The 59,947-nt window shown below is 38.5% G+C and overlaps 2 protein-coding genes across 4 annotated transcripts; both read left to right on the top strand.

Moving 5' to 3' along the window:
* The first annotated feature begins 21,776 nt into the window (after positions 1–21,776).
* adrb3a (adrenoceptor beta 3a) lies at positions 21,777–47,459 on the top strand. Of its 3 annotated transcripts, none has more exons than XM_055049133.1 (3): positions 21,778–23,538; positions 29,620–29,820; positions 47,383–47,459. In XM_055049133.1, exons 1-2 carry the CDS (start codon positions 22,268–22,270, stop codon positions 29,801–29,803), a joined length of 1,455 nt encoding a protein of 484 aa, XP_054905108.1. In that variant the 5' UTR covers positions 21,778–22,267; the 3' UTR covers positions 29,804–29,820; positions 47,383–47,459. The 3 variants fall into 3 exon arrangements, with proteins under 3 accessions (XP_054905109.1, XP_054905108.1, XP_054905107.1); XM_055049132.1 differs by lacking the exon at positions 47,383–47,459 and adding an exon at positions 33,047–36,905 and having other exon boundaries at positions 21,779–23,538; XM_055049134.1 differs by lacking the exon at positions 47,383–47,459 and having other exon boundaries at positions 21,777–23,538; positions 29,588–29,702.
* A 5,227-nt stretch (positions 47,460–52,686) lies between these two features.
* Positions 52,687–58,022, top strand: prlhr2a (prolactin releasing hormone receptor 2a). The gene is made up of 3 exons (XM_055049013.1): positions 52,687–52,770; positions 54,940–55,420; positions 56,723–58,022. Exons 2-3 carry the CDS (start codon positions 54,960–54,962, stop codon positions 57,357–57,359), a joined length of 1,098 nt encoding a protein of 365 aa, XP_054904988.1. The 5' UTR covers positions 52,687–52,770; positions 54,940–54,959; the 3' UTR covers positions 57,360–58,022.
* The last annotated feature ends 1,925 nt before the right edge of the window (positions 58,023–59,947 follow it).

Here is a 59,947-nt window from a genome sequence, read left to right as displayed (position 1 = left end):
TTCCACCCTTAGCTTTCATTTCCCATTGTCTCCTCCAGTAAAAACACCCTCTGTTATCTGCTGGATTGCTGATAACTCTTGTCTTACAAGTGTAGCGCTGTTTTTTCAGTTATTATGTTCTTAATTCACCAGAAAAACCTGTACTGCTGCCGCTATCAAGATGAAGCCTGCAATTCACATGTAAAAACACAACTATTCTCCCAGAAACTATCTTGGCCATCTGTGGTTAGTGGAACAGTTTACTTTAATTTTTGTCTTGTATTCAGGGTCACACAACTTATTTACTAATTAGCATCTCCCATGTGATGCTCTACAGTGTCTCAGATTGTCTAATTGGCTAAGAGCATCACTAATGCTGTGGCATTTCTATCCTTCAGGCTGCAGGTGACTGTGAGCTCAAGGCCAGAGGGTGAAAGGTGAAAGGCAGATTTATTTAAGCTGAAATGAAAACTGGAAGGAATGTCTGGATTTAAATGAAACTGCATGCCATCTCACTGGTGAGGTCACTCTTCAAAGAAAGGAAGGTAAAGGAAATCACAATCCAGCTGTTGGTGATGAAAGGCTGCTTCTTACACCAGACACTGACTACGACAATTATTTTGGTGTATTCTTGATTCTCAAAAATGAGAATCAAGAATAGCTTGGACTATTCTGAACTGGTCTTCTATGAGCACTGATTTAAATCCCATTGAACATCTGTGGAAGAAGCTGAGGAATGAGGAATAGAATAGCTGTTTTTTTAAACATTGGTTAAGATGGGTTGATGGAGAGTTTGACGCCATCTAAGATTTTTTTCTGGATTGCTTTCAAGGTTTCCAGTCTCTTACGAATTGCTGTTCATGTCTTAATATCATGTCGCAGCAATTGAGCAACTTGCCCCCTTCATCAGTCATCTCCTCTCTTATCAATGTTCCAAAACAAAAATATGCCAATCTACTTCTATTAACATGGATTTTACCCATATACAATGAAACTGTTGCTCATTATTTCGAAAAGCGCCAGAGACAAAACATGGTCCTTTGCAATCGTGCCATCTGGGCTTAACCTGCTTTGCAGAAAAACACAGATGGAGGTTGAGTTTACACAGCACACATGGCAACGGCGTTCATTCAACACACTGACACGAGGAGCTGGAAATTTCCTTTGTGCCGTGATTGAAGTTTTATAAAAGGCACAGTGGGAAAACTTGATTCACTTATCTGGAAATTTTCAAATTCAGGAGAATATGCACCTGCTGCGAATCAACAGGGAGCTTTTAGATACTGAGTGTGATGGGAATGCCCAGTTATTAGCAAGCTGATTTTATTTCTTCATTTTGAAAACAACTAACTTCAATAAAATAAATTAGTGATGCAATGTCACATATGTGGACAAAATTTTTAACCGTTAGTTATGTCAGTGCACAGTGGTCACTGAAATAACTTGAGACGTACAATAATGATAATAAATAAAAATGTGACATTGTTTTTGAAATATGGTTTAAAAGAATCATTAAATTCCAGACAAAAGTGACAGCATTACTAAAATATACTGAAAATAATTTGACCATAAGGACATGTTTAATTAGCGTCACAGATGTCTTCAAGCTCACAGTCAGTCAGTTTGTATATTGAGAGGGTGCCAAGTAGTCACTGTGCTGCATGGCAGCACAGCATGAACATGAACATGGAGTGCATGAACTGTTAAGACACTAGGGGGGAAAAAAGTGCTATCAAGTGTCAGATAGCTTGTTGATGGCTCTTCCATTAGGATAAATAGCCAAAGCCCACAGCTAAAAACACCCAAGAATGACTAAGAGGAAAACATTGGGCCATTCTGAAGTGGCCTTCTATGAGCACTGATCTAAATCCTATTGAACATCTGTGGAAGAAGCTGAAACATGCTGTCTGGAGAAGTTACAGGACAGTCACTGAAATTGTTAGGCTGCAGTAATTACCTCAAAAGGTAATCAACAAAATTTTAAGTTACAGATACCATGATCTTTTTCAAGGTCAGTTTTATTGGTTCGTTTTATAAAATGATTCTGTTGAACCACTATATTTTTCCCCTGCTGATTTTTATTAAGTTATTTATTATAACTTTTGTCAGTTTCAGGGTATTTTCAGTGACTGTCATGCACTTTGGTCTATTAAAGATGTACCAACAATTTTGTCAAAGTGCAGATTTAGAGATTGAGACAGCAAATAGCAAGAAAACAAAAGGTAATTGAAAAGACGTTTGGGGTTTTTAGATGAAGAAATGTCAAAAACTTCAAGATGTATGAGTACTTTTGTGAGGCACTGCACAATTGGCTTTGTATTGCAATGTAGCCTGATAAAAACATATTCCGCTAACAATCCACATGATATATATAGAGCGAAATCTGTTATTTTGTTGCTAAAGACTGTAATTTGTGAGCCACTAATTTTTTTCTCAGACATAAAGTCACCTTCTGCTTAAGTCTGGACCTACATCAGGGATTCATTAGAATGTGGGGAAATGAGAGAATGCAGAATACAACCAAACATGCAACAACACAAGAAACTGTAGCTCACCAGTTAGGAAAGCAAGACTTTATTTTCAGATGAGTGAAGAATTACATTAGAAGACATTATAAGAGACGGCAGAAAAGGGTAGGGAAACAGTCGTGACTGAGAAAGAAAATATTAACAGTTTAAAAGTGGCATTTCTGACTGCATGGTTATAAACTTCAAAGTTTATGACGCAATAATGTGATAGACTGAGATAATACTGTTTAAATAAATCCGATTTAAAGTTTGAGGCATTGTGACAAGAGCAGTTGGTTTTCCAAAACTCACTGAAGCACTTTTAAACTTTTAATTCAAAGCTTTATTTTGTTATGAACTCTTCTTTCCTTAAATGCTTTTTTTTTTGATAGAAACATCACCGTGAACAAGGTTTATCATCCCATATTAAGGTAAAAAAAAAAAAAAAAAAAAAAAGCAATAGCAACAGAGAGGAAAATAAAAAAATCTTTAGACTAAAAAGTAACTTTGTGCAAAATCACAAAGTTACCTTGGGGCCTTGAAGCCTCAAGGTACATGTATATCTTCTGATTCCTCGCTTAGAAAACTCGCTAATATTTTCACACAGAGGGGAAACCAGATCAAATATTTGTTTTCACTTTAGCAGCTTGAGTCCCTTGTTTTACCTGGAAGTGAACTGTCGTCATGAAATGCGGCAGGCTTTCCACACACACGCACACGAACACACGAACAAACAGGCACACGTGCAGAATGCATGAAGTGATGGATGAAACTTCTGTGCATGGATGCTCATGGAACATGTTCAGCCACTCAGCTAAATATTTGACCAGGGGACACAGGGCACATGCAGGGAAAGATGCATTCACCTACATGCTTCGGTCTCATGGGTAGGAATTTTAGGACAGAAGCAAGAAACCACTTAAATTAGACAAGCTAATCAGTTTTGATGTTATTACATATATACATATTTTGCAATTTCAAAACACATTTCAAGGAAAAAGCTTGCAAAGCTATGGAGGTGCTAGTGTAACCCAGGTTAACATAGCTCTCACTAAATATGAGCCTTTTCATAAAAATAGTTATAAAATGCATAAGTAGGAAATAAATAAGTAGGTCTTATTTATGACCTACTTATTGATAAAAAAAAATCATGATAGAAACAAGAAATGGTTAAAACAGGAAATTAAAAAACCTTAACCTCTTAAAAAAAAATCCAAATAACTAAAATAGATTTAAAGAGCTAAAAAAACAAACAAACTGCAAATTACATAGATTAGTAGTATCAACTTGAACTTAAATAAAACTATAAATGAATAGTCTCCTTTAACACCTAATATTAGATTTAAATTTTAAACATTGGTTAAATAAAATCTTCCTTCCATCAGTCTCCCTACTACATCCAGGAGTCCCTGGTTCAAACCCTGCCTCTTAATTCACATCAGCCAATCACCTCAGCCTTCAAAGTGAGGGTAAAAAAAACAAAGTTAACTTTCACGTACAAAGTAAATACTAGCAATTATTTATCAACACATCAGGCAAACATTCTATGTATGCAAATGCAGAATTTACAAATTGTTTTAATCTTTTTAAGTGGGCGTTTCAGCCAATGAGACACCAGTTTTTATCACTGGATCTGAAGTGGGCCTCCTCTTTAGCAGGATATCAAGATGGCTGCCACAAACGACACGCCCACAAGGTAACAAACATTTCAAGCATGCAGACACAATTGGCTCATTTCCACATTCTGGAACTCAAAAGTTAGAAGAAAAACGTAGTACTTTGCAACACCTTCCTAAGCTTTGTCCACTGTGAAATCTCAAGTTCCACCTAATGACTGGCATCTGTAGAGACCAACCTTTTTTTTGTCCAACCTCCGTCTGATCTGGAGATAATTTAAAAGGTGTGAACATACGTCCAATAAATGATCATGGCAGTCATTTCCAGAGAGCAAAGGCGCCTACTTAGAGGACATTTTGAGTGATCGCATTTCTGCTTATTGCCTGATTCAGTGTCATTCGTTATTATCTGTCACTACCCAACCACAAATTGGGGCCTTGAGGTTAGCGCTGCCCACCTGATTGCATCCATCTAACTCTTTTGCTGATAAGTTGGTAATTACAGGAGCAATCAAAGTCTCAGTGACATGTAATCCTATTAGAAAACTGACCTACTCGTGTAAACTGTAATGAACACTGCATAATCACAGTAGAGCTTCCCACTTCTTTACCCTTCACCTGACCTAAGTACCAGTACTTATTACAGACTTGACTGACTGGAAATAAGGTAATAAAGTGAGCTGAAAAACAGCTGGAAATCTGCAGAGAAGAAAGCGCAGGGAAATCCAGGAGGATGAAGTCTAAAATGAGCATGACATTCAACGCTTTGAGATATTGTTTTGGTTTAAAGGGTAGCCAGCAGAAGTTGAGCATTTTATATAAGTGCGTCTTAAAAATGTGGCATTCACTGCCTATTATTCTGTCTCAGTGGTGAGGCAGTACCTTTAATGGCTTCGGGAAAACAAGACTTGTTTCTCAAACCATGTTTTTTTTTCTCCACGTAATGAGGATTGGTTTCCTCTAAGCAACAAGATGTCCTGTTTGCATTTTTAGTCTGCTACAGTGGCTTTGCCTCGAAGGAAAAGCCAAACACAGGGGCAGACTGTTCTATTTAAAAATCAGCAGAACAGGTTTAAGCTTGTCAACTGCCTACATATACCATTAGCAATGTGAGCAATGTTCCAAAGCAAAAAGGAAGCTGGCTGAAAAGATGCTATCACAGGGTCCACGCTCATGTTTTCATACCATTTGTATCCTACAGCTGTCTCAATCTGCTGCCTAAAACTGTGCCCTGCTATCTTCTCCTTCAACCTTGTCCCTCCTTCTCGCATGCAATCTGACGTTCGCATCGATCATTTTACTTGTTCTGTGACTCCGTCTCCCCACTGCAAATCAAGCATTAAGAGGCCAGTCTGAATTCTTGTACACATACAGGTAATCAGGACTTGTTACTTTAGAAAGCAGCACTAAGGTGTGTCTTGCTAATCGTAGTCCAACTGGCGTTGAAGAGGTGAACATGTCTGGGGAATTGCGTGCAGCGCAGGAATTTTATAACAAAGGAAGGCAGATGCCGCCTTCCCCCAACCGCTAGCTTGTCCCTTTATCTATCAAGTCCCCTGGGATAATCCACAGAGCAATTCCCTATGACGCTTGCACCCAGTACAAACACAGACTATGGATTGATTTTATGACGCATAGTCAAAATAAAGTCACATTAGTACATGTTGTTCTTGTCAATGAGGGATCATTCAGTGCTAAATTACACATCCCAGTTCCCCTTCCTCTACATTTCCTTTTCTCAGCTTTATCTTCCATCAGCATGTTAAGCCTTATTACAATATGCTTCAAATGGCGCCAGGGGTTGAGCCCTCTGGCAGAATCTTAGAGCTGCAGTCATTCTGGGAACCAAGTTTTTTTTTTTTTTTTCTAATTTTTTAATAAGTCTGTTCCCAATTTAAGACTACAAAAATGTCACAAAGAAAAACTGTTATTTTACCTATAATCTGCAGCCTTAAATTATTAAAAGATGTGTTGTCAGTAACATGAGGATTACAAGAAATCTCAAGATGAAGCGCCCATTCTATCCCTCTCAAATGGGCTTTCTAATTAAATGCAAGAAGAAGGAAAACAGAAACACAGCAAAGTAATATTTTTAAAAAATTCTGAATGTAGATTTGTTGACATGAAAAGATTATATATTCAAATGGACTATTTATTAGCACAGTCAGATGTAAATCCATTCATCTTAACTTTTTTTTGTTTTACATGTTATATAATTATCTAAACAGCCAAGCAAGGACAAGGCATTAAGAATAGCTATGTGAGGTTATTTACTAAGACTAAATGTAAATGTTGATATCCAAAAATGAAAGAAAATACAGTAAAATAAAACAAAATATCTAAGATATTTACTCATAACCGTCAATCAAATATGTTATTATTTGTCATCATGTTTAATTGGCACATATTTAATTAATTTAAGCATAAAATCACTTTGCCTATGACAGATGTCCACATCCTGATATAAAAGACGCATCATAAAGAAATTCATTGTGACGTCAAAAGTCTTACATTTGTAAGGGCGAATACAAAATGATCAGGATCTGCATAACTTGTTTTTCTGGAAAATGTCTTTTAATCTTCATTGATATTTTAGAGTCATGTTTTGGTGAGGAAATAAATTTGAGTCCAGTGTGCACAGTAACATACTGTTCTCCAGCAGGGGTGAGGAGCGGTGAAAACACTAGCATGCCTGCTTCTTCTCTTGAGCTGAAGAGTCCAGTGGGTTTCACTGCCTCATCAATCATTTGCAATTTTCTGCAACCGCCATGAAAAAATATCACTGCACTCTTTCAATCGTAGTATGCAAAACAAAACTGAAACCTGTAACCTTCAGACTTAAGTTTTTAAAATGGAGGCTTAAGCAAGAATGAACATGTAAGCTGAAGGCACTTCTACACTAATGCAATGTCGTTTTCACTGATCTAAATTGAAACATTTGAAATTTATAAGGATCTGTAAATACTGTCAGTCAATAAGGGTGAGCAGGGTGTATGCATCCTATAAATGGCAGAGACCTTTTGAGGCTGACAGGTAGAGGTTAGAAGATGTCTGACTTGAACTTAAATTGCCTTAAAAGGACATGTGCAAGGGCCCTGCATGAAAATATGAAGACAAGTTTGGAACTGTAGGTTAACGAAAAGCAAACAAACAAAATTACAGCATTCATCATGGAGGAATGCCTTAGAAAAACTCTTTGACTTCATTATGTAAACTTTGTATTTAGCCTGAAACTTGTATCTAAATTTCAAGAAATTGTCAAGTTTATATAAAAAGTGGTTGCAACTTACACACCTCTATTTTTTGCTCTTTGTGAGGTTAAAAGGTTTTACGTCATCAAATAAATTTAAATGTGAGACATGGATATTTTAAATGAAAACAAAAACTAGCTGTCAAATTGTAATTAAATTTAATTTAATACAAAAGGAAAAGACAATCAAAACAACTTGGCCTTATGTAAAAAGTATAATTGCCCTCTTGTAAAGCTTACTAACCTCCTAACTGATTAATTAGTTATAAATAACCACATATTCTTGCGCAGTTTCACTAGACAGGTCAAGCATCATTTCTGCCTGATCTGCTGTAGAATCAAGAAAAATCTGAATAGAACATGTTTGGCAACATGAAGAAGGCTAAAACAGTAACGCATTATGCAGCACTTTAAGGACATTTAAGCCCACAAGAAAAACGAGGTCACTGACATCTAACAAGCTGGAATTGTAGAAAGCTATTTATAAGGCCTTGGTGCCACAAAGAAAGCCATTATCCACAGGAAACAGAGGTGAACATGTCCAGGTTGGGTTCACCTGCCAAAATTGTTCCAAGAGCACTTCAACAACTCAGTTAGGAGGGGGAGAATCAATTCGCCTGAAGTGTGTGTTCCCCATACTACTCTGCATCGTCCAGGCAACAAACAAAGGTGCTTGCTGATTGCAAGGCTCACTCCAGGCCGTAATGCTCTGCTGGCACACTGGATGCAGGAATTGCCTCAACTCGTGTGTGCGCGCTGCCTGTCCTGAGACCGCGTGGCGGGATGCGTGGTAGTGTTATTGTTTTGGAAATGAACCAGAGAGCGACCAGGAAGAGTTTTGTAAACTACAGCCACTGTGGAATGCAAAAATGAAGCCTAATCACTTCAGTACCCCCATGCTTCCAGTGTTTTGTTGTGTGCCACCACCATTAGTGGCAGTGTGAAATAAAATTACTAAAGTTGCAATTGCTCTGTTGAGGTTGGGCCTAATCAGAGAAGAAATACATTTTACAAATGGAAGCCTTAAGGTTACTGAAGTCTTGACCCTTAAAGGGATTTATAATTCCTTTATGTTTTAACAACTTTTCATTTCACATCAGTATTTTTTCATACCACTTTTCATGTTCACTTAATGTTATGAGGCCTGACGTTAATGGATCCATGACGCTTTGAATTTGGTTCATACGGATTTGATTTAAAGCCAGTTTTGTTCTTTTTTTAAATAATTTCTGTACAATTAGATCTATAGCTCAATACATATGTAGAAATATTACATGTGTTCCTGTCACGTAGTTGTAAGGAATCAAGGGGAATACCGGTGCTTATTTCTTTCCCACTTGAGGCACTGTCAAGGACAAACTGCTTTCTGGTCAGTGTGTGTCAGACCTCACAAGAACCCGAGTCCAAAACTCCTTCAAAGGTCCTGTCTTTGCAGCATTTTTCATCTCAATAGCCACACCCTCTTCAAATTTATGACCAATCACAAAATATTTGTTGGACGCCACACAAGAAAAAGGGTTTCTTGGAATGTGTATCAAGAAGAAGCAAAAGGAAAAAAATGCTGTGGTTTAGTACCTGCAGCCGCAGGAGGGATGATTTTTTTCTGTTCTTGTGAGGTACATTCAGGCCTTAATGCGACACTTCATAAACAGAACACATACTCACTGTCAAACATTGCAGACTGTGTTGCTTTCCTGATTCGCTGTTATTGATGGAACCATGAATTCTGCTCTTTAATAGAAACTCTTGGTGGAGAATGTCTTGTCATGAGTTTGTGAACTTAAGCTCAAGTGCACTTGGGTTTTGCAGCTGGACAATAAGCAAAACCACGCTAGCAAGTCTTCCCCTTATAAAAATAAATAAATAAATAATCTGCAAAGAGGATGGGGCTAAATTTGCTTAAGCGTGAAGTAAAAGACTCATTGTTAGATATTGGAAACATTTGATGGCAGCCAGTCATCACATTTAGGGGCTGATTGTTTATTGCTACAGTGCTGAGTTTGTCTGCAGAGCTATTTTTTGTATATTTGTATTTTATATTAAATATAACATATATTTTGTCTGATATAAAAATAAATTGTTTCATGATCCAAAAGATAAAAAACAACTACAAAATAAAAAAATAAAAAAATCTGCGAGGGGTAAATATGTTTTTATGCCACAGTAAATATGAAGAAAGACGTCAGTGCACTACATAGAGGGCTTTTTTTATTTTACAAAAATGTAAACAATCACAGAGTTGTACGTCAAAAGTAATTTTAATTAGCTACATGTGAGATAAGTGCTACAAAGACCCCCATCAATCCCACAGGAGCTTTAATCAGAGAAAATCACAACAGCAGATGCAAGTTAGTAAGAACTAGAGAAAACATTTTTGACATATGAACCTCATAGAAATCTAAATAAATTAGGAGTGGGTTTTTATTTCAAACCAGGAAAAAAGCCTTAATATATAACACAGATTGAGCCTCGGATTAAGTTGGTGTTTTAAAACAAAAGATATGTGCAAAAGTGTAATTGCTGGGCAATGCAGACAAATGACTTCACTTACTGACTCCCACTAATTTAATAATATAAGTCAAGGATTGTATAATTATTAACATGCTGAGTTAATAATCATAGGGGTTAGTAATCAAAGAATATTTTAAAAAATAGTTTATCTGGATTTACGTTCATAATACTTGAATGGGTGTTTGAAGGAGACACATATAATGTGTTCCTTCCTGGATCTGACTCCAATTATTTCCAGACAGCTACTTTCTAAAATGTAAGAGTCCAAAAGCTTTATACTCTTTAAAGAGCTTAGAGATTATTTTGATCCGGATATGAGTTCATATAAAACAACAGCACTTGCCTTTTATAGCCATGGCTGACGAATTTAGCTGAGCTACTTCACTCATCTTTTATTAATTTAGGTCAATTTATTTCAGTTTTTGAAGATTAATGCAAGGTTGTTACAAGGTAACAACGCAGCACCTAAGCAGAGAGTTTAGGAGTTAATCTGAAGTAAGTGCAGGCATTTATTTGGTCTGATCCACTTTATTGGAAGCACAACACTTCACACATAAAACCTGCATGTGGGGCTGCAAGAATATTTATTTATTTGATAAAAACAAGTTTGTTAATTATCATCTGTCTCATAAAGACTCTAAAACTGACAATAACAAGAGAAGGATAAAAATACACATTTTATCAAATGAGCAATATTCATATTTGTGGCACTGAGATGTGTGTTAGACTTAAATTTGTGTCAGGCTGTGTTTTTCATGTTAGGCTATGTTTTTCCATCCTAGGCCAATGTGAACTGGCTTGGCAAAAGAAGGAGAGTCATTTGTCACAAATGAGATCAATTTAGACAAATTTTGATATGTTTTGCATATTTTTTCCTCCTTACCTCAAACCTTAACCTGGAGCACTTTGAATTTAGTCGTAAAACGACCAAACAAACAATATGTCCTTTGTTGTCTCTGCTGTTAACGACCTCTATAATGTTTTGTTTCATTGCCTTTAAAGTCTATTTCCAATGTTTTTTCGTAATTAGTTGGCAGAAAATATCAGTAGATTAAACGCGATCAATGTTCTTCTCAGGCTGTCAACTTAGGATACAAAAAAAAAAAAAAAATTGTGGCATAACATATATAGCTTTATCGGTCTCAGGGGGATATTTTTGAGAACCGATGACATGGCACACTGCTGCATGGATGCCAAAACCACTTCTATTGGGGTTGTTTTGTTAAATTGACTTGATAACATCTTGATGCATATTGTTCTTGTGTCAACATTGCTGATGACTGGTGGGGTACTCTAAATCAGCCTGAACTTAGCTTGTTTAAAAGGCATAAAGGCCACTTGCCAGCGCTGTGAAAACACTGCGCGGCTCAGTTTTTGTGCAGCTGTATTTATTTTCCAGATATGAAGGTCTCTGTTTTAAGCTCAACACCCAGTTGTATCTGTGGTTGAAGCCATTTATTTAGAAAGATGTAGAACCCTTTTTCTTTGTTGTCTGGCATTAAATCAAACTGTACCTTTCCTGTTTTAGGCCAGCGAGGATTCCAACAATTAAGCAAAATGCCAGAATAATTTCTCCTTAGAGAACTGGTGAAACTGAGTCAGGATTGTTGGCTGTCTCTGCTTACAGAGATCCTGCCTCAGTTTATCATCTTTATCCGTCTCAAAGACCCATTTATGCTTCAACTAATCAGTTCTAAACATACTATGTAAAGTCACATCTCATTCATTCATGAATGTGGTCATAAAAATCCACAAAGTTTCTCTAATCTAATATTTGACTACCTCTGAACCTGCTAAAAATGACTAATACGGGTGAGTAATGTGAAAACTTCAAACTTCAACATCAGACTCCCTTCTGTGACATGGTGATGCACCTTGGGTGTAACTGACTTACTGTCTTAAAATTTTGGTTGAATTTATTTATTTTTCTTATCATGTTGTCCAAAACCAAAAAAAAAAACAACCAAACAAACAAACAAAACAAAAAACACTCATGCAACATTTGGGCTGGTGTCCTCAAGCTTCCCAGATTCACCTTTTTCCCTCCAAATGTAATCATGGTCATTATGGCAAATACTTGTTTGTACAACATAATGAGGTTTTTTGTGTTGCTTTTAGAGTAATGGCTTCTTCTGTGTGATCAACCTTTCATACTATGTGGAAATTGGACTAATGTCACTTCTGATAATGACTCTCACTTATCAGCTTTGACAAGGTCTCTCACTTTAGTAACTTCAAACCATCACATGTTCATCTCTGGGAAACAGAACCTGAATAGGACGCCATGTTGTACCTTGATGTTTCCATTGAAGTGCTCCATCCAGTTTAATTTGAGTTGAGGTGTGTAATAAAGTATAATAGGACAACATTTAAAACTCCGGTTGTGCAAAACGCTTAAAGATAAACCCCATAATATTACAGTAACAAACCACACTCCTCATATTTCCTAAAAATCTTTCACTTCACACTAATGTGGGATTGGCACCTCATTGTTTTTATATATTTTTAAAATATCATATTCAAGGTTTAGAAAACAGCCTCAGTTTCCACTTTCCTTCCACACATGTGATTATTTCTCACTGTCTTTCCACGGAGGTTTCTAATATTCTCAGTAGCCAAGCGTGAAGGCTGGGCCTATATGTATAAACACATATGACGACATCAAGCTTTTGAATTCAGACAGGATGAATAGAATCACAGATATACAATCCATAGGGGCTCACTGTAGGAAAGTGTTCAGGTTAAGTGATTTGGGTTTAGACTCAGGTTAGATTCTGAGATAAGGAAATAAATAGAAGTGGGTGTAATACCCTCATAAGTCTGTACAAAATGGTGGAGTATGGGTGTGTTTTTTTTTTTTTTTGCACTTATCAGGCGTCTCTCCACATATTAAATGTCTAAATGATCTGTAGCTTGTCCAGATACACCACAGCTACATGGAGAAACAGTGTTTTAGAACAGAAATCAAGGGAGGCTTCCTTCAAACCTTTTAAATTGTAATCAAGAAATTGATGTGTGGTAAGAACACTTAATGTGGGGGTGTGGTAGCGTTCGAAATACAACATGTGTTTTTTGAAACCCTGTCACTAAAGTACTGCGTGCTACAAGCTGTGCGGAACATTTGGTCAGTGGAGAAAATGATCTCAGATTAGGGCTGTTTATGGTCCTTTTACCAAAAAAAGGCTGATTGAGTTACAGCTTGCCAGTTCCAACTTATCAAATGCAGACTTCAGGCAGCCAGGGAATGTGGCTGTCACAGGGTGTTTATTAGGCAAAGCCCAATAGGGCTGGAATTTACATTATTCTTGAAAATGAGTGAATACATTCACTGTGAATGTACATACTCAAATCTTCCATTAGTATAGCTTGGGAGCAGAGTCTGATGCCATTGTCAGAATATTTGCATGAGCATCAAAACAGATATGATGATGCATGACCTGAAAATGTGGCACAGACACAGAGAACATAGCAGGTCTGTATTTCAATGGGTTGAACAACATGAGCGCCTTCATCTGAAACTGTAGATATCAAATGGGGGATAAGGATGACGAGTCTCCAAGGTTATTCCTAGAACTCTTCGTATCTTTCAATCTCGAACATGACGAGAATGAGCTCTAATCTGTTCAAACCCATCTGTCTTCACACAGGTCAACCAAAAAAAAAAAAAAGAAAAGTGGTGCCCTGCAGTCTAGGACACCACCTTTTGTAATTGTGTCTTCGTGTATTGTTTTGAAGGGAGTTGTTAACTCACAATCTCCTGGGAGTTCTTGACTTTGATTTTTTTTTAAATTCAAGTGTCATATAACAGTCTAAGAAGTGCTTGAACCCAACAACCACCTTTGTAGACTGATTCATCACATAAAATAAAACTAGATATTTTAAATTGCTTGATTATTTTCACTATAGGAACCTAAAAAAAACGCAGGCTTCACTACATTAGTAATGTTTGCATTAGGGTTGCAAATTTTCTGAAAAAAGGAAAACCTGCAAGGTTCAGTATGGTTTTTCCTCAACCTTCTTTATCCTGATACCGAATAACTAAACCCAGTGCAACCAACTGTCTTCAGAAGTCACTTATTAAATTAGTTGATCTTGTCCACTGTGTGTAATTCATACTGCAAATCCAACTGGATTATGTTATTTAATAATTTCCCCAGATTTGAACATCTGACTCAGCATTCACCATCTGAAAAGGAAAGAGATGGGTCCAACTGCAAACCCAGCAAAATATGACTGTCCACTAAAACTGACAGACTGGGCAAGTAGAGAAATTAAAAAGCTGCAGGAACTTACAATTCATGCCTGGGAGGCATGAACCTCGACTTCCACATGGAGCAATATGTCTACAAGAGGAAAAGCGGAGGCATTTCTATCATTAACCTAATAAGACCAGTCTGCAGGAGCGGCAGAAATTGTAAGTTCAAGTGTGTGAAACTAACAAAAGCATAGTAGAAAGACATATTGCGAGAAAGTCATAACAAGTCTTGATAAAGTTTGCCAGAAGCCGTTTAGCGAAACATCTGGAAGGTCAGATGAGACAAGATGTTCTTTTTGGCCTACATGTAACATGTAATGTGTGATGAAAGCCTGGTGAGAACATGGTCCCTAAACCTTGAATGTGATGACGGCAGTGTCATGCTGTGGGAATGCTGTTCTTAAAGCTGGTCATAAATAAAGGAAAATCCTGAAAGAAAAATGTCAGAGGCTGTGAAAGGCTTGAGACCGGTGCAGAGTTTTACCTTTTAGATGGGAAGTGAACCTAAACTGACAGAAGAACGATAAAATGGTTTAGATAAAAATATGTTTATGATTTAGCATGACCCTGTCGAGATCTAAAAACTCTATTAAACTGATAAGCTATGGCAGAACTTAAATAACAAAGATAAACACTTGTTTTCTGTCCGATCTGACTGAACTTGAGCTATTTTCAAAGAAGAGTGGGAAGTCTCTTGTTGCACATATTAAAAAAGATTTTTATTTTAGAATGATAAAGAGGTCTGAATACTTTTACAAGACAATGTGTGCTTGAAGATGTGGCGTAGTGTGAGTTTGGAATGCTCAGCTTAAAATGTCTGCCGATATCAAAGCAAAATGCCATTAAGTTAGACGAGGCTGCAGCTTGATGTTTTGTGATTATTGTTTTTTTTTTTTTTTTCTGTCTCTCTTTTTGCTCACGCTGCCTTTCGTGCGCCCTTATTGCTCTCTCTCTCATGCTCAATTAACTGTCGGCTGTTTGGTCTCACATTCTTCATGCACAGACAAGACCGGCATTTGTTCAAACATTAAGATTTCTCATGTGGCTAATCTTTATCTGGCATGTGTACCTGTCAGATATAAACTCGCCCAGTGTGGGATGTCACCGGGACATGAATCAATGACTTACCACAGGAAGTAGACAGTAATCATCGTGATAAATGTCAACTAAATTCTGTTTGGCTTCAGATGGCCAGCATGCAGCTAACACTGGACGCAGTCCATGACTGGTGCAGGATCAGTAGGGACCTAAAACAGTCTTTCTCTGTCTGAGTGTTCTGGCGCCAGCTCCGTACACCCCTGCCTTCCTTTCCCTGTCCCTGATTCAGAGAGTTAGCTGCGGCAAACCACTTCTTTTATTAAGATTTAGGGTCACTGTCAGATGTTAGCTTTAATTCATTGATTCCCTTTAAGAAATATGACGGACCTTGAGACTTTGAATCTCTCTAATTACACCTTTTAATGGCTATCGACAACAGCGTTGCAGATTTACAGCGATGCATCGACCTGATTCCTCTGACAAAATAAATAAATAAAAAATCCAATTTGACCACATGCAAATTGCAAAAGTCGCATTTATCTTAGATCTCTTGTTTAATAAAAAAAACAGCAGCATGGTTTTTGCTCTTGATGTGTTGTGACAGAATCTTCAACTAACAAAGCAAGATGCCTAATTAAATAGTCTGCAGCCAGTGGCTTTATGCCAAAGGTACTTTTGGTCATTAGGGGCTGTTGGGGTGCTATCAAAGAAAACAAAACTCCACGATGCAAAATGGACACCTACATTACAGGCTGCTTGAAAAGGACACTGTGAGAAGAAGAAGAAAAATTAAACCAGTGTGATGCAGCAATTAAACCTTACAGAAAAGACAGATGCAACACTGAATGGGATGAGTGTCCCGATGAGGCACACACACATAAATAAAATACTGACACAACTGCTATGACTAAGTTAAGAAATGAAGCATCACGATCCCTTTCCAGAGACCCTTCACAACCCTGAACAGGATGAGTGATTCAAAGAGGAAACAGGTGGATGCACTTCATGGAGCCTGAACGGTACAACTGGGATAAATATAACCCTAAATCTGCCAGAGGTAAAAATAATTTTGAACTTGGGACACAATTGTGAAGTGGAAGGAAAATAATTCATGAGTTAATTTTTGTTGTTGTTGAACCAGATTTCACTGAAATAGTAGACAACCATGTCCTCCTGGTAGGATTTCAGATTGAACATTGTTGTAACTTGTGGATCATTTGAATAGACAAAATATGAATACTTTCCCTAGTCACAATAACATAATATGATGTAGTATAAGTTTTTATCATGTAAAATATCTCAAATCTAAAAAAACATGAGGTATGTCAGTAGGCTCTGTTCTGCAGACACCACGTGTCGCACATGTTGCCGGCCATTTTGCCAGATTGATGTTCTTCCATGTAAGTGAATGCCTGATAAAAATGTGACATGGTGTGAAATCCCTAATGTTTCTTTTGACTTTTTCTTTGAGGAAGAGGACATAATGTGCATCTTGGGTTTCCCCTCTTCCTTTAATGTGTTGTATAGCTTTTCTTTTTAAGCATCTGTGAGGTTGACCCTGACGTGACAACAGACAGAGTTATCTTCTCCCACAGAAGGGTACGTCCCCAAACAGCTTCTAGTGTCTTGTTTGTTTGCAATACTTCCTCTGTTACTTATCTACGTCACTATTTGCATGCGATGCCTACCTAGCAGCTAGCTTGGCACGGTTTAAAGAAAAAATGGCTGCCATGCACCACAACACTCTGAACCAATGCTTGAAGCAAACAGAAACCTGGAGAAGTCAAAGGAAAAAGGATGTAATATATTGCATTTCAGCAGAAGATTACATGAATTGTTTAATATAGCTTGATGAAAAACGTATTGCTACATATTATTGTTTTGTCTCAATTGTGAGTAAACAAGAAGTTTCATATATATATTTATTTTATTTTTTTTCTATTTAAATTTATGATCAAGTAGCTAGAAAAAGAAAAAAAATCAAAGCTAATTGCACAGAATATGAAAGAATTGCTCAATAAATTTTATTTTAAAAGTTGAACAGTATCACTTCGGCGAAGCCAGCACTCAATTTGTTTTCATCAGGAACATGTGTTTGACATTGGAAAAACATGCTTGTGTTCACGGAGAGTTGTCGAGATGAAATGCTTAGGATGGCCTCCAAGACCGAAGCTGATCTGGGACATCTCTCCTGAGAGTCCTGTGTATGAGAGGGCCGAGGCAGTGGATGCCCTTACACCCCTCAGAATCCCCTGTGAAGATCCCCAGAAACCCTCAGCATGTGGTTCCACTTAGAACATAATGAGGGTGAGTTACCCACGGGATGAAAGCTGTGGAAGTCCGAAGATCTCGGCCTTCTCTCACCTCAACCCATCACTCCATGTTGCTCATCTGGTGGAAGAGGAGATGATCTTTGGGCTTCGGCTCCCACAGGATGCAAACAATTAGGGAGAAATGTTCTCAAGTCAAAAACATTTTTTTCATTCATACGCAGCACACATTTTCCTTTTTTTTCCATCCCAGAATCTGTCATGCATATTAGTATAATGAACATGGATGTACCATGCTTATTTAGCCAAATGGAGAACTTCCTGTTCTAAGGAATAGAAAAAAACTAACAAACAAACAAATACATGATAATGCCAAAGTGTTTTGAAACGTATTTCTGCCCCTTAAATTGTTTCACATTATGTCACTTTGCAATCTTAAACTTTAATGTATTTCATATTTTTATTTGTAATTAATTGGCACAAAGTTGTGGTAAAATGTAAACAAGAAGGAAATTAAGATGTTTGGTTTTTTAAAAAAGTTCAAATTAAACTGTGAATTCACCCTTCATTCGTGAAGAAACGGTGAGCAAACAGCCTCATGAAGACATGAAGACCACTCACTCCATCTGAAATGAATTAACTTCAATCTGTCCCTGTCTTTTTTTGCTAAATCATAGGAGCGCCAGAGCAGATCCAAACAATTTGAAGAGGCACATCACATGCAGATTGCAGAGCCGAACATTATGTTGACACCAGCATTTGCCACTTAACGTAAGAGAATGATTGCATGCATAGTCTCTTCTAGACGTGGGAGTGTTGGCAGAAATCGGATGGATTGCTCCATGAAGTGAAATCTGGGTCCATACTGTCCAGATGGCCACAGAGAAGCAGAGCTGTGCCATTTGTATCGACAAAGAAATAACATATGTTTCTTTTTGTTTTTTCCTTATCACATCTTGTTATATGTTTCCATGGAGAGGGACAAAAACATTCCTAGCATGAGGAACGGGCTTTAGGAAGATGTGTGAATGCTTGGATACTTGCAGCTGTCTGTCATGAATTGAGCAAATTCTGGACTCTTCAAAAATCAAGTTTTAGAGATGATGAACCCTTGCTGCCATTTCTGAGATCACAATACCAAAGCACACAGAGAAATATATATATATATATATATATATATATATATATATATATATATATATATATATATATATATATATATATATATATATATTTCTTCACATTAGATGCTTTAATGTACATTAGATGCTTTAATGTACCCGAAGCATAAACTGTAGCTGTACGTAGAACATGATGGGAAATTCTTTGAATGGTTTATTTAAAATGGTAATCATCAGCATTATGCAGAATATAATGCTGATGTTACCGCTGCAGGCCTGTATGTGCAGTGGTGAGAAAGCTGTCATGCCTGAATTCACTGTCAACTACTCCGCTTGTGCCAGCTGCCATGCTTGACTGGACAAGGACCAGGTCCAGATCCACCAGCAACATCTTCTCACGCAAAGACAAACGAGCAGCTGCCAAGCTGTCAGCTCCCAAGCAGTGACCTTCGTCTGAAGAAATGCTCTCTGGTGGGGCTCCTTGGTCATCAAACTTAGAAATGCATCAGTGTTTTGCTTCTGCCCACTTGTCCCCTTTTGCGCACGCATTTAAATCTCCACAGCTTCCTCTCTGATGAGTGACAAAGTAACCCAGACAAAGGAAAGAAAAACAAGGCATTCAAACTTCGACAGAGATGAAGGGAGGGGACGATATAGACGTGAAAAAACCCAACAAAAAAACAAAAAAAGAGGCGTACCTTCACAATTATTAATGCATCTGGGCTCCTTGTCAGGTCTGGATTTCAAAAATGACTTTAAATTAAGATTAGTCACTCAGAAAAACTCTAAAAGAACAGGTCTGGCATAGATAAATGTGCTTGCTTGCTTTTCGCCAAGCGGTAGATAAGAAAACTGACACCCTTCGAACGTCACTATGTTAAACAGGAAGCTGGTGCCTGCAGCTGGTTCGCTCAGCTTGGTGAGTGGAAACAAAGGAATTTGTTACTTTCCCTAAAGTTAGCCATTTTTCATCACATATCTTGTTTGTTCAATCTGTGTATAAACAAAAGAAACAAAAAAAAAAAGGTTGAAGGTTTCTTTTTTTTTTTTTTACAGAAATAAATAGGAAGTTCTTTACATACATATCTTAGTGACAACATCTTCTGCACACTTGTTTTCAGACAAGGTTCAGAAGATATTACACATGGTCCACATGCCTTCTCCTGCATTTTCTGGTTTCGTAAAGTTGAGCAGCACAATCTGTCATGTCGTCCTGTTGCTCAGAGGTTTCTTTGGCAGATGGCTTTGGATCACTGACTGATTGTGTGAGGCGTTATTAAGGTCCTCCTGAGAGGAATGTTTTCTCCTTGCATGCTCAAGATGGTGGGATTTAACATAGCATTTGATGCAACCTTTTGAATAGTCTTGCCTAAAAACCTCCACAGTATATGATTTCAAATTGAAACTGAACTGCACAAAACAAGGGCAACTATTGTTGCTAATGGCGCGACAATAGCTTCCATCTATATGAATAAAGTTTCATTTCATAAACTGGACTCACAAATTAATGCTGAATCAAAATGTGGACAGTTGTTTCTCGGATATTTAGTCGTCCATGAACTGTCCACATTTCTCCTTGTGTTACATGTTTGGTGAGAGGTGAGTATGAAGATGTTTGTTCAACTTCCTCTCTGGAGTCGTCCATCTTTCTTCCACTCCAAACTTTATGAACCACTGGCGAAAGTGTGAGTTAAAGCTGCTTGAAGAAAGCAAATATTCATAAGTCCTGCAGATATAAAACTCAACGTGGGAGTAGGCACAGAGGAGCTGAAGACATAGAGGCATTCAAGCCAAAGAAGGAACTGCCTAGTGACAAAACAGCTCAGCAGAAGAGCACAGTGTTGGTTATCTTAAGAGAATCGCATGTAAGGTATTTGCCTGATTGTTCGTCCTCGGCGCACTGGATTGTGCAACAGCGAGATAGCAATCTATTATTTTCTTTACAGCTCTGAGTCAAACTGAGGGCACTTATTTTCCTTTCTTTGCGGTTTGGTAACAAATGCCTTGTGGTCTGAAGTGCTGACCACAAACTGCATCTGCAGAATTCATGTGGAGGTTTAGAGATAAACAATAAAAAAAAACAATTAAGCAATTCAACTTTTAGATTGATAAGTGCACAATGTCTGCTTAAGCAGTTGCCCTTAAGTAATTTAGCAGTTTTGTAAAGTAAGCAGCGTATGACTGTAATTTCCCTTGAGTGTAAATCTTGTCCTCTTGGAGTCTAAGAACATGTATTTTTGTTTTTAGAGTGATTGCTGACCTTAATGTGAGAGAATGATTGTGTCTCTGCAACATACTGGCAGACTGACCAGGGTGTGCCCCTCCATAACATGATGGCAGCCGAGATACCGAGACTATTTATAGAATTCTGATTATATAATTCTACTTAGCAAACCTGCATTATTTTACACAGGGTAAATAATACTACAGGGGAGTCATGGAAAAGACACAACACATGATGGATGACCCAAACAAGTTGTAATTGCAAAAACATTCCCTTAAATATTTATCGTTTTCTGTGACTGCTTAGTTGAGTGTTAAGTTTGGGGAGTTCATCAGAACATATGGGAAAGAGAAGCTGCTGGTTAAAAATCATAGAAAAAAAGGAATGAATCACATTTGTGAAGGTCCATAATTCCTTTTCTTTACATATATATATATATATATATATATATATATATATATTTGGTTTTAACTGTACATGAACCAAAGTTTTTGTGTGTGACTGTTCACATTTGCACAGCTCTATCAGGGTGCTGATCCTTGTAGCGCTTATGCACACACACACACACACACACACACACACACACACACACACACACACACACACACACACACACACACACACACACACACACACACCCCTACACACACACACACACACAAACACACACGCACACACACACACACACACACCCACGCACACACACACACACCCACACACACACACACACACACACACACCCACACACACACACACACACACGCACACCCCTACACACACACACACACACACACAAACACACACGCACACGCACACACACCCACACACACACACCCCCACGCACACACACACGCACACACTCACACAGTTACGCTCCTCCTCTCTGTCTCCAGTCAGGGTGTGATTACCACCAATACAATCTTATGGAACCTGCACAGAAAGAGAGAGAGAGAGAGAGACAGAGAGAGAGAGAGAGAGAGAGAAACAGAGAGAGAGAGACAGAGAGACAGAAGAGTTTGAAGTCACTCTGGTTGTTCTTGAAAAGGCGACAGTGTTTCCTTGATCTCCACACAGTTCAACTGTTGCATTGTAGTCAGAACAAGATTCTTCAGAAAACTCCAGCTGGTGGACAGATTTAAATGGTCAAAGCGAAACTTTTCGTACTCCAAAACTTTTTTTACTTGATACTTTTACATTTTTCTTGGACTCATGAACTTGATGGAACTTTTTTAGTTCTGTGGACAGTTTGGATTCATCACTTGGAAGAATATGTTGCTTATTTTGGAAAGATGGAGAACCACCACTCCCATTTGAGGGCTGCCAGAGCAGAACTCCCAAGGTGCGACATGTGAGCATTCTGTGCAGAGAAGAGAAAATAATTTGTAGGGGAAAAACTGCAAACTCTCGGTGTTGTGCGGATTTATGTGCGTGGTTTTTTTAGTCTTTTTGATGAGTTTTGAACGTCTTCAACTTGTGCAGAGTTGAGCCAATGAAAGATGAATTGCTCAAACGACACTTTAGAAATCAAAACATACCTTAATCCACCGGGAGACTGGTTCTCCGTCATGGCGGTCATCATCATCCTGGTCACCGTTGTTGGAAACCTGCTGGTCATCATCGCTGTGGCACGCACTCCACAATTACAGACTTCAACAAACATCTTAATCATGTCCTTAGCATGTGCGGACCTCATCATGGGGGTCCTTGTGGTCCCATTTGGGGCCAGTTATGTCCTGATAGGTAACTGGCGGCTCGGCAGAACTTTCTGTAACCTCTGGACTTCAATTGACGTTCTGTGTGTGACGGCAAGCATTGAAACGCTTTGTGTCATCGCTGTCGATCGGTATGTAGCCATTACAAGACCTCTGCGATACACAGTTCTACTCTGTAAATTTCGTGCAAGAGTGATAGTCTGTTTAGTCTGGGGCGTGTCGACTTTAATTTCGTTTGTACCAATTATGATGATAGATTGGTTGTGGAAAAAAAACGAGAGCAGTTGTTATGAAAATACTAACTGCTGTGACTTTGTGGTTAACAAAGAATATGCTATTTCATCCTCGTTAGTCTCTTTTTATATCCCACTAGTAATAATGATAGCTGTGTACGCACAAGTCTTTGTCATTGCTGCACGACAGGTCAAGCTCATAAAGAAAGCTCGGCCGCGTTTGCAGAACGAATGCCTTGCACAGATTCAAAGTGGCTCCAACGTGAACAATCTCCTGCCCCCTGCATGCCTGGGCTCCAACAGCTTCAACAACATGGCCAGGAGAAAGAGCACCAAGAGGAGACCATCACGACTGCTGATTGGTGAGCTCAGAGCCATCAAGACTTTGGGCATCATCATGGGGACCTTCACGATATGCTGGCTGCCGTTCTTTGTTGCCAACATTATCCAAGCCTTTAGTGAAATACAGTTGAACAATCGGCTGTTCTTGTATTTGAACTGGCTGGGTTACATCAACTCTGGTCTCAATCCCATCATCTACTGCAGGAGTCCGGAGTTTCGAACTGCTTTCAAGAACCTAATTGGCTGCCCGTGGCTGTCCACGGTGTGGTTAAACTCTTTTTATAAGGAGCTGCGAACTCGCTGCTCCTGTTTTCTGTGGCAAACTGAGTCGGCCACTGTGGGCTCTTTCCAAAAGTCTCCAGACAGCAGGACTGATGGTAATGGCAGCCTGGGCAGCAGAAGTGAGGAGATATCTATTGGTCTGTCGCAGTCCAATGGCAGCACACAGCTCACTGACTGTTTGGAACCAGAATCCCAAATGTAAGTTTGCCATTTGTTTTCTGTTTACGTCTTTGCCATTCTTTAATTCATTACAGTCATACAGGTACAACTCATTAAGCTCCAACCAGTACATGAAATACTGAAAATGGCATGAACATGTATGTATTTTGTGTTGAAATTCCCAAGTTGAAGAACATAAAACATCATTAAAGCAATAATGATACTTTTCTATATTTGAACACTCTTGAAATTTGCTTTACTGTGGCTGAAGAGTGGAATATACTGAGCAGCACAGTAGAAGAAAATCTATTCTGAAGAAGACCGAAGTTCATATTTTGATTAATAAAAGTTCCTCTCTGCATTAAATATGTTACACTTGCACATATAAAAGTAAAAGTAAATTAAAAAGCATCGATGTTCTTGATAGAAATAAAAAGTCACTAAATAATTAATAGGTGAGTTATTTTTAAATTAATTCACTGGTGCATGTGATAAATTTAAAAGTTTATTTAGCCTTGCCGTTACAGCACATGGTTTAAAAGATATATACATAAAGAATTTCTCCATTTAATCAGCTGCTGAAAGCTGATTTGTCTCATCACATGGTGCACATGGGTTGACATCTAAATGTTGTGGGTTTCAACCTGTCGGTGGGCCTCAGCGTGCCCTGCCCAACACTCCCTGCAACAGATAAATCTTTATCACTAATGCACAAGACTTCCCCCTCATAACTTGACAGCCTGTTTACAAGACTAACAACCAATGAGATCATCATGCTGGGCTGAGGCAGCTGGGGTTGGGGAGCTCCGTATTTGATTCATAGCTGATCTAATACGATAGCTGTCTGTAGACTGACTGTACACAGTGCAGCAGCAGTCATATGTCAAAACAGTGTTTGTAAATAGAATGAAATACAAGAGCTGTAATAAATTACATAATAATTTGAAAAATATATTAAATTCTTTTCTAATTTATGTTCATTTTTAGATCAGAGAAACTATATTTTGTTATCAGAATTTATTATATTTTTGTAAATAATAAAATCTGATTAAGTGATCTAAACCTAATCAGTTGTGAACCTCTGAATTAATTATTTTTTTTATTTTATTTCATTTCATTTTATCCAACCGTTGCCAAATCCCTCATAAGAAGACCGCATGTCGTTAATATCTGGGAAGGGAATGTGTCATACAATGATAATTAAATATTTACTCTACACACTACGTGTAATTTATGACGACACCTCAGCCATAAATTAAAGACATCCATGGGCACATAATACAAAGGATATTTAGGGCTTTATAAAAGTCTTCCATAAAAGGAGCTCGGTGTGTTCTGCAGTAAATCAGCCCAAGGGAAGGCTCAGCCGACTCACCCTACGCTCCGAGCAGGATCACAAATGTAAGCGAGAACAGTCGATCAAATATGAGGCTGACGAGTGAAAGATGGGCTTCAATAAAGGGAATCATAATCTTTTCCAAATACACACTAAAAAGAAAAAATATACTTTGGAGAGCTAATACTGCCATCCTGGGCATTTTTTCAAAGGAGCAGTCCATTTCAGCATTTCAACCGAGTCCACATCAAAAATAAAAGCACAACTGTGCAGCACAGTTCCTGGAAAACTATGACAACTTCACTAACAATTAAAGCAGGAGGCGGCATAATGCAGGCAGATTAACGACTGAAATCCAACCTCAGAGAGGTTGGATCTCTGCGTGGAGACATTATCAATGGTTACTTTTTAAAAAATTTTTTTTTTATAGAGTACATGGTGGCACATCAGCACTGCCCTCATCAACATTTAGAGCAAACCTTTGGCTTGTGTCACGCACACACGTTACATGGCAAACACAATTCTCTGAAGATTCGCTCCATGACTTTTAAAACTGAAGTACCGTCACTATGCTGCAGCTTGATGGGAGGAGGGGTTCAGCATAAAGACAGTGCAGAAAGAATAAAAAGCACTGCAATAAATGTTTAGTTGAAGGATGTGGCATCATTCTGTATGGTCCTTTGCCACAAGTGTTGAGATTTAAAGTGTTATGTTGGTAAATATAAAAGACTTCCTTTAAAGTGTCATCTTACAGAAACGTCCAAATTTCTTACCAACCCTGGCCTCAAACTCTAACATGGCTGATTCTTCAGAGAGATTTGCTGCTCGGGGGTCTGCTAAATCACAGCGATTCAGCTCTAAAAGTTGACCCATGTGTTCCTGGCACTGCTCAAGATTAAACTCCAAAGTACGCTCTTTCAGACTGCGCGTCTCTCTGATAGCAGCATGTCTTCTGCTTTACTGCAGTGGTAGGAAAGTTGTTTGCAGTGATGTTAATCACTGACCAATCAACTTAAGTAGTCAGCTGTCAATCAAACATGAAATGGATGTGTATATTTTTGCTCGTACAGAAACTTTAGATCAATACAACAGACACAACAATATCATTTTCACGTTTAATTGATGCTGACAAGCTATTTCAAATATAGCTTTGTATAATATCAAATCAAAATTTCTACTTTTTCCTGTGTTTATCAGTCAATGTACATGAAGTGGGGACACTCTGTATCAGTTCCTTTCAGTGTCTCAAATAGTGTATGACAGGATAGTATCCAATGTGAACATCAACTTGTCAATGCTTTTCAATTACTGTGGTCCGGCCTGCTGGAAACAGGATCATCAACCACTTGACATATGCTGATGATTTAGAAATCTTTTGTTCTCACTGTATATGGCTGGTTTGGATAGGAAAGAAATTTTGATATAAAATATGATCCTAAGCGAAGCACCACCAAGTCTGTGCTGAGCAGAGCGGACTCCAATGCTGTCCTGTGACTAGCTGTGGCATTTATTGATGGTACGTGAATGCTGCTGAGGGCAGAGTGAGCCAAATGTTTGCAGATATGCCTACCTGCCCTGTGTTAACCTCATGTGCAGATGTGTGTGTCGGCTGTGCAGAAAAACTGCATGATGGCTACATTGACCAACCCTTTTACCTTTACTTTTGTATTTTGTGGACTCAGTGGTATTTAAGACCCTGTAGACATTTTTTTTAACTACAGTATGTGTTGTTTTCCGTTTCTATATGTCCAAAATAAAGTAAAATGAATGAATGAATGAATATTGAAATTTTTGTTGCACATTTGACAGATACATGACAGCCACTGTTAGTGAACATGATCCTGTTATTGTTTCAATGTTGAAAGTTTCGGGAACTAGATTGCTATTAGCGGGTAATGCTAACAGAACTTAGCTTGTAACTGAGCGTGACAGTTAGCATACCAAAAGTCAACAAACCAATTTACTTTTGTTGACTTGATGTTGCATCACTTTTATGAGATGCAATTTCCATATTAAGGTTCTAATTACAGGAACAGATAGATGGCGAGTAGAACCAGATCTGGGTTTGCTATTATCAGCTTCAGTTTCAACATAGAGTTTTGGAAATATTCTCTTCTCTGACTTTATTTTCAGTAGTTCAGGTTGAAGCAAAGGCAATTCATGTATTTGTGGCAATCACTTTCTAACTCTACATCCTGGTTACTTTGCTTTGTTTACTTTCCAGAGTGGTGACTTCAATTTTTCAGCACCACTTGCAGAAAACAAGTATCACCACTGTCTTCTGTATGCTATCATAGTTTAAGAACCACAGGCCTCGCATTTAAAAAGGGATTTTTAGAGTTTTGCTGTTTTTTGTGTTTGCTTTGTCTGTCATGTTGAACTTGAAATTGTAGGCAATTCACATTTCAGAGGTTATTGCAAACCAGAGTTTCTGTGTATTTGTATTTCATCTTTTTATAAGCAGATGATTTATGGCTAACCGAGGGACCTAAAATCATAGTAATAATACAAAAAATGGAAAGCAGAAATTTTGAACCTACTAGATTGTGCAACTTAACTGGAGGATGAGAATAGAACAGGAATGAAGACTCACTTCCAGATGTCTAATAAGCTGGCATAGAGCGCTCCTCAAATAATCTGCACTGTCAAATAAATGTAGACAATCCATGCTACAGCGCAAAACCATTAAAGCCCCTTTTAGACTTACAGAAATATGACATGTGAAATATGTGAAATGTGCCGACATTTTCCTTTTTATAATTTAAAAACAGTCTTTAGTTAATTATAAGATATACTGAAAGTTTAACATTTTAAAATCCCAACAAAGGTCCAGATGAGAGCTGGTTGAGGAAGCCCAACCAGTTCCAAATGATCTTCAGACATCAATAAACATATTTCTCATGGACCCCTTGCAACTTGATGCCATAGGCACCTGTTCTCTCCCAATGTCATTCATTTCATTGCTATCTTCCTGCGTAATGTCTGCCCGATATCAATAGTGCCCATTATGCAACATCCAGTGGACCATATGGACAGCCTCTTTCTGCCCACCTAAGCCGCTGCACAAAGCAGCTATGTGCTATTAACTTGGTGGAAAGTGTATAAAATACCTGCACAGATCATCGTTGTGATTACACAAACAGATATAGTCCCATTAGCTTAATGAGCCAAATAAATCACTTCAGCCACGTGAACCTGTCCATGTCTTCCTTCTGTTTGAGTGTAGGGGCAAAACCTTGTTATATGCCATTCATCAAGGATTTCAATAACTCTGCAATGATCTCTGCTCTTCTACGTTCCAGTTTCAAGAGGATCTGATTACAAAAACCAGTCATCTTCGTAAGACAGGTCCCTGTTTACAAGTGTCTCCTCCGTTTAAAATGATAAAACCCAAATCAGTTATGTCAGATAACATTCTTGCTTTTAAGAGTGTCTTGTATAATAGATCCAAAGTAGTTAATTTGTTTCTTACTCAGAATCAGTTTTGTATCCGAAAACACAGATTTTACCACAATATTTTTCCCTTCTTCACTGCAACTGCAGGTTTAGTTCCTCAATCATGAATTCATGTTTTATATTTATACTTAAAGCAACATCATCTTTTCTGTCTATTCAGTAAAATGGTGTTTGGACTAATAGGATTTATTCAGAGGCAGGCTAGAAGGCCTAAGGAATTATAAATGTCTTCATCGCCTCTACTCTAGACTTCAAATAAGTCTGATTGGTTAGTAGAATCAAAACGGTGCTAAGAAACTATTAATTTTAGTTGCAGGGCTAAAATATAATCAAACTGCAAAGCATATAGATTTTTCCTCCATTTCAATTGTTTATTCAGGGAGCTGGAAACAAAGCCAAACATGTCAGAAGAACTGAGATGACATGAGAGAAAATACAGACTGATTACACCCGTAGGGTTCACGACTCTGATTCTGAAAATATCATGCAAGTTGACGGCTCATGAGAAGGAAGTTAGATATTTATAAGTAAGATAAGTCTGCACTGTAAATAACCACAGCACTGCATTATTAAAACCAATCGTGCCTTAGAGTTGGCTGAATTGGTGGAGACAATCGGAAATTTATCTGATGGTTTCTGTTTAGAAAAAACCTGAGGTAAAACCAATGAAAAGCATTCAAAGGTTTTTCGACTTTGTCACACAATGTGTTGGTTAATTGTTGTTCTTTTTTTTTTTTTTTTGAAGCTCCTAAAGTGTGTCGTCTTCCAGGACCATGTGAAATGACCCATTGTTAAGAGGGGTTCTACATGGAGCGCATATAATCAGGCATGCATTGGTGCAACTTTCAATTTCAAATGTGTTATAATAGGGGTCTTGCAGACTCCTGAGTTATGAACTCTATAATTTTTGGATTTTCACCTCAGCATGCTAATTGGACTTCCTATCCAACTTCACACAGTACCTTGTCCGCTGTGCATTTAGTTAGCTTAGAGTGAGATCAGACCTAAGAGAGCATGAAACAAGAAGCAGGATAAAGGAAAACATGGAGCTGTTGAACTGTGGGTAACACTGCCTTTGATGCCTTTATAAAGTCTGCACCAATCACAAGACATCAGAAACTTTTTAAAGAAGCATCCAAGAGTTTGGCAACACTCCAATAATTCAGAGATAACCTTTGGGTATTTACATTTGGTGCAAACTGTAAGATGAAATGGCTTTGTTTTCCATTACAACGGTAGCGAAAGTGAATGCTACAGACACACTTTCAGGAAAAATCATTCTGTTTCCATTTACAGCTCACAGAAGTTACTTTAATTTCTGTGTCCAGCTCCCACACTGAAGACTTCGTTGGTGATTTATCCTGCAAGGAAGAGAAAGTCAGGACAAATGCTGACCTTGATGCACCTGCACGAACGGCAAACGGACGAACACCCCACCAGTTTGAACCTGTCCAACCAGAAGGTTCTGCTGGGGCTGATGTGGAAGCTGCCGATGGTGATGGGCCAAACTGAGCAGGAACTGCTAACTGGTATATATTTATGATTTCTTTTACCTCAGTGATACATTTTGAATTTGGTGCTACTAACATAATGGACTCGCTCACCCCTCAGCCTCATGTTGTGTCTCGAGTTGTCTTAAATTGATGCTGCCTTGGTTAAAGACTTGTTCCATTGTCTCTTACCAGGTCGGATACTTTATCCCCTTTAAGCTCACAGTTTCACAATAAACCCATAACCACAAACATCCAATTATATATCATTCTTTCTTTTCGCATTATCCAAGTCAATCAACAGCGATCGCACTGTTGGGATTACAGAAGCCAATTGCTTCCAACTTGGGGCGTTCACTTGAACAACAAGCCGAATGTCCTCTGCCTAATATTGTGAGGGCTTGAGCTCTGTGATGTGGACCCCATGCAGGCTGTTCAAAGACAAGCTAATTTGTTGCTCACCGTCCTTGACATTGTCTGTATAGAAAGCTGGACACAGATAATCTCCTTTAGCACAATAGAAAAATGTTTCCTTAGTTTTCTCTTAGTTTAGACAGACAGTGGAAGATCTTTGTAGCATTAGTGTCACACTAATTCTGCTACCCACTATTGCACTTCATAGTGATTATGGGTTTGTGGCTTCCTCCTGAGGTAGGTCAGTGATATTGGTGGGTTTTGTGTTTGGATCTTGCTTCTCTGTGTCATACAAGTCAATCCTCGTGTATTGAAGGTGGAGATTGCAGAAGAGAAGGATTTCCTGAAGAGTTTCAGTTTTAAAGAGAAGCCTGCTATTTCAACTCTCAATGATTCACATCCATGTTTTTTTTTTATCACACAGCAGGTCCTTCATTAAAGTATAGATGCTCACAACATCATTTTATGTCTCATGGCAATAAGCGCCTAACAATCTCTGAGGTACATGATAAAAATGGTTTTATTTTATCAATAATTTTTTTTTGAGAATTTTGGCAAAAACTTCCTGATTACTTGAAAATCTGAGAAACAATAGAATATGTGATGATTCGACTATTTATCATATTTTATTATTTATAGGTTTAATGATATTCTGATAGTTCTGATAGTTTCCATTTTGACATCTGTCTTTACATATTATGCAACTGACAGTATTGAATGTATGAAGGATTCAGAAGTGTAGTTTAGATTTTTCAAATCTTCTTTACTTCTTGATTGTTTGTGGCTTCTGAGTACAAATGGAAAATATAATAGCCTATAAAGGCTATTTAAGTTTGTAATTATAAATGGACTTGAAATATTTCTCAAATAATAATTTTCTGTCTACTTTTGCACAGTTTTGACACAGTGAATGCTTCAACTCAATGACAAAATGTAGCAAAAAAACAACAACACATAACTAAAATATGGTTAAAAATTGATCTGAATTACTTTATGATCTGGTCTGAAGAAGAAATAAAATGTGTTTTATAGGTTGGAGGCAAGGCAAAACTGGTCCTTGGGACGACCACCATTACATTTAATGAAATGATAGCATCACACTGCGTGTCTTGTTGGGAGGGAAGCAAACACAGAGGAAAGAAGATGAGGGAACATTCTGTAATTAGCCAGAAAAATAAATAACAGGAAAGAGGTGCAATGCTGCTTTTCATAAGAAAACCAGAAGTAGAATCAGAAATATTTTTTCTGATAGAAACAGAAATGCTGTACAGGGCCAGTGGACATTGTTTGATCTCTGTTCTAGAAATAACCTGTTATTTATTGTTCATAGTTCTTTATGATCTTACCTACATGTCTGAGTATTTTTGGAATATTTCTTCGTCATGAGCGATAAAATCATGTTTTCTAAACCCTGTCCGCAGGCAGTCACACATAAATATTTGCAAAAGAACAGAAAACAGCTGCTTTGTCCCAAACACGCCCAAACACGTCCATGAAGGCTTGAAAACAGAACGGGCTTTGCTATTTTTCTGTTAGAAAATAAAACGGGCCGCTCCTACGACTCAAAGGCATTTGAATTACTTCGATAAAAACTATTTTGAGTTGGTCACAAAAATGGAAAAAAAAAAGGTTTCAACTTAAATGTTTGATTTTTACAACATGATGTTGAATCTTTTTTTATCCGCCTTAGGATTAAAAAAAAGAAATTATTACTTTTTGAACGAATTATTTTTTGGACAAAGTAGTATTGTATGTTTTCACGTTTTCTTTCCTGTGATTTTAGCAAATCTGTATTTCAGAGAAAAATGTGACACCTTAAGAATTATGCATCTGGTTAGCGACAACATGGCACATCTGAAAAAAAGCGACTTAATGCTACTCAACGAATTTAAAGATCAATGCATATGGGAATCATCACCAAACAGTAGGAACAGAAAAGTCCAGGCTTCATTCTGCGGCTTCACAAACCAGTTCTGCATCCATCAATTTAAAAGCATTGAATTGAAATGGATGCTTGTGACAAAACACTGAAACTCCGGCAGCATTTGAGTAAAATGTGTTTACTTCTGATGCATTTCTGGCCAGTATAGCTTCTCTGCTACGCGTTGGCATCAGCACTTTTCTCTTAAAAGCTGTGAATGAAATATGTTACAGTGGACCTAACTGTCAATGTTTTCTTGTAAATTTTTTTATCCATGCTACAGAAATGCTGCTGAACAAAACATTGTTTTGAGAACAACATCTGTCATGCCACTCAGACTCTGTAAGCGCATCTCGAGTCAGTTTTCTCACACTCAGCATCAAGTCAATTGGCCCTAAAACGTCACTTTATGCTTCTGATACATGTTTGAAGGGAAGAAGAGAAGTTAAAACATGCAATTTCATTTGGCTCAGACACTGACAAAAAGTTTCTGAGCAACAAAGGGGCTGATTTTGGGGAATGAAGGGACATCTACCCTCTTAATATCTGCCAAGCTCCTCAATGTTTACTACACTACACATTTGGAAATGTACAAACACACACTCTCCATTCATTCAGTATATTCATGTCAGCACAAACACACTCTGCTGTTCAAACAACCAATTATTATTACATACAATATGGTAGTCCACTTTCTCATTAAGTTCATTGTGTTAGAAATTTACAAATAAAACACTTGGACAATGGATTGCGTATCATTTAGATTTGTGCTGTTAAGATCTTTGGATTTTGAGGCATTAAAATACAATGAATACTGAATCGTATATTCCTTTACATCGCATATTCCATTGCTGTCTTCAGTGAAAATGTGTTACAATTTTTTTGTCGTGGTGGCAAACACTACGTTTTAACATGTGCATCTATCCACAGCAGCACATCACAATGAAAGGATGGCTGAACTGATAAATGTTGATCTACTGAAGCAAACTGTTACTGTGACTCCTGCGGCGTCCGAGACCAATCAGCCTTGAAGACAAGCTAAAGTACAACAACAGCTGAATGAAGCTCTCACCCGCACGGCGAACGGACTGACGGAAAGCAGCAGCTTCGGCTCGGAAAGGACCGCTACAACTTTTTATTTTTTTTATTTTTCATTTTTCTTAAGGCAGGACATCGACTGCTGCTGCGTGCTGCTCCACAGACATTTGTTGACACCAGATGTACTTTCTGCTGCCATCCACATGTTGACATGTTGTTTACAAAGAATGTTCATGAATAAGACAAATGCACATTCTAAATGCTAATCTTTCAAACACAGCGCACAATGTGAGCCCTGTGGTCACAGAAATGTCAGCTTCATCTAATTATTTACAGTGCATTAAGTGGTAAGTTATGTATTTATGATACACCGAATGTGTAGCAAAATGACCAGTTCTTTCGAGGCTGGCATCACCCTAGAGACACTTTCATCACACAAACCTTTCCATACCAACAAGCTGTGCAGTGAAATATTCAACTCTGTCCCCAACCTGTTTTTGTTCTGAGCTTTGGCTCTTTCGTCGCACAAATTTCCCTCGACTCCCATTTTGTTGTTGTTGTTGTTTTTTTTACGTTATAACGTGAAAGTATTTGTTATAAAACCTTCAATAAGATGCTGATTCATACATGTTTTTGTGCAAGCAAGGTACAGTATTATAAACTACAGGTAAATATGTATATCAAGTAAATTTACAATATGCTGTGTTGCTTACAAGGTTTATGCCAGTATAAGCTCACTCCAAATAAAAAGAAAAATGGATTTACAAAAGGGAACTTTGCTTGCACATTGTCAATTATTACACAATTGTACACAATGACAATTTGGGGTAATAATATAGTGAAAAAAGTTGAGTTTTTTGAATGAGTTGGCGGGAATGTAGACTAGTGAAGACACAACAGGTCGAAACAGTTTACAGAGAAACTATGAGGGAAACGTTCTGATATAAGGTACAATTCAAGTTCACAAAACAGGGAAAATGTATTTCTTTGTGCAAACAGTCACAAGGCCCGACTTTATCAAGAGCCATTACATTATAGGCACCACCTCAGCCTGGTAGGGACACGGCTCGGTAAGAAATATCGCCTGTTTTCAAATGCATGCAAGCATATCTACAGGCTCAGTCCTGAATTGTTCATTGGGATGCAGCTGCCTGTGCACATTCTAGTTTCGTCCTTTCAGCCTTTTCAATACTGTATTGTAGTTTTGAGAAATGTTCTTTCTGAATGCAAAACATTTTTCTTTTTTTCTAAGTTTGCTGCACAGTAGCTGAACTCCAACACCACGGAGAGTAACAATGAGGCATTAGATAAGGCTAATCTCCTGAATAAATCCCACTACAAGGCTGCAGGATAACAGATCACATCTCAATTGAATTATGCAATCAACCCACAATAAACATCTTGGTAACATTAATTCATTTTAAACACAGTTGCGTTTTGATGTACATTTATAGCCTCTTAAAATAGCAAATTAAAGCAGTTGAAAAGAAGTCATTTTGTACTGCAGCGAATATTTCTTAAAGCTAGACGACATATATTTTTCTTAAAGTCAGCTTTAGATTTATGTATGGTGGCTTAACTTTTTAACTTTTTAATATTCTAAGTACGGATCTTTAAAGTATTGATGATTTCTGAATTTCTTGTCACAATGTAAAATAAAACTAGGTCATCACACAATGTACTGCTAGAAAAAATAAGATACGTTGTAAAAAATATAAAAAAATATTTTTTTATTAGTTTTGTGGCCTTAAATTTCTTTTGTCAAATCAGAACTGTTTAAAACATTTCCCTTTGATGGACTGCCAAGCTTATCAGATGGATGGATATCACTAATACTTAATAATTCACCGTAATTTAAGTTTTATTTCACTGATTCCGTTTCAGGGTTAAACAACCTGTACGCTATTTGAGATGCCTCTAAAAGTCTAACTGTGTTAAACTTCTGAATTACGCTCAACATTTGCAGACCGAAATTTTATCATTGTTAATTTACGTTATTATTGTAATTATTATTAATTTATCATTACTACAATGAAATAGTTGAACAATTTTAAATATTGCTCCGTTTCAGACATCTGCATTCCTGTAGCAGTTGTATCTGCCAAATTGTTCCACTATGAAGCAGAAAATGTTGTTTATTTAAGTCGCATTCATTATTACAGTAAGGTTTTTAAAATGTCAAAAACAACACATCAGTTGTTGTGATTTTGTTACACCAGAAAGGAAAGGAAGAGAATGGCAACTCAGGACAAAATAAAGATGATTTTTTTTTGTGTATGGTGACGTAATGTTTTCATTCCTTTCTCTTCTCCCTGATCCCCGTTCAGATTTATCTCAGGAGGCCCTGAGGGGTCCCGACCTCCACACTGGGAGCCAATGTTCCACAACATTGAGCGCTGGAAAACTAATGTTGCTATGAGCTCCAGACCCACAACAACGTTTTCACCCCCCCCCCAGTGTTATTTCTGGTGACCATACACCCGGCAAAATCTACTACTGTCCTGTTGCCTTGTGTTGTGCAGCGAGGGTCATCTGCTGTTTTGAGAGGAATTCGGATAATTTGGGACCTCTGAAAAACAAACTAACTGCAGATTGCAAGACTTTGTAAAAACAAACCGTGTGCAGACGTCAGCTGCTCCAGATGTTCTCTCTGACTGCAGAATTATCAGAAGCCGCAACAAATCAGAAGTGGAAGCGATTGTCCCGTCTGAAGTTTAGCCTCACTCCCATCAGCTGATTTCTGTTACGATGTTTTCCAATCAGGTGCAAATCAGTTGTAGACATTTGTTTACATTGTTTGCTTACAACATTTGTTTAGGAAAAATACAAATCGTTTATTTTTTGTGATTAAATTTATAAACAAACAAAATGGCAGTGTTTTGAATATGTGACAAAATCATATCCTTTGATATCACTACAAGACAGATACATATATTGGTCACCTCTTTATATTCCACTTTAATAAGGGACATAGAAAAAAAAATACATCAATAATTTAAAGTAAAATATTAGAAGTAATCCAGTGCAGAACGTCTTGTGAAGTCCTGATGACCCACAGCTGTACATTAATCTTTCACCAGGACATTACAGTCAGTAACATTGGATCCTGATCTGAACTTTTACAACCACATCAAATCTATCATAAAACTGCATATTATCACCTAAAAAGTATTGCTAAAATTAGATGACTTATGTCCCCACAAGATTCCGAGAAATTAGTTCATGCCTTTGTTTTTAGCAGACTCGATTACTGCAGTGGCATTTTTACTGGGTTATCAAAGAAGCAGTAAGGCAGCTCCTGCTTCTCCAGAACGCTGCTGCAAGTGTCCTTACTAAAACAAAAAAGAGATCATCGTATCAGTCCAGTTCTGAGCTCCCAGCACTGGCTTCCTGTTGCTCAAAGAACATAACTTAAAATCTCCTTCATGGTTTATAAAGCTCTTCATAATGGAAACCCAGATTACATTTCTGGTCTTCTTCAACTCTACATACCACTTTAAGATCTGCTCCCAGCTTGAGTTTACTTAAAACAGGGTTAAAAACCTTTTTTATTTGCAGTTACCTATTCTTAAAATTTTTAATTCTATTTGCTTAATATAATATTTAAGACTTTTAATATTCACTCTGTCTATTTTGAATCAGCTTGATGTTTTTAGCTATCTTGTGTGTTGTTTTTAACGTTTTTTGTACAAGCACTATGAATTACCTCTGGCTGAAAGGTGCTATATAAATAAAGTTGCCTTGCATTGTCTCACCTGTAACTTAATTAAACGTCCAGATTTTTGGTGATTTGTTGACACTTAGTGGTTTTCCCCCCCAGTTGTTTTTAGATAAAATCCAACAGATGTGACGCACATAACATTTCAGTCCCTACTTTAGTACCTCCATCAATTCAGTCACATCAGAAAGTCTATAAAGCAAAATCTCTACCACCTTTTTGAATATGCAGATTCAAATTGTTACCAGATATTTATTTCAAGATAGCTTAAGCTCAGTCATCTGGACTGCTATTTTCAAGTCTCGCCAATTAGACTCAATTAGATTTAGATTTGGATCTAAATCCAAATGATGCTGGTTGTGTGTTTAAGGATGTTATCCCAGTGACACAGTCTCAGGTCTATTGCTACTTCATATACATGGTTTTATTTAGTTGAATCAGAGTAAAGGGATCCAGTAGATATGAAGAATATTTAGACATTTATTATAAAATTTCACAATCATGCACTACTTTGTGCTGATCTATATCTATGAACTTTAGCAAAACACGTTAAAGTTGGAGTGTTATGTAATTAAACATGAAAAGGTTCAATGAGTATTACAATCAGTTTGAAATGTAAACTTTATGCTTCCATGCAAAGAGCAGTTAGGTTGAGAAAATACACAAAAATAACGCAAAGGAATATTTACCATAATACCACTAATTAGGCAGCAAATGAATTCCTGTAAAGTGGATTCCAAACAGGTGATATATTACGTGTTAACTGGTCTTTTAAAGTAACATGACTACTTGCTAATGATAACAAGAAGACGGTTCTAATTCATGCGTTACATCCTTATCCATCATCATTTAGCTCAGTCTAAATAAAGTGTACAATTTCTTTCCTTGCTTCTTGGTTCTCTGGGCAGAATTTGAAACAGGACTCCAGAGTCAAACTGCTAAATTAAATCTTGAATGTGTGTCTCCAGGCTTTAAGTCTTCGCTTTTGATCATTGCATGCACCTCCAGCCCTCTAAATATGCAGAAATCTTTTCAGCGGAAATTTTCCGTCGCTCCCAGCTTCAGCTGAGCCAGCAGCGACGCAGCCAGGTGTTGCAGCTCACTTTTCTAACGGGACACACAAATATTTCCAGAATGTATTTTGCTAGGAGAAAAGACAACAAGCCTTTGACACTGGTGTGAGACTTCAGAGGTCCTCAGGTCAGATGCTGGAAAAGCCAGTCATCTTCCAGATTATTAGATAAAGGATTGGATTGTAGATTTGACCCGGTGACTGAGCCACTTAGCAGGTTTTATTTTTAAACCTTTGCCATGACATCATCTTTCCTATTATACTCCCATGATTTGACAGTAGACTAAAGTCGTCCGAGTTCAACAGAGTGGGTTTTATTTTGCACGACGCCACGTCAACAACTCTTTTTCTTTTTGTTCTGCTTGAAAAATCAATTCTTCAAGTGAGTTACAGCCTAAGAAACGTAATGGTTTTAGAAATTTCAATCTTAACCTTGCCAGACCATAAGGGTACAAAATGTAGAAACATATGAGTGTGAATTTCCCAACATTAGTTAATATGAAGGAGCCTTAGCTACTATTTACATAGAGATATAATCTCCACCATCCAAGTTAGAATGCCTAATATTTTCTAAGAGGTTTCACTCTAAGATTGTTCGAGTCATGTGGAGAAGACGGTCGGACGAGACATCTCTCTGATGTCCTGTTCACATAATTGAAAAGCGAAGAGCCTGGTTTGCTGTCTACTGCCCTCTAGTGCAGTGTTTTCTGATGTTCAGCTCCCCACAGTGAAGTGCAAAGTGTGGCCCGGTTATACATCTGCTCTGTAAGCTACAAGGTGCTGATTCTGAGTTTGAATTTTTGCTGTGGTCTGATGTAGAATCATTGTTATAACTTGAGAAGCTTTACAAAACAGGCTGAACATGAGATATTTTTATTTTTAATTCAAAATATACTTTTATATCTAAGAAAGAAAAAAAAGTGTTCATCAGCAGCACCAATCACATGTGAAGCTCCTCATAGTTTCATCCTTGGCCCTGGTTTGTTTTCATTGTGCATGTTACCTTTGCAATGCTTTGCTGCTGATATCTGAATTGATGTTTGCAAACAGTTTCAAGAATGGACTGTCCTGCAAGTGTGACGTTACATTTTCAATTCAGAAACAAATTGAAACAGAAATCATTATATTTGAGCTCGATATGTGTAGCCTGCTTGAGACTTAGTACATTCATCCTCTAGTTAGAAATTTTGGCATGCTGTTCAACAAATCCAATAAATTGGTTCAACTGTGAAGACAAGCTTTTTTTCTATTATAACTTCTCACATAGGTCACTATCTTCCTAAAGGCTCTGAAATACTGATCTGTGTTTTAATATATTCACATTTGGTTCACCGTTGTTCACATGGACCAGTCATCACGGCAGGTGGTACAAAATGCTGCAGGCGTGTCTACTAACAGAAACCAGAAATGAAGAGCATAAAACTCTCAACTTCATCACAAGCCTCAGAAAGGAACTAAATTATTTGGATTAATGCCACAGGATACAACTAAGAGAGTCAGCAACAGGTGATGTTTTAATTAAAAATGTTTGCAAAAAATCTCAACTGTGCCCTCAAAGGTTTATTTCATCTCTAAAATAAAGGTAGCGCCTCAAAAACTCAAACTGGGACACTTGAAAGTCTGGGACCATAGATTTTGTGAAAAGAATGTAAATCACCTGGTGGCTTGATAAAAAGTAAGAATACTCATGTGAAAAACCTTGAAGTCATAAAAGTTGTCTTTTTAAGTTGTCAGCTCTATAAGACGAAAAAAAAAGTCTCAGCTGCTTCTTGGTAAAACTGATAAACGATCAGGTTTATCTCCAGCGGTGGTGTCTGTTTGGTGGGAGCTCAATGTGAAGGCAAAGGTAAACGCACCAGACCCACAAATTAGGCAGTCACAAACTCATCCATCACTGTTGCCTGGGTGACATTCTCCAAATACGTGCTGCAGCTTAGCAACGGCACCCAAACAAGAGTCCGGGTGCTCGCACGCGGCCGGTTCTGTCTGACTTCCTGATGAGCCGACCCAACAACAGTGACGATGGAAAAGAGACGAAGAGGGAGGTCGGCCATGGTGGGAGACCCAGGACGTCATCTGTCCATGTTTACAAGTCGAGCTCTGCAGAGTCGAGTCCTGAAATAAGATTATCTACTGAGTTCATCATGTCCAAGCTGCTCATTTCTCAAACCATAATCAGACTTTTGGAGTTTAATACATAAGGAACAGTGAAGGTTCTGTGGTCAGTCTAAAATAAAAGTCAGAAACCTCCAAATTAGTATGACATTCAAATCCGCTAAAAGCTTTTGTAAACTTTTAACCAACTCTTTTTAAGTCAGAGTACATTTTGAAGTCACCTGAAGGAAACAAATGGATGTGGTGACAATTAAATTACTTTACTGCACAATGCAGAACAATCTGTATTTATTACATAATAATAAAATAATGGCATCATCTCTTGATTGTATCTGCACTTGTGGACTTTTAAACCTGTTCCAGTTTCTGGAAATCCAGTCTCTTTGATCCATGATGACTCGTTTGACTTTCAAATAAAAAAACAAAACAAAAAGAAAATATTGATTTGCTGACCACATCATTTTCATTTCTTACAATTGGAAGAACACATTTTAATAATAGACAAAACTGTTTAAACGTTGATGAATTGATGACAGCTGTTCATTGCTATTCTGAAGAGGAAGTCATACATTTTCTGAGAAAACTCCTTATAGAAAATCCATTTGAGGTTGACAGGCTGAATGTGCTGTAGCAAATTCAAGGACGAAATATTTTTCATGATGTAGAAGAAAAGGTATGCAAACACTTCAGATATCGTTAAAAATTGCCCTACACGTCGCATGCAAAACCTTGTCATTTTCACTGAAATCAGTGAAATGCTTAAAATTTAATAGCCTTAACTCTCCCTGACGTTGCTTGTGCTTGAAAATGCTAAATCTGTTTAATGTTACAGTTCCAGCAGCTGAAAACTACTACAAGTTCAGAAATGCTGCTTCCACCCAAAGGACAAAAGATAATAAAGACTTTAGTGCCTTTTACCCTATTGTAATTACATGCTGGGGATCTAGATTTGCTTTTGGCATCTAATAAAATGATGCCTTGATCCTCCCGGCAGATTCACTGAGTGTTCCAGGCAGCAGAGATCCAAAGAAAACCCACATGTATTGTTCCTGGGATGCAATCAGAGGGGCGCCGGTTTGGAGAGGCTTCTGGAGGATAAGGAGAGACTTTCAGGGTGAAGTATTGTTTTCCCAGCCTCTGTCAAACCGAGCCAGACCTCCATCAAAATCAAGGTTTTCAAGTCTAGTGGTGATTTGTGCAATCAACCTTACAAAAGAAGCTGTGCTAATATTGTCTTTATCAGACACAGAGTTGTTTATTCCAACTTAAATCATCATTGCTTTCTTGGTTGTGTTTTTTTTTCTACAGGCAGAGACTTTTTCTTTTCTTCCTAGATCCTTTGCAGATGTTGTTATTGAAAATAGGAGTGAGGTGTTGGCCAATTCCATCATAGAAATGAGGTCCGCTCCATCATTTTCTCATTCCTCTGTGCTATACGGTGAGACAGCAGTGCAAAAAAGCAGGAAACAACTGCATCACAAAGTCATTTGTGGTGTAAAATTGATTTACAGCACAAGTCTGGTTCTCTCCTGCTTTCATAAAAGAATGCAAAAGGTTCCTTTAATTTCCTTTTCTCTTGTTATTGTTAATGTTGGCGCCGCACAAAACAGAGCTTTAAGTAATACTTTTCCTGAGTGTTTGTCACCAAAGGTCGGCTATTTATAGTCAGAGTGAAATTTGTCTGGTGAAGAGCTATTCGGGGGCTGTCAGCATGTGATGTTCTCAAAGCATAAGTTGCAGTTGTGAGAAGAGAGTGAGAATCCCTGAGCAGCTTTTAAAGCATTGATGAGGAAACATTTTGGGTGTGAAAAATCATGACTCGCTTGTGGTGAGCATTGTTGAAAAATTCAGTGTGGTTGCAGATAATTCTTCCTTTTAAAAGTAAATCCTGATCCATTGCTAGGATTTACATGCTCCATACGCCACAAGGGAAAGAAAAAAACAAAAAGAGAGAAATATAGCTCTGCTATATCTCATACTCCTCCATTTCTCTGCCCCTTCCTCTGATTGATGCTGCCCACAGAGTCAGTGCACTGTCATCCTTGTCCAGGCGTTTTATTTTGTCCCTGGTCAGTTTTCCTGACCATTATCTTTGCCTGCTTCCCATCTGTACAGTATGTGACTCTCAGCCCCACTTCATGCGCCTGGATCCTGATTATTGCTTCAGGGATTCTGGATCTGTTCTGCAGTGTCTGTCTGTCTTGTTGCAGACGTGGACCGATTCCCAGTGAAGAGGATTGGAGTGTGTACACTAGCATTCCCCACCTTAATTTGATATATCTTGTGGTTTGCACTGGTCATCCCGGCTGCACTGATTTCCGGTAAGCAGACTGCGGAAAACCAATCTTACCCAAATTAAGGATGAATACAAAAATAAATAGGTACTCCATAAATAAATAAGCATGTTATTATTTCGCAAAAACACAGCGAAATGTCTAAACCAGAACATTGCCACAAATAGCTTTTGTGCCAAATAGATCCCTTTTTTTTAATACAACACTGTGTGTCATCAGAAGACCAGGACATGAAAATTATGGATATGGTTTTATTAAAAGAAAATCATATGACAGTGAAACATGGTGGTGTAAACATAATGCTAAGTAGAGACACATCCTCAACAACAAACTATGCTGATGTGATTGCAGCAAAATGAGCTTTTACAGAGTACTGACTCAGCAGGCCTGAATAAAATGAAAGCTGAGAATGTCATGTTTGATTTCCTTCTCACTTTACAATTGTGAATTTCTTTATGTCTTCCATAACATAAAAAATCCCCCCCCAAAATGTGAACACCTGAAGAGGAGGTCGCAATGTGGCAACATTAGAAAGAAGTTTAAATGGCATGGATGCTTTTCCTGGCATCTTAAATTGGCCAGAGCCTCATGCTTTGAGAAATGTAGATAGCTTAGACATTATAGCTGAATTTTGTCCAGCATAGATAAAAAAGCCTCTTCAACAACAAAATAACATGTAGCTATTTCAATATTTAGTTGTTCTGCTTTACCTTCCCTTGGAGTAGTGAGTAACCCTTTGCAGCACATTTTTTGCATTTCAATGAATCTTTACAATTTTGAGCTTCATGCATGTTTTGAAATGCATTTCGCTCATTATATACTGAGGCAGTCATAGCCCTCAGCCTCAATCAAAACATTCAGACCACTTTTCCGATCATACTCATTTCATAAACAGGAGTAAAAACCCTGCAGTCCTCTTCTGACCTTCATCAGTATTAATTACGTTATTATTCAGAATACAAAATAGGATTGCATGATTGCAGAAGATTTAATTACTTCTTGTTTTTCTCAACAAAACATTTTCACCATTTTTATCCATCTTCTTTTCCCTGTCCACAGGCTGAAGTGTGTGCTGCCCACTGTTTGCCTCATCCTGAGTCCAATCAGAGAAGATACGATCGGGTCAGTCCTTCTGGCTCAGAGCACCGCCTGTTGATCCTGTGCATTTTGATCAAGGCGCTAAAACCTTTCTGACCAGAGCTTTTCAGCACCAGCAGAGCAACGCAAACTCAAAAACCTGTCTCCTGAGCGTTAAAATGTGCCGTTTCTGGTTCACCCGGTTGACTGCTGCCGGTTCAGCCATTGCTTTGTAAATGCCACAATGCTGTTAAAGCTGCAGGAATGTAGAGCGCATAATACCAATTTAGTTTTGACAGCAGAGGTATATGTAACATTTAATGTATTAGAGAGCAAGCTATGAAGGTAATGAACAGCATGGATTCATGTTTCATTGGTATAAATGCAGTGAAAACAAGAGAGATCAGTTATAATGAAAACCTTTGAAGCACAGCTGTGGAGGGATTTTCTCACAAAACATTACGTTCTAATATCTGACTCTTTCTGTCTTCACTTTATGTAAATAAAGACGTGACTAAAACGCATACTTCTGTAATTGAACTCTGTGACTGAGTAATGCTCTGTGCAGCATCACTCTGTGGTTTCACAGGAAAATGTGTGACTATTGTGAAGACTGAGCAAAAAAGTTTTTGCAAGCTTTTTTTCAGTTTAATGGCAATTTAAATTTTGATTTTGTACAATTAGTTTTTTGAAAAATGAAGTAAAATGGAGCAACAACTAAACAAAGATAAAAAAAAACCTCATTGTATCAGAACCAAAGTTCTTTACATCATGATTATTTTCCCATGTCTTTTTTTTTTTTTTAATTGCCGATCAAGATCCAGTCACTGAAACGTCCCAGCTATTTTTTTTTTACATCCTGCTTAAGATCAGAGCATTTTTATTACCTCCTGATATTGAAAGAGGACGTACCTTCTTTTAACCACCACTGTAGTTTCGGCGCCAAAAATGTAATTAACAACATTCCTCAAAGAACTCGCTCCTGTTTGACTGATGCAGACAGAAGTGAGAGGATGGGGATTTCTTCAGGGTATTTAACACAACACAATTCACTGTGAGAACATCCAGGAAGGCCCCAGATGGCTCCTGCATGCAATATCGACTGCCTGGTAAACAGATCACAGTTTGTGTGAAGGAAGGATAACTTGATGAAGCGAGTGGGTGGTCTGCAGAGCGGGAGCCTTGCAGGAGCTTTTTCTCCTTGTTTTTCTGTAATTTAAACACCTGCACTTCCAGTCCAACTCGGAGCTCTGTCATCCTGCAGAAATGCTCAGATGACTCTGCAATTTTAAAATGTTTTTTTTTATTTTTTGGCATGGACAGTTGTAAACTAGTTCACATTATTTAAATCCTCTGTCATTATGACAAATGTATTTCCTGGCCACAACGGATTTGTTTTTATGCGGCAGGAAAGTTATAATCTTGAATTTTAAGAAGAAAAGTAGCTGAGTGTTTGACTCTGGATCTGATTTCACCCACTTGCTAACGTTTGGTGGTGACGTACGTAATGAACCAGCTCTGACCTGAATAGAGCAACACAATGAAGCTGAAAGGAAAACTGGGTGCGCTGTAAACAGCCATCCCTTCACTCCTAAGAGAGAAATGGCGAGTAGAACAAGATGGCAAACTGCAATTCACAAACAGTGCAAACATTCAACGTTGTTAACTTCTTCTGTTCTCTGATTGGCCAGGATGAAATGCAGCCTAAGAAGTTGAGCTCAATGGGACAAATCCAAGAACTGAAAGGATATGAGAATTGAGCGGAATGAGCGCAATAGTCAAGCTAATGTGGAGTACCACAAGATCTGGTTTTGGGCTCTCATAGTTCTTTTCATACCCATTTTCTTTTTATCATGTTTTATTTCTTGTCACTGCTGTACAGACTATGTTCAGCTATTTATCTCTACCACAGAAGACCTGAAATTGCTTTTTACATACTTGCTTTTGGTTAGTTGTTTTACTGGTCTCTTGCAGTATTTTTGTCTTGTTGTTAAGCATTTTGTCATATTTATTCTGAAAGTTAGGCAAGCCACATCATCATTTAAATTCAATCAGGTAAACAATTCAAATTTTGGATCTTTCAAATCCAAAATTTGAAAGATTTTAATTGATTTTGGATTATTTCGGAATTTAAATATTGTATATTTTCTCTTGTGCTTTATACTCGCATAGGACTCATTTAAGAAAAACTGAACCTGAGTCACACAGACTGTTCATCTGGAAGCATTAGTGAGCAGTGCTCTCCTCACAGTAATTCTCTAATCCTGCAAAAGAAATATCACATAATTTAGGAAAACACATCGCTTTCATCTAACTAACTTCCCTTCCCCGGCAGCTCTGTTCTCCTTTGAGAGATGCGGCATTGTTGTCGCTGGCCACTGTTTCGTTCTGTGAAACAGGTTGGAACACGGTGTTTAATGGAGGCAGAGTGCTCAGTCTTTTCATTTCAGTGACCCAAAGTGATGAACCAAGATAATCAGCATACACCACCATAAACACTCTGAGGCACTAACATCTATTCAGACCCCTTTGATTTAAATCTTAACATACCTGCAGGCCACGAGTGTAGGCTGCAGGATTTCTTTTTGAGAAAACTTGTTTACATGGTTACCTTCATGAATAAATGTTTATCTACTACAGGTAGTAATAAAGGGAACTGCAATATGGAACCATGAGTAATCAGGAACCTTTGCATTTTGTAAAGATAAGTTTTGACTTTGATATGCAGACTTTCAGTGATTCAAGTCCAGGTCGAATGAATGGCTGAATGATTGAATGAATAAATGAACAAATGACTGACTGAACAAACTATGCATCACATAGCAACTCCACTGTCAGTTTAGCACAAAAACAGTCTCATTTTTGCTGTCTGGTTTTTATTTATTTTTTTAAGTTTTTAGTCATTTACAAAGTAACAAAGTAATGCACTGTAGTCCTCATTAACCTCAATTAGGCTCAGTATTCATAATGCAATAATAAGAAAGAAACAGACACAAAAAAAGTTTCAAAGGAAACACACACACATGCACACAACCCCCTCCCCCCCCCCCCACACACACACGCACACACACACACCCCCCCCCACACACACACACGCATACGCACACACACTCACACACACACAAGGACCGGTCTCATATATGCCAAAGAAAATTATCTTGATTTCCCCAAAAAATTTTAAGGAAATTATTTTGTGAACCAGGGAGACAAAACTGACATGAAGTTGTACCTGGACTGATTCTACACCAGGATTGATTCTTGATGTACACACGTTTTACTAATGCACACAGAAAATTCAAATGAACTGTACTTTTAATGTTTTATGCTTGAAGACAGGTGTGGAATATAGCAATGAACAAAATACAATAAGATCAAATAATAAGCTGTGGTTGGTGAAATAATTAAGGAAAGGTTCATTGAAGTGATTGACAGAAACCCATTAATCCCCCTTGTGAAGATATGGATGGCAAACATTGTTTTCCCTGACGGGCAGAAGAATAAGGATTAAATGGAGAATGGAAGATAGTGAAAAGATGAATGTAATACACTTCTTAGCGTCGAGGGATTGATTGGTGGAAGTGTAACACTCAGTTTTTATCAAGTATTATTATTAGCTCAGCTAGATTCTAGTTAGCAGGCCGAGATTTGTATTCACTCACACCAGGCATTTGCTGAAGTTCATGTCAAATCCAATGAGTCATATTATAGCAGGGAGGGGGGTCATTGTTGCCATCCAGACAGAGTTGTTTCTCACATATTTAGCACTTAATATTACTTTAGGATTTCTCCTGATTGATTTATTAGGTTTTGTGCACATCCTATTTGTCTCAAATTGGTTTCAGTCTCATTTATTGGGATAATATTGCACATTTATTAACACATCTATTTTGACCATTGTGTGGTCACTTTTGTGAATAATCACCTGATTAATTGTTGTGCTTTCTCCTTGCAGTTGATTGGCTGGAAGGGGTTTCAAAGGACCAAGCCCCACCCACCAGGCGAGAGAGGGAGTTTGGATGAGCACCGGCGTGATCACGTCACTCTGATCCTCCTGTTTTAATAGATGCCACTTCCTGTTCTTAAGCCACCTATCTCTGTGAAACTGTCTGTGTTAGAGCAATATTGCTGCAATTGTAGCACATGCTGATGATTTCTTTAGCCTGTTTAGCCAAGGAGTTCCGCCTTTGCAGGATCAATCCTGAATTATTTTAGAGCTCCAGGCACATGAAGCACCAGGGTGTTCAGAGCTTCCTGAGACCGCGTTCATAAATATTGTAACTGTTGTCTCAGCAAAGGTGAAGCCGATCCAGAACCACCTGAGTGAACTATGGATCACCTTGCCTCTCCTGCCACAGGCAGTGTAAGTGATGAGGCGGTCAGCAGCTTCCCTGTGAGAACGTTATCTGTGACTTTGCACCTGGGTAAGCCTGAAAGCAGACATTTTGAGAAGAATAATAAACTAAATTAACTGCAGACTGGTATTTTAAATTCAAGTTTATTTCAATTTTTTTTTGTAATTATTATTTCTCAGGAAACAACCTATATTGATTTCTATGGTTGTGTTATGTTTTGAAGCACACTAGCAAGTCTGAGTAGTATGCATAAAAAAGGTTTTGGCTTGGCCTAGTCAAAAAGTTTGACATGCTGTAAAATGAGGACTTTGTTGTTACAAGAAAATATTGTGACTTATTTCAACAAGCCTGCAAAAATAAATAGTCCATAATTCCTACATTGTTGACGTGAAAGACACGCTTGATGACAAAAACTTGCTTGTTTTCGCCAACAAGCAAATCCTTTTCCACATTAGGGACGGTAGTTTGGACAGACTGGTAAAGATTTTAATTCATAGTGTCTGAACTACATTGATATGGAAATCTTGTGCCCACGTATGGCTTTAACTCTGAAAGTCAGACATTCAAGGACTTGAATGTCTTTTGCTGTTTCTTTTTATGACGACGATGGATCCTCTGCTGGACTAATTACAGGGTGAAGGAACTCATATGCAGTGAAACACATCAAGTCAACTGAGTGACGGTTCGGTTCATGAACCTTTCGCAGCACATTAAGCAGTTCGGCATGAGTGAAAACACCAGTCATACGTATTTTTGCAGTCCTTTACATTCTGCTTTGAAATAATTATTTAAACACTTGAAAACAACCAGAAGAACCCTCAATAACAATAAAATCAGGGTTAGATGAGAGGGAAGTTCAGCCAGTTACATGTCAATTGTGACCCTTTTGTTGCAATTTTAACCTGAAATCATAAAATCAAGATAACAATGCATGGAATCCATACCATCTTACCTGGAGCTGTGAATCTTTGATGGAGCTCAAAGTGTTATCACAGCAGGATAACACTGCACACAAAACAAGTGCTTTCATCCCACCCAAACACAAACTGGTGTCAGTCTATGCAGCAGGGCAGCCGCCTGCCATGTTGTAAATGTGTAAATAATTGTCCATTGAACCTTTTGTTGTTTCAGAGTGGGCCTCTCATTTGTCGCAGCAAGAAGCAGGTCCAGGCAGTAATTCGAGGTGTCTTGAACTCAAGGCACACCATGCAGGCTTCAGTGGGTTGCAGACTTCAGGCTCCTGCACTTTCACTATGAAAAGAATGAGCTAGCTAGCTGAGATCAGTAATTAACTGTGACTCAAACTGAGCATTGAGAAAATGCTACTAACAAAGAGGAGACCATTGTACAAGATGAGTGGCAATTATCGCAAATTGTCTGGCAACACAATAGCCTCATTGTTTCAAGAAGATTGTGCATAGAAGTGATATCCTCTATGACTCCCTCCACATGTAGCATTTTAAATTTATACCTTTTAACGAAGGTTTAAAGACTTAACAGCCTTTTTTTTTACACGGAGGTGCGTGACTCATTGTCACAAGATTTATCAAGCCTGAGAGATGTTTAAGTTCACCAGCCGTTACTTTCAGGCAGTGAGTGAGAATTGGAAGACTTTTTAAATGGCAGACTTTAGAACAGGAAATACATGCCGTACAGGCATCCTATTAGGAAACCAGGCAATTAGATGAAAATCTGACAAAAGTGAAAAGGTCATTTTTGAAAAAAAAAAAAAAAAGCTGGTGGAGACTGTTGGAAGAGGGAACAGATGAAGGGAAAATGATCTGGGTCACTGCTGCAGGCATACCGAGGGTGACCGTCACGGAAAGCCATAAAAATATATCTGCTTCGTGGCAAGGGCGGAGTGGAGGCCCCGGTTTATAGAAGGACGTAAGAACATTGCAGGATGATCGTGAATCCTAGGAGCACTCTGTTACACTGATGAAGTGGAGGACTGCGATGCTTTTAGCAAGTTGTTGGGACATGTTTTCACAGATTCCCGATGTACTAAAAAGCATTGTCATTAAGGATTGCAGCCCAATTTCAGCTGTGAAGAGGCTTAAATTCGTCCCCATCGTTGGGCTTTTATGCAAAAAATAACAAACTCTTCTTGATGTAGAGGCTTTAACACATTTTCCATTGTGTTAAATGGGCTAAATGTCAGTTAGCACATCCGGGACAGGTTTCCTACTTTAATGAAAGCCAAAGTGACCATTAGGTAGCCTGCCTGCGCTGCCACTTCCCCTCTGAGATTGCATCATGTTAGCTTCTGGTCAAAGCACTAAAATCTGAACCTGTACCTCAGTCTTGCAGCTGCAATCTATCTTATTTTTTTATTATTGTGGTGATGCTCTGTGTAGACAGGTCAGTGTTCTTTATGGCTCTTGGCAGATGCACAAATGAAAAACTAAAATGAAAAAACATTCAGGTGAACACTGTGGATGCGCCCAGCAAGATGTAGGAAGCAACTGAAGGCAAGTCACACTGTAGGAAAACCTGTCAGAACAAGGGAAAAAAAGAAACAAATTCAAAACAACACTGCAGAAAAAGCATGCAAGGTCATCTTTGCAAAAGTCGTAGAAACTGAACATTTCGATCAAATGCGATTTTTCAGCTCTAAGTGAACCAACAAGTTCACATTTACCCTGTGCGTTTTCTCTCAGCACAGTAGAACTGTAGAGATGAGACCGTTTTAGAAATCCCTCATAGGTCTTTAGTGAAAAGACTTGCACATTTATGCATGACAGATTTATTATGTTCACAAACTTAACTGCAAATGCACAGCATCAGACAGGACTGTGCAATAATGTTTGATTTGGATCTATTAGAAAGCTGGTTATTATCCTGAGGGGGGAATTTAGAGGTTCTAACAATCCAAATTCAAGCACATTAAACAAAGTAAATGAAGACTTTCATCATTTTCCATGTTGGTCCACGGAGTGGGAAATATGAGTTTTCTGACAGTGACATAAAGATGTTCGTGGGCTGCAAAATGACACCACATTTTGAAACATTGCTTCGCCATTCTCTTTCCAGTCCCAAGTTTCATTTTGCCAGTTCTGGTGTTTTTCCTCGGAGACTAGTGATCTGTAAATGTGGAGCGATTGAGTGGCTGACAACATGCTGAGCCTTATTTGATGGTGCTGGGAGCTGTTACCAGGCTCAACCAGTCAAATGTTTGTCGCCAAAAACAGAAAATTAAACTGGAATTGCATTATTTTGTAATTTTTCTGTCAAATAATAAATAAAAAACATCAGGGGGGTGGACTGCAGCTTCAGTTGTTTGAAAAACAAACCCACAAGCACTTACTTAATAGTGTCATTATTTTGGATGAAAAATGTCATAACAAATGGTGATCAGCAGAGCCCATGTCTAAACCGAACAGTCTTTTGTTAGTAAAAACATCAACAACAAAAAAGAAACTCTGCAACTCTTTAAGTTTTCCTTGAATATTTAAAGATCTTAAGCATTTTTCCATCATGTTGTGTGTTCAATATTTGAAAAAAATACAAACATTTTAAAACAAATACGGTTTGATTAACCGAGATATTTAAAGTTTAAATATCTTAAAAAATAATTTTGTCAAAAAGCTTGATTTTTTTTTTTTTTGCACAGATTACCTCTCATAACATAATCTCACAACATGCTGCCAGCTTCATCAAATACGTAAAAAAAATTAAAAGAAATAAAATTCAAGAAAAAGTTACATGCAGCTTTAATTGCAGTATGTTGACCTTCAAATATTGATCGATGACAATTCGATGAATTGGATTTACGTCGACAGATGGATTTCTGCTAAATGCCACAGCCAACTCTGCAAACAGAAATAAATAAAAGAGCATAACCTTCCATGTGGAAAATCACTGGTTGTGATATTTCATCTTATTTCCAGAACAACTGATTGCAGCTTTTTATCAAATGACCTTTTGTTCACAACAAAGGCTGGGAATTTTCTTGCAAGGCAGACTAAGCACCCTTCCTTGTTCTCACCATCTCGAGTAGCATCTGGCAATCAGGAACTCCAGCAGGTAGGAGGTTTTGTACTTTTACCAGCCGGAACCACCAGTGATTACATCTGTCTTTATAAGAGCGTGCCTAAACCTTAGAAACACTCGATAAAAACTCCTGTTGTCAGCAGAATCCCATAGGGATCTGGACCATGTCTGGTTGCTGCTTTACACAATGATGGGACCTTGAGATCGGCCCATCCCCTGACCCCATAGCTAGAGCAACCTTGTCCTCTGCTGCAAACTGGGTTGCTTTAGAGAAGAATAGAAAACAACTGAGATTTCATTTACATAAATCAGCCACTGCTCTGAAAGTACAGCTAAAAACAAAAAACAATGCCACTTAATATTCACATTACATCACAACCTTGTCAGCCTGCCTCTTTTGCCCTTTTCACAAGTATCTAAGCATAGAAGGGTACAATTCAGACCTTGCAGTGACGTGGACAATAACAAGAAGGAGACATTTTGCCCATGAGGGAAACTTATTTTTACAAAAATCAACCACTCGTTGTGACTCATATTAACAATCAGAAAAGCAGCTATTTGCCTTATCAAAAGCTGGTCAAAAGAGACTTTTTTTTAACATTCCCCGGAGTGATGGATCACTACTACAAGATCACAAATGGAGCTGGAAACCCCCCCAACATCAGATGCTGCATTTCCTCGGGTGAGGAAAGGATTTGAGGGCTTCACCGCCTCACGAACTCCTTCAATCGGCCGAGACCGTCAGTCAATTTCGAGGGAGGTACCAAAGCGATCCCGTCTCCGAGAGCCGAACTTGTTGATCCCCCCCCCCACCCCCACACACACACACAAACCCGCGCGCTTATCTGAGTCTGACAGACACGTGAGCAATAATAATAAAAGCGCGCGTCTGCTGCAGCCTCCGTTCGCGAGAGGAGCGCGCGCGAGACGCATCAACTCCTGAGAGGAGGCGCGCGAGCCAACCTGCGACTAAAACCTGGGAAACTGAGCTTAAGGTAAGAGGATTTAATCGTCTTCAAAAACAAAAATGTGTAGGGACTCTCCTTTGTTTTGTTTTGAAAGTACGCAAGCGCAAGCGAGGACTTGATAAACAGGACAAGGAGAGGAATTAGGCGTGAGAACGCGTCATTTAAGGGAAAGTTCTTCAAGTGTGTTTGTAAATCGCTCCATCGGTCTTTAACCAATCATGCCTGACATTTTTTTCTTTTCTGCATCCAACTGAGACAGTGGAGATTAATAAACACCTTGAGTTTCAGATAAAAGCCAACATGAAAAATAATAAATATCAACCGGCGCCACTCTCTGCATTTTGGTCCGGGATGTGTAACATTTATTCCAAACACAAATCGACATTTTCAGGAGAAACGCGTGCCTTTCACGTTAAATCCCACCTGTTTACGCGTTTTTTCAAGCGTCCTACTGTTTTAAGCTGAAAATCGCAAGAAACAGGTCAGACTTTTTAAATGCTGCCTGCACAATTGGGAGCATCGCCACATCCACACCTGAGCGCACTGTCTGCTCCTGCTGCAGCCTGCAATTAAATGCCCTTTATATGCATATATGCATACGTGATAAAATTAAAATTAATTTTTAGCACGATTTGAATAGACTCGTTCTCATCGTGCATTTGAACAGATCATCACCACGATCCACTCAACTTAAACTGCCTGAACACAGATTTTGAAAGTGCACGTTTTTCCTCATCAATTTGTTTCCCACCTGAGTCAATTCCATATCTCCAATCCTACCCACAGCATGTCAGACCGCACATATCCTTCAAATATCCTTACATGAGCTAAATATAGTGCACCCAGAGCCACCACCTCTGGGGTTGTGCACAAGAAGCTGTGCAGAGCATGGACAGCAGTTTGTCCACAGTAGGTGAGTCACGCAGCAGGATTTGCTTTATTATTCAGTGTTTGAGCTGAAGGTCTCCTGAAGCTATAAATAAGACCGAAGATAGCCTTTCTGTAGTATACTTGATGTCAGAATTACACTGCAGCTGGAACTTTCATTCATGTCTTTGTGGTCTCTTAATATGGCGGTGAAATTCTTCCGTTTAAATGTGTCACTTGAGTCGTTTAGTCAGGGACTGTCATTGCTCACACAAAGTTCTGAAATACATTAAGAGAAAGACAAAAGTTCGGACATCGCCCTGTCTTACCACCACTACTGTTGATATACAACTGAGTCCACTTACAGCAACAAGTTTTTCTACTGCAATGCTTATAGAAAGATTACATTTTCTGTCTCTGGCCTGTATGGCCACAGAACATCCCAACACAGCTCCTCCAGACTAGCGTCAGCAACTACTAGCAAACACCTGGTGAAACTTTGCATCTGTTGAGCTCAACATACAAACAACTTCTCAGTCCAACGCTCCTAAGAGCATTTCTAGATCCCATATTGAAAAGCACTGTCGTGATGATGTGCTGAGGCGGACATGTCGCAAAGGGTGGGAGCTCGTTTAAGAGACAATTTCAAGGCGTTTAATTACAAAATCAAGTTTTTTTTAAATCATGTTTTTTCATATACTAATATATAGCATTTCTATAACAACATAATGGAACATTTTATTCGGTTTTCTGAAATTTTTGGAATGAGCGAGAAGCTATAGGCATCATCTACATAATTCAAAATAAATAACACAAAAAAACCATAGTTACTTAATTGTGCTATATAAGCACCATATGTGCCTGAAAAATATAGAATACCAGCACTTTAAAAAGTAAAAAAATATTTCCTTTAAATAATAATTCTGTCTCATCACATAAAGTGGAGATTTCACAACTCCCAAACTGAGTTTAAACACATCTATTTTCTCAACATGTGGTGTCCCTATTAACAAGAAGGCCTTGAAAATGTTTTGTGTGTGCGTGTCATTCACAACAAATAAAGGTACCATAAACATTAAATTAAAATAACCAGTTATGTGTGAAGACTTAATCAGCTGAGATCTATAAATACTGTAGTGACCTAATGCAGTACGCCTGAAAAACTGTGAAACTGTGAATTAGCACCTATTTCAGCCACATGTGGAGTAAAGCTTTCTTATTCACCACAGGGTGGCATCCCATCCTGTTGAAAAGAAAGACAAAAAAGGAATATTAAAAAAAAAAAAACTTGATTAAGCTCTATGACAGAACATTATTTCCTCCCTTCAGGTCCACACCGTCCTCTCTGGATGGAGGGCACAGGCAGCAGCTGGACTGCCGAGCACAGCGACACATACATGCAGCGCGACGACGGCGGGAACGACACGGCGCCGGTGTTTGAGGTGGTGCTGCAGAACAGCTCCTCCACGCACATCCCTCAGTTTGCTGGCGTGGAGCTACTTCAGTCATTCAAGCTGCTTATAATACCCTGCTACACCCTTGTGGCCATCGTCGGCATCTTTGGCAATTACCTCCTCCTCTACGTGATATGCCGCACCCGCAAGATGCACAACGTCACCAACTTCTTCATTGGGAATTTGGCTTTCTCTGACATGCTGATGTGCGCCACGTGCGTCCCCTTCACTCTGGCCTACGCTTTCAACCCTCATGGCTGGGTGTTCGGCCGATTCATGTGCTACCTGGTGTACCTCATCCAGCCGGTGACGGTTTACGTGTCGGTGTTTACGCTTACTGCCATCGGCGTGGACAGGTAGGTTTGTCCACCATATTGTAGGAAGGAGAATCTGTAAATAGGGCGACTATTAGATTTCAGTACAGCTTGCATAATAATTTAAATATCATGCAAGCTAATATTTAAATGAAGTCAGAGCTTCGAGCTTACCAGAAGTTATTTAGAGGACACAGCATAGATGTGGAAAAAGATAAAACGCCCTGAGTGTGAAAAATTAGGGTTCCACCACGTTGCATGGACACAGAATTCCAACAGTGAAACATGGTGGAGGCAGCATCATGCTGTTGGTATCCTTTTTCTCAGAGTTTACGGAGAAGATTAACCAAAGCTAAAGGGAAATCCTGGAAGAAAAACTGAGATTTGAGAGTGTGGAAAAGGTTCACCCAACAAACCTTCACCAGAACTGTGATGGAATGGTTTAGGTCAGAGGAAGTTTGTGTCAGAATGGCCCAGTCAAAGTCCAGACCTAAAGTCATGTGTTGCTACTCAACTTGAGTGAATTTGAGCTAGTTCAGTTAGGAGAATGGGCAAAACCTTTAGATGTGGAGCTGCAATAGCTGAGAAAGGCGACTCTGGGAGATATCGACTCTGGGAACTGCATAAGAATGTCCGCCTCATGTTTCAGATTTTTTAATGTGTTTTCCGCCTCATGTTTCATGTGTGTTCCTTTTTACAAATAACCATTTTTGTTAATGCAACAAAATGTGAAAACGAAGACCTGTGAGTACTTTAGTTTGCTGCACTGATTTAATCAGATTTAAGGCCCTTCCACATGTCCTGAACTGCACCTTTCTAATAATGGGACATGCATGAGAGGGTTAGAAATCTTAAGGCCGTTTTCTGTGTGCGCAGCAGGGCTTTTGATGAAGATTTCCTGTCATCATAAAAGTGTTTTTTCAATTCTTTCTCACAGTGTTCTTCGGCTCTGAACACATATCATCCATTAACCTCCTCTGTTTGGCTTATTCAGATGTAAATCTGCCTGAATGAAGGACAAACAGGATGAAAGATGATTTGTCATATAGTAACACATTTTCACTGTTGCTGTGTTGCACAAATTCTACACTATCTGACCTGAATATTTTTGAGGCCAAAACAAAGTCGCATTTTCCTGGTTGAAAAGTGCACATTTGCTTCCAACAAGTCTGTTGGCGATTTCTGAGCAGGTTTAATTTGCAGCTAACAATAATATGTCAATTCCTAATGGCAAGCATCGACTGAAGCTGCTCGTCTTCCACCCCTGCAGTGAGTCACGTATGCTGACATTTTCCGCATGAGTTCCCATCCGTCTTTTGTAACTTTCGTTCTGCTTCCTCTCAGATATTATGCCACTGTTCACCCGCTGAAGAAGCGAATCTCAGTGTTGGCGTGCACCTACCTCCTGTCCGGGATCTGGCTGCTGTCCTGTGGCCTTGTGGCTCCTGCTGTGGCTCACACCTACCACGTGGAGTTTAAAAACGAAGGCTTCACCATCTGCGAGGAATTCTGGATGGGCCAGGAGAGAGAGCGGCTGGCTTACGCCTACAGCACTCTCCTCATCACCTACGTCCTGCCTCTGTCGGCGCTCTGCATCTCCTACCTGTGCATCTCGGTCAAGCTGAGGAACTGCGTCGTACCGGGCCACCACACCGAGAGCCAGGCGGAGGCCCAGCGCCTGCGCAAGCGCAAGACGTTTCGCCTTGTGAGCCTCGTGGTTGCAGCTTTTGGCATCTGCTGGATGCCCATTAGCGTGTTCAACGTCCTGCGTGATATTGACATCGATCTCATTGATAAGCACTACTTTCTGCTCATTCAGCTGCTCTGCCATCTGTGTGCAATGAGCTCGTCTTGTTGTAACCCTTTCCTCTACGCATGGCTGCACGACCGCTTTCGCGCCGAGCTTCGTAAAATGTTCACATGCCGCCGCCGGATTGGCATCTCTGCCAACAACTGCGCCACAGCCAGCGTGGTTTTGTGAAGTTCCTCTGCTTTGTGCCACAGTCGAGTAGAGTTATCTCATTCTGATAACTGACTGATCCCATTAAGGTAGAGCTGTTCAAGTGAGTTCTTGTCAACCAGGTCTCCCTTCGCCTTGAAAAATAAAACGCCCCTTGTTCTACGCTTTGCTTTGCACAACTAGGCGATTTTTTTACTACTGAGAAACAAATGATTGCTTCCTGGAGACGTGGGCTGTGTTGAGGTTTTAAATTTCACTCAGTCGCTAACATTTGGCCATGACCTATGTATGAAGCTTGTTGGAAATTTCCTGCGTTGTAAACAATTATCCTCCACTGTGAACACAGAAGTGCCGAGCAGAACGAAGCTGCTGTTAATGTTAATTCGATATTTGAAAGCGTGACCAACATGTTTTCAAATGCATGTTGGTCATATGCATTTGAAAACACTTTAGAAAATGTTGTAGAAATGTTCAGAATTTTTCTGCTTTCTTGCTCATCTCCATCTCCCTGAGAAATTGAGATCAATTGAAGAAAGCCCAGACAGAGCACTGAAGGGTGATGAGAATCTAAGGTAATTGCGTAGAAAGGCAATGGCCAGGATGTAGCCATGTAATATAACAATGTAAAGTGTCCCATTTTGTCAAGTGTTGTTTACTTACACAAAATAAAATAAATTAAATGTATCATGTTGGGATGTCAAATTTGATTTCTTTCATTTTTATTTATTTATTTTAATATGTTAAACGAATCGTTGTGTATAATGTAAGCCTAGGTTTCTGTTAACTTTCATAATTATGGCTCACAACTATAATCTAAACCTGAAATTCAGTGTCCCCAGACAATTCTTACTGTTATGCTTTGTCCTACTTAGCAGATTGTCAGGGAGACAGTCTTCACTCGGAGCGTAAAACACAAAAGGTCATTTCGAAAAAAGCAGGCTGTTCAGCGAATGCTTAACCAAGCAAACTATTGGAAAGTTGATTGGAAGGTAAAGGTACAGTAAAAAAAAATGCTTGAGCAAAAGATTTTACAACAACCTTGAAAGGATTGCAAAGCTAAGTCTATTGAAGAGTTTGGTGGAAATTCACAATACCTGCAATGTGGGTGGAATCAGTGCTTCAAGAGCCACCAGACACAGGCGTATCCATCTGTCACATTCCTTGTGTTAGGCCACCTGTAAAACCAGACACAATGTGAGAAGAGCCTCACCCGGGCAAAAGGTTTTTCTACATGGTTTAACTGAGGTCGATATGTTTTTAAAACATTTTACTAGCCATCTAAAGGTTTGCCTTCTCTTTTCACACTATAACAATTCTAATGTGCTGTGGTGTTGTATCGGTGTTGCTAATTGGTTGAATAAGCAGCTTATTTCATCAGCGCCGTTGATAACAGACATCCAATGGTTGATCGCATGCAGCAGCCATACTTACTGGCAATAAAAGAAAGGAAGATTAAATGTGAGCGCGCTGTGGTGTAATGGTGCAGCGCTGCGTCACACCATCACTTCTGGGTGTAAAAGCATGAATGCTGGGTTAATGTTAGATCTGTAATTGTAGGCCTGAGTGTTTGTAGATGGTTGCTCGCTGGTGGATGAGCAGTGAGTTCAGAACTCATCCCACCGTAAACACGACTATGAGCAAAGTGAGTACATAAAACGACTGAGTTAAGAAAAAAACTTCCATTTATTATTAGAGGTGACATTGAGTGTTATTTAAAGTTATCATCCAGTAGTGTTTTTTATTTCCACTTAATTTATTCTGATTTTAAAAAAACAGTGCAGATTCCACATCCCAAAAACACCCTAAATAAATAAATGTTAATTCCTCTTTGTACATTTTATGACATCACAAGAGGCATGTGAATTGAGCTGCACTATGGCAGATGAGCAACGTTTAGAATATATATATATATATATATATATATATATATATATATATATATATATATATATATATATGTATCATGAATTGTGAATATTTTCAGCATTTTTTCACCGTTAATGAATTGTCAGTACATCAGCACTGATGTCTGTCTGACACTTCAGCTTGTTCTAACAATTTCTTGGTTTCTGAGCACCAAGAAGTGGGAGTTTTATCTCCCGTCTTTCCTTTCCTGTTAATTACTGATGACATCAAAGGCCTTGTTCCTTTTTGCTTGTCCAAGCCATGGCTGAAAGGTTCTTCTTATTTTACAGTAATGGCCTGCAAGTAAACATGAAAAAATAATGATTAAAGTGCAGGCATTCCTTCCTTAAAAAGAATATGAATGTTTTCGAAAGGTACGTGTTGCCAAGTAGCTTCTATTACGTAGAAGTGTTTGTCTTATTGTTTGAGTATGAGACAGAGGCATGTGCTTTTCTGAAATAACCCGTTTGGTCCGAATAAGAATATTCATCAATCTTTGAAGGCAAATGTTAGACTCGTAACACTGCTGATTTTTTTTGTGAAAGAAATACCTTTACATTTCTGGAGTTCCTCTTTCAACCTGAACATTTCAAACATCATTGTTGACCATCAGGATGTAACTGTTTAATCTCTTAGACAAGTCAACTTTTATCTATTTTTCACCATCATTCTCATACCCAGATGAGAAGAGTACTTAAAAAAAA

Source organism: Poeciliopsis prolifica, unplaced genomic scaffold (assembly GCF_027474105.1).
Source record: "Poeciliopsis prolifica strain line A6 unplaced genomic scaffold, Auburn_PproV2 SCAFFOLD028, whole genome shotgun sequence".
NCBI lineage: Eukaryota > Metazoa > Chordata > Actinopteri > Cyprinodontiformes > Poeciliidae > Poeciliopsis > Poeciliopsis prolifica.
This window is presented reverse-complemented; position numbering and strand designations above follow the sequence as displayed.

What these genes read in the sequence shown, in the direction of transcription:
- adrb3a (XM_055049133.1), top strand. Translation starts at nt 22,268, where the DNA reads ATGAATTGCTCAAACGACACTTTAGAAATCAAAACATACCTTAATCCA. An exon ending in TTGGAACCAGAATCCCAAAT is followed by an intron (nt 23,539 to 29,619) that starts GTAAGTTTGCCA and finishes TTCTGTGTCCAG; the next exon opens with CTCCCACACTGAAGACTTCG.
- prlhr2a (XM_055049013.1), top strand. Translation starts at nt 54,960, where the DNA reads ATGGAGGGCACAGGCAGCAGCTGGACTGCCGAGCACAGCGACACATAC. An exon ending in ACTGCCATCGGCGTGGACAG is followed by an intron (nt 55,421 to 56,722) that starts GTAGGTTTGTCC and finishes GCTTCCTCTCAG; the next exon opens with ATATTATGCCACTGTTCACC.